The 72,089-nt window shown below is 27.0% G+C and overlaps 3 protein-coding genes and 3 pseudogenes across 6 annotated transcripts; 2 read left to right on the forward strand and 4 right to left on the reverse strand.

The window, feature by feature from the left end:
• Window positions 1-13,511: 13,511 nt before the first annotated feature.
• LOC132934878 (peroxidase-like) lies at window positions 13,512-26,442 on the reverse strand. Of its 4 annotated transcripts, XM_061001271.1 has the most exons (12): window positions 26,199-26,442; window positions 25,996-26,015; window positions 19,436-19,543; window positions 19,097-19,358; window positions 18,786-19,012; window positions 18,550-18,714; window positions 18,275-18,471; window positions 17,430-17,992; window positions 14,432-14,585; window positions 14,137-14,313; window positions 13,873-14,062; window positions 13,512-13,806 (listed from the first exon to the last, which is right to left on the reverse strand). In XM_061001271.1, the coding sequence occupies exons 3-12, from the start codon at window positions 19,524-19,526 to the stop codon at window positions 13,610-13,612; spliced, it is 2,223 nt and encodes a 740-aa protein (XP_060857254.1). In that variant the 5' UTR covers window positions 19,527-19,543; window positions 25,996-26,015; window positions 26,199-26,442; the 3' UTR covers window positions 13,512-13,609. The 4 variants fall into 4 exon arrangements, with proteins under 4 accessions (XP_060857254.1, XP_060857252.1, XP_060857253.1 ...); XM_061001269.1 differs by lacking the exon at window positions 25,996-26,015 and having other exon boundaries at window positions 26,228-26,442; XM_061001270.1 differs by lacking the exon at window positions 25,996-26,015.
• LOC132949202 (uncharacterized) lies at window positions 23,236-27,215 on the forward strand. The gene is made up of 3 exons (XM_061019970.1): window positions 23,236-24,272; window positions 24,508-24,629; window positions 26,911-27,215. Exons 1-3 carry the CDS (start codon window positions 23,329-23,331, stop codon window positions 27,213-27,215), a joined length of 1,371 nt encoding a protein of 456 aa, XP_060875953.1. The 5' UTR covers window positions 23,236-23,328.
• A 9,039-nt stretch (window positions 27,216-36,254) lies between these two features.
• LOC132949212 (uncharacterized) lies at window positions 36,255-46,672 on the reverse strand (annotated as a pseudogene).
• A 2,871-nt stretch (window positions 46,673-49,543) lies between these two features.
• On the reverse strand, window positions 49,544-50,428 carry LOC132937440 (peroxidase-like). Its single transcript, XM_061004267.1, has 4 exons — window positions 50,360-50,428; window positions 50,065-50,241; window positions 49,801-49,990; window positions 49,544-49,734 (listed from the first exon to the last, which is right to left on the reverse strand). Exons 1-4 carry the CDS (start codon window positions 50,426-50,428, stop codon window positions 49,544-49,546), a joined length of 627 nt encoding a protein of 208 aa, XP_060860250.1.
• A 14,586-nt stretch (window positions 50,429-65,014) lies between these two features.
• LOC132934160 (uncharacterized) lies at window positions 65,015-68,866 on the reverse strand (annotated as a pseudogene).
• Window positions 68,867-70,512: 1,646 nt separating this feature from the next.
• Window positions 70,513-70,633, forward strand: LOC132937686 (5S ribosomal RNA; annotated as a pseudogene).
• Window positions 70,634-72,089: the final 1,456 nt, after the last annotated feature.

The raw sequence follows: 72,089 nt of genomic DNA on the forward strand, positions 1-72,089 counted from the left end.
CGAGCCGTCGCCGCCGCCGTCCGATCCAGTTGTGCCGCTATTGTTGTTGAGAACGCCGAGCCATCGCCGCCGCCGTCCAACCCGTTACGTAAGTTTATCCGAGAACGCCGAGCCGTTTCCGCCGCCGTCCGGACCCAGTTGTGCCGCTACCGTTATTGAGAACGTCGAGCCATCGCCGCCGCCGTCCAACCCGTTACGTAAGTTTATCCGAGAACGCCGAGCCGTTGCCGCCGCCGTCCGGACCCAGTTGTGCTGCTACCGTGATTGAGAACGTCGAGCCATTGCCGCCGCCGTCCAACCCGTTACGTAAGTTTATCCGAGAACGCCGAGCCGTTGCCGCCGCCGTCCGGACCCAGTTGTGCCGCTACCGTTATTGAGAACGTCGAGCCATCGCCGCCGCCGTCCAACCCGTTACGTAAGTCTATCCGAGAACGCCGAGCCGTCGCCGCCGCCGTCACCCGACTGTACCCCGTTGTACCATCACGACCGGAGCAGTACGACATCCACGAGGCTGCCCCACAGACATATACCTCATACCAATCCACAGACCCACATCGTGAGTTCAATGTATGATTCCCACCACTAAATGTATTCCCAGATAAATCATTTGTATTTTTGTAAACTCTTTGAGTATTAATATTGATCAGTAAAAGAAAATATTGTAAAAAATTGGATCAAAAATATTGTTAAAATATTAGTTGATGAAAATAAACGAATTATTCAAGTATAACCTAAAAGACAACCGTCTGTTTTCATTACAGATTGAAGGATCCGTTATCCAGAGTACTCACAACGACTCTTTTCCCACTAGCATCGACACCGGGGCATTCCTTACGCTGACGCGATGCGACCTTTTTTGAGTGGTACGGTTTTCTTTTGCCGGGTGCCGTGTCCGTACCGAATGCTCGGGTTTGAGTGCTTGTCTAAGCAAGTCAGTCAGCACCGTCTAAGACTAACAAGCTTAGGCAAATAATGCTTTAGTTAAAAATATTGTAATATACAGAAAAGCCTATTGAAGGCGACGAAAAATATATAAGCTATGCTTTACATTTTATTTATGACGCGCAATTATATATATTATATACATTTTTATCCAAGCTTAATTCGTCATCTGCGTTAATTTACATGCCAACTTCACTCCCATTTTTAGAAAATTTAAAAATGTTCAGAAATACAACTATATGTACCTACAACTTTTATAATATATTTTATCATTAAAATTTTTCATTAAATTAGTGATATCTTATTATTTTTTAAAACACATGATATTTTTGAAATAAAATAAACTGAATTATAGACAAATATTTTTATTTCTATACTTTTTGTTTATATTTTCTCCCACTAAAACGCTTTAAATAAATTAAGGAAAAGCGGTCTTAAAAAGAAAAACTTTTTCGTGAAGACTGAAGAGTATATATTTTGTTTCAAATTTCATAATGTTTAAGTAGTTTTTATCGTAGTAGGTATATATTAGCAAGGCTGGGGATTTACGAGTTAAAGTTAAAATTAAGTTAAAACGTGAAATTAATTTTAATTAAATCAATTAACTTGTTAATTTTTTTTTTTCAAATTAACTTTTAACTTAATAAGTTACTTTTTTCAAGATTAACGTGTTAATTTCAAGTTAATTTTATTTCAAAAGTATCTAAAGTAAGTTAATTTTTGTTCGAAGAATAATGACAATTTTTGAATGGGTTTTTACTTTGATGTATCATTTTAAATTATAATAAAGCATATTATTATGTGTCTAGAATTTTTTATTTTTGATTAGCAAATTTTAACTTTACACTAACGCTAAGTTTTTTTTTTTTCAAAGTTAACTTTTAACTTAATGAGTTAACGAAAAAAATACGAGTAACTTTTAACTAATCTATCTCAATTTAAATCCCATTGAAGTAATATCAACATTATGTAACTACATTAAGAACCGCTACAAAGATACTTGTTATCTCCATCTTACAAGTATGTAAAATTGCAAATTTACGCTCAGCAGATCACATGAGTTATTTAAATCTTATATATAAAAATGAATCGCAAAATGTGTTGGTAAGTGCATAACTCAACAACGCCTGGACCGATTTGGCTGAAATTTTTTTTTAACTGTTCTGAATTGCCAGGAGAAGGTTTTTATGAACGATTTTTAATTTTTAAAAAGTCTACCGAATAAGTAGAAAAAGTGCAAAAAATATTTTTGATGTCTGTGATTTGAACCCGATACCGTTAAAATATAAAAAATAAATTAAAACCATAATATTTTTTTGTTGCCATGGAAATGTTAAAGACAATATTTATTCAATTTAATTGTTTGAATAAATTATAAAAAAAAATTACTGGGATACCTTAAAAAAATTTGTGTTAAAAAAACATAATAATTTAATTTTGATATGCCTCCTATACCTACGACGAAGCAATTTAGGTAGAATAACCCGAAATGCTACCAACCAAGCTAATTACCGATCTAACCAAAGTCCACAAGAACGTGACGACAGAAATGAACGTGAAAGAATTCGGATATCACAAACGCGTGAAGTGCGAACGCGAAATTCAACTAATAATCGCGCAAACTTGAATCGAGCTGCTTTTAGTTACGATGTGTCAATTGATTACAGTAACTACCAGTGTGTTGTTATTGGTTCTATGAACTCAGTTTGCTCATATTGTAAGGCTTTGAAATACAAAAACGAGGCCAATGGTTTGTGTTGCGCAAATGGTAAAGTGAAATTGATACCATTGGATCCACCACCAGAGCCGTTGTACTCATTGGTTTCAGGAATAGGAACTGATTCCATACACTTTTTGACAAATATCCAACAATATAGCAATTGCTTTCAAATGACTTCAATGTAGTTCGTGAAAGTTTTATGCCAACTTTCAAGGTATGTATTATAGCAGTTAATCATAATTATTTGTTGATCATTTTTATATTATAGATTCAGTTTTAGTGACACCTTAATTATTTTGAAACACAATATAATTATTTGATGATTTAAATATTCATCGGTTTTAAATTTTTTATTCGATTCGTCTCGAAATGTACATTAAATTGCATTTATTCAATTTTGTTACAACTAAATTTTACATATTGAGGTACATAATCATATTAAATATAATTTTGTCATTCAAATTAGGAGACAGATATATTTTTAAGAACAAATATTATTTAAGTTTGAACACTGACAATCCATAAATTTATATAACATAGTTGCTTATTTATTTTATTTTATTTTATAGTGTTTGGTTATTATTTTTTTTATGGCAAATTTCATGTAGACATATTGACCGGCTGCATTAACTTTCCTCGAAGTTTTTGTCAGTTAACTCGATCAAAATATGAACTTATTCAAAAGGTGTATCCAGATATTGCTCGCAATTACAGAAACCATGATTGGTTGAGCGAACGAGCTATATTGGCTGCAAAAAACATAGATGTAAATGAATTAAATTTAAAAATTCAAGAACAAATTACAGGTGAATCGAGGATATATAAATCAGTTGATTCGGCAACTAACCAAGATGATGTAGTCAACTATCCACCGGAATTTTTAAGCTCGCTGGATTTACCAGGATTTCCACCTCACAATCTTAAATTAAAGGTTGGATCGGTTGTTATAATGTTGCGAAATATCAACCAACCGCGTCTGTGCAACGACACACGGTTAGCGATAAAAAAATTACTGAACAACGTGATAGAAGCAACTATACTGAAAGGAAAGTTTAAAGGAGAGGATGTACATCTTTACAATTAAAACGTTACACAATTTTTTCGTTTATCGTTATTTAGAATTAAAACGTTACACAATTTTTGCGTTCATCGTTATTCAGAATTAAAACGTTACACAATTTTTGCGTTTATTGTTATTCAGAATTAAAACGTTATCCAAGTTTTGAATTTATCATTATTAAGAATAAAAACGTTATTTTACCCAACATTTTCCAACAATTCAGTAAATAATTTACTACTTAATTTTTTTCAACATCGTTACCAGAAACTTATAATTTATTATCTTATTAATATTCAATATTGGTATAAATGGTATTCTATATACCAAACACCCAGGTATTTTATATAATTACGTTGGTACCTATACTATACCAATTATTATTTAATATTTTAATTTAATAAATTACCTAGGAATTATATAAAATCACTACACATTATATTACCTATAATAGCAAAAATAAAACCATTAATTATTATTGTTTTAAATGTATTATACATTTATACCTAATTGATCATCAATCATTATTATTTATTTATAGTTTTATAAGTGTTAGAATTATATAGTCATTTTTACAACATTTCATATTATGTAAATATCATTTAAAATTAGACAGTAATTTATGTTTTACACATTTGCACTGATTAGTTTGACATATACCTGAAATGTACATGAAATACATTACTTGAAATGTATTTATACCTTGCTACAATTGCCTAATAAATTATAGAAATATTGAGTATAGACTATAATATTATAGTATTCCTATTACTATATACACAAATAATGGAATAAATACTAACACCAATATGTAAGTAAGTAGTAATGTATTCAAGTATATATATGATACTACCTTTACTACCCATGATAGCGTTTTTGTTTTAATATTTAGCTAGGTAATATAAATAAAACGGATGTTTTAATAACAGTATACTAAGAGGATCGCAGTAGTACAGACTACAGAGTATACAAAGTACAGAGTGAATAGTGAATACAAAATAAGTCTATACTCTATACTTCTACAGCGCAATTATCGGGGCATTATTAATCGTTATTATTATTATTATTATACTAGGTATTAGCTATTGACAATTCAGTTTAAAAGTTATCAATAACTCCAAAAAAGTGCGGGTTGGTAATGTCCCAGATACGGAATATAATATAATCAATTCTTAGATTTTTTTCTAAGACAAAAATAAATAGCATGAAATAAAATATATTTCTACGAAACCAATATACCTTAAATACCTTTAAATAAATGGATTTTAAATTTTTAAATAATTTTGTTTTGCGTTATTTTTCGTAATGATATTCTATAAATTACGTTTTGCGATATTTTTTGTTTAATGATATATTATATATATTGTTAATCGTTATGTTTTGTTTTGCAGTATTTAATTATTTTTGATTATCGTTTTCCGTTATAATTACGTTTACAAATTTCAATCGTTATTTGTCAAATATAACGTTATAATCATAACGTTATTATAACGTTTGCAAGCCCTGAAGTAAAGTAAAGCTAAAAAACAACTAATATATTTTTTGGACGATTTTAGATTTTAGACGAATTAACTTAGATGAAAATAATTTAACTCATAATGTACTTATGATTAGGGCCCATATAATATGAGACATAGTCGCAAGTAGTATTTACAGAGAATTTAGGGCCGGTAGTTGACAAATCAACTATTCAGTGAACTATTCCCCCAATAATTAAAGAAGTGGTCAGCTAAAATAGTATAATTATAACCGAACCTACAAGTTATAGTACCTAGTTATATTAATATATTTTATAATTTTCCATTTTGGATATCCGATTTATATATCTACATATTTTTAAATATTATTTTCCTATTAGTAAATTTTAATTTTAATCATTGCAAGTAATGTGTGTGTGTGTAATATGTGTGTAATGGCGACAAGAACACTACCTAATAATATTTATAGGTACACGAATACGCAGTAGGTACATATTAGATCCATATTATAATATACGAAATCGGAAATTGTATTATATGACTAGATGCAAGATTTTTTTATGTAAACTTGTTTGGATCAAATTTATTAAATAGTTATAATTAAGTAATAATATGTGTAATAGGAAGGCCACAAATGCTCAAATAAAATTTGTAATTATATGAAAGAAATAATACGATATAATGTTATTTAACATATTTGTTCAGAGCTATACATTAAAGGTGATTTGAGAAATGTTCGGAAGTTAATTTGTTTGTGTCAAATGAGTCTTATTACCTTGCTAATATATACCTACTACGATAAAAACTACTTAAACATTATGAAATTTGAAACAAAATATATACTCTTCAGTCTTCACAAAAAAGTTTTTCTTTTTAAGACCACTTTTCCTTAATTTATTTAAAGCGTTTTAGTGGGAGAAAATATAAACAAAAAGTATAGAAATAAAAATATTTGTCTATAATTCAGTTTATTTTATTTCAAAAATATCATGTGTTTTAAAAAATAATAAGATATCACTAATTTAATGAAAAATTTTAATGATAAAATATATTATAAAAGTTTTAGGTACATATAGTTAGGTTAGGTTAGGTTAGGTTAGGTTAGGTTAGGTTAGGTTAATCCCCCAGCGTATGTCCGGTGCTTTTTTTGTACGTGTAAGAAAATGTTAATTCGAAAATCTGCATGTTAGAGTGTCCAGCAAATCAGTCATTACCCATCTAAGACAAAACAAAAATAAGCAATCCTGCGGCGGATAGATTGGTATGTGCCGTCGCAAGTCCGGTGTTCTTTCTTATATAAAGTGTTTGAGTATCTTATATAAGGTGGTATAGGTCAGTGGCGTAATTATGAACTGTTAATGAGAGTGGAGAGAGTGGTCACACAAGGCTACATTTATAATATGATCCAGTAAAAATATTTAATATTGTTTTATAGTGAATTAGTAAGTATATAATCGCTAACTACTAGTATATTTTGATTTTTTCAACAAATATTTAACTAAGATATTTACGGTTATTTTTCATAGATTGATGTAAATAAATAAATAACTGTTATAATATTATGTTTAGCCTCTTGTAATTATTCCATAATATTTAGGATTGATTGTGCAAGTGATATATATTAAATACTAAACGTTTTACTCGAAGATTAAATACGTGTCTAACTTCGTTAAAGATATGAAAAAATCTTTATATTCGTTATTATTGTCAATTTTATAATGTGGTGATTACATTTCTATTTATTATCCTCCCATGATTTTTCTTCATAACCTTTTTATTTGATATTGTTTTCTATTTTTTTTACCAACCATCACAAATATTTTTTCCATTTTTTATCGCAATACCATTTTTATCAATTAATTTATTAATTATGAATGCTTTAGTCATTTTTTACATAAGTAGTATGAATATGTAGGTTCTGGAGCTCCTCCCTCTTAAATTTTACATGCAAAAGCATAGGCTCCTCTGTATAGGCAATTCGTAGTACAGGCTCCTCCGAACCTTGTATAAATTATTAAGTATAGGCAACCCGCAACACACATAACTCGTCACTTATCACAACCGCCACCCGATCCGACACGTGACCGACATATATTTTACACCTTCCCCTTCAAATACATGACTTCCCCTTTTATTTACACGTTAAAAAAAATATATATATAATATTCTGATGTACATTTCTATCGACTATATCATATATACATACATACATACATACATACATATCTACATACATACATACATATATACACGTTATACATCTCAAACAAACACACATTCAAATATATTATAATATAGTTTATATACAATATACATAGATACTTAAAATGTATATAATATATACTTACATATCAATAAAACACATCGTTAGCATACGATACATAAGTATATTTATACATACAAATATGATATGACCATACACTTACAAACTATAATATACAATATCAAACACCATTCAGTACTCATCAGTTTTACATTCCGAACTTATATAATATTATTTACAACACACACACGCTCCAGGGTCTAAAATGAAGATATTTTGCTACTGCACACCTAATTCTCACCAAAATTTTTTTAATTAACGAACATAGACCTATAGTAGTGCACATGCCACATATAAGTGATATAACTTCATTGCATTATTGTTTTTGATAGTTATTAATAATAAGTTATAATAAATACAATCTAAGACAATCTTCTATAAATAATAATTCGTCGTATATTTATTTATTACGACGGGTATTAATACGCCTCATTATTAAAAGTACATTATTTCGTAAAAACATATTGACTATAAACCTATAAAATAATAAATACCTAATAAAAGTAATAAACAAATTTTGTTTTTTATAACTACTTTTTGAAAAGTTAAACCACGTTGGTCGTGAAAAATTTTTCGGAGGAAATTTGGGTCGCGGTACAAAAAAAATTGAGAACCACTGCTCTATAGTATAACAATTAAAATAATATTACAGCAATAGGTATATCGTTATATGTTTTCAATGATGTTGTATTTTATTTAAGGTGTTCCTATAAAGTCGGTCAAAAAAATATCGTAATAAACAATATGTGCAAATTGTACACAATGTTACTTAACTATATTATCTAAGTCAGAAACTTACATTTAAAAACACGCCTCGATTAAGTTCTAGAAGTTAATGTAAGTCAACCTTAAGATTTTTACAGAATTAAAATTTTCCAGGTCAAAGACTTAATTTTTTTTCACAGCGGACGCAAAATTTTTTACTAAACGTTATTTGGTATACGGACATATTTTTGTTTTTAATGGGTTCACAAGAACTGATACTGGTCGCGTATGTGAACTGCAGCGCACATCAGTCTTATAAAAAACACTTTTATAATAATTGTATTTAAAAATACAGATAAATGAATAAAAATGTGTATATTTTAATACCTATTAATTATAAAATGAACGGTTCTTACCTAATGAAATATAAAATAAACAATTTATTCGATTTTAATTGTATTGAAAATAATATAATGATTATCAAAAAATAATCTGAAATATGACTAAATAATTATTTTGAATTTTAGCAAGGTTTACTAAAATATTATTAAATTAGTATAGTAATAAATAAATAAGTAACAGTTAGCTTAAAATTAATCTAATGATTTTTTAAATTCCATTGTGTACCTTAAGTCAAATGATATTACGAACCTACGTAAGAGTTTCAAGTCCTCGAAAGAACTATCTATGAGGAAATCCGTATTCAATTTTAATGTCTTACCTACACAAATTAAGTTTGTATACATTAATTTTAACAACAAAATAATTAAATTTTTTTGTAATATTGACGAATTTCTTCATAATTTAATCTTTAGACGCTCATATAACAAAATATGGGTACAAACGAATAAATTCTACTCGTACCTAGCCATCTAGGTATATAACTTGTTTAATATTTAAAACAAAATTTAAAATCTAATAGATGTATTATCATTCTGCATTTAAACTCAATGATATAAATTTATTAATAATGAGTAATTTTATAAATTACGTCCAATGTTATATATGGCCATTCCTCAGAGTCACGGAGTGTGTTGTAGAATATCCCGTGTGCACATTATAGAATAATAATAGGCTTGCAGAACATTGGATACTTGTAAGTATTTTATGACCTGTTATTATCATTATTGTGGTGAATGGTGATAGCATAAATTAAGATTTTACATTTTATTTTTTCCGTTATAAATCATGCGCTATTATACATAGTAGGTACTTACTTATATACCTATACCTATTTATCTATAATATAAATATATCATATTATTTCATATACTATTGCAGTGATCCATAATATTAGATACACTCCTATACTCTATATTATATGTGATTATATCATATTATTATCTTTAGCGCATTTAGTTGTAACTTGCCACTGATTTTTTGAATGATAATGCACCCAAACAAAAAAATACAGAGTAACTTGAATGTTTAAGATAAATAAAACACGTTTTAGACGGTGATATATTGGGTATATTATGGTATATTTTAATTATTTATCAGGCATGCTTTTGGGGAATTTTTTCAGATAAATATATTTAAGTAGGAGTAATAATAAAATGATAATTGAAATAAATAACGTAATGGTATGCATAAATAAAACACATTTTAAACATGTTCTATTAAATTCAGGCGGTCTACAGCCTTCACAGCTACACCCATAAATTCATAAATGCTATATTGAGTTAGATTTTCCAGATATTTTTTTAAACAAAATACACTTGGTTTTTGAAAGTTTTTGTACTTCATGTATAATTTATACCTCTTTATATTATTATTTGAGGTAATTACCAACACAAAAAAAAATAAAATTATTTTAGTATAGTTTTGTAAATTGTTGGACAGAACCCTATAGATATTCAAAATGTAGAGAAATAATAAATGTAAGATTTAATTTACTTTAACTAAATTTATATTATATATTATCATAATTCATAGCTAAAATCAAGTAATGGGAGTTTTGATGATTGTATAAGAAATAAAACTATAGTTATATGAAAGTTTCATTTCCATATAACTATATCCTATACTTGACACAATATGCATTAACTAAAATAAATGGTTAACTATTATTTATTATTATGTGCAGTTAAAGTATTAAGTAATTATGAAATGGATGTTTTACAATTAATATTATTTTATTTATTACACTAACCCTTTGAAACTGATACAGAATTAGAAATTTCTGGGGTCTGGTTGATTGTAATTTGATTGATGGCATATTGAGGTGTCTCTGCATAACTTCTGAGCTTCCATTATCAGCTATTATATCGTATTAGAAATATTAACTTTTTTGATTGTTTATATATAGGTAGTTCAAATAAAATTGCATGAAGAAATTACTAATTTCAAGATCAGTTGATATTACCTCATTACTGCAGGTAGTTTCAGTACCTTTATTATTTGAGTTTTTATCAAGATAATCATGTTCAAGATTTGTCTGATCAACTATATAAAAAATAAATATATAAAATTAGATATTTTTGCTATACTTACAGGCTAAAATTCTTACACAAGAAAAATTATAAAAGCTACAGCCACTTAATTAAAAAAAAAAAAACACTGACAACAAGATATATATTACCAATAAATAAAACAATATTTGATTTGCCTGCCCATCATACTACTATACAAATTATATATGATATTATTTTAAAACATTTACCCATATGTTTGTTCTTGGAGGTCTCATGAATAGATGTATTATTATCACTAAAAGATAATTGTTTCACAATTGATGACTTTGAAGCATAACGACCATTTTGTAAGAGTACAATTAGCTTGTAGATTTTTCGGCACTTCATAAATTAAATATAAATAAACCATATTTAAGTAATTAAACAATAAAACTCATAGCCGGGCAGTCACAACAAAAAGTATCAACTATCACCATTTTTTACCAAACTTTGTTCGCATGCTATTTGTATACAAATCTTTAAGTTCAGACACCAAATATTTTAAATAATCATTACAAGATTGAGGGTTTTCTTTTCCCCAGTACAACCCTATTATAAATATATTATGTTGACTATAAGGATTAATAGCTGGGTACAGAGCATATTCTAAAATTTGGCAAAATGTACTTGAGGAACTTTTTGTAAGGGGTAATCCGTCATTTTCTATTACAATTTTAATTACATCATCAAAATGCACCAGCATATCATCAAGACAATTTAAGCCATTAGCAACCCCAAAATGATAATATAAACCAGGTGACACAATTTGAATATCATTACATTGATTTGGTTTATCTGTTTTTAATACAGTTCTAGCATCAACTGGGATATCTTTAAAACATTTATAACATTTTAATACTTTCAGTAATGAAGACGAAGAATTAAGCGTGATATTATGAGCTACTGACCATTTTGCTAATGGTTTTAAAATGCAATCTTCGTCCTCATACATATCAAACAGAGAACTAATTTTAAGCTGATCATTTGTATCAAAATCCTAGTCAAAATCAGAATTTGAAGAAAATAAATTATTTTCAAATTCATTATCTGCTTCATTTAAAGAATTAATCGAAAACCCATTGCATGAGATATACTACCTGGTAATTTTATGTCGGTAAATAGTTTATTGGCATTTGATACTGATAAATTAGTATTTTCATTGGCTAAATTATTATCTACTTCATATGATGTACTTGGTTGTAATTCACATTCTACATTTTTATCATTGTCATACAAATAATCTACCATTTCCAGATCCTCCAAAAATCGTATATGTTTAGTAGACCTACTAATATTTTTATTGTTTGACATATTTGAATTACTGAAAGTATAGTGGCAAAGACAATAAGTTAATAATACGTACAGTAGACAGTCGTCAGTATCAGCAGCAAAATTGGCAATAACACGTCAAGCTTAATTAAAAAAAAACAGAAGATTCATAAAATTGTTTAGTGTTAGTGCCTATAATTGGTACCGCTATATTCATATATAATATTATGTATAACTAATTTATATTGTTTCACTTACCAAAATATTTAAAGATTAATAAAATGTCGTATTAGGTGATTTAAGTTCAAAATATATATCCACCAACTATTTCAGCAACTATATATGCTTTTTAATTGCAATTAGTACCTAATATTATATTATACCATATAATATTATATGGCATATGCCTTATTGAGCATTCACATACATGTCAATATAAAAAAAATATACACAAAATTACAAATATCATAAAATATCATGTTCGCTCGGTTCTATATGTATAGTTTCAAGTTTGTAATTTAATTTTTATTTTTCGTATCACAAATATATAATATATACTTATAACTATAGTCTATAACATATATATTATGTTGTAAACTGTGATTGCACGCGTTTATTGGTTTTACTATAATATGAATATATATATTATTTTATTGTCGACTATAGCTGCTAAGCATATTATTAATATCTTATATTGTAATCGATATTATATTATTTTTTATTATTATGATAATGAAGATTAAAATAAAATTATAATATATATTTTATTCGATGAATAAAAAATAAAAATAGAATAATAATTATAAATATTAAATAAATTATGAGTACCTATTAACAAAAAATAAATATTAATATAGTTAAATTATTTAATGTTACATTATAAGATATATTTAATTTCCAATTACTATTGGAAATAAAATATGTTTTATTCAATGAATAGAAAATAAAGGTAAAATATTAATAATAAAGATTGAATAATAAATTATGAGTTTTCAGATTTATTCAATTTTTAATCATTTTTAAAATATTATAAATATTATTCATAAATATAGAATGTTTTGGTTACAGCGTAAAAATTAATATATTTTATCAATAATTCATTAACTTTTAAATTTAAATATCTAAATCCATATCAAATTCAATATTTATACAATTTTTTGATTGACAAATGCTGAGTGGGTAGTTCATATTGTCATATTAATACGGTGTAGTTTATGTAAAACATAAAAATCGGGATTCGGGCAAAACCAGAGCCGTCATTTGAGGTGTTGCAGAGTATACATACCTAAAATTTATCATGATTGTATTTTGGCCTGACTATAATTTTTCTGCGACAGACAAAAATTTTTTTTATTTTTTTGGCCATAATGGGCCGTTACAGTGAAATTTGTTGTCTCCGTCTTACAAGTGCGTAACATAGCAAATTTTAGACTCAAATTAATTTAAGAATATTTATTAAAAACAAGATATATAGGTAAAATGAAAGAAAAGGCTGATTATTGATTACTTTTTTTAATCTAGAACTTATACAATTTATACTAAAAAAAAAGTATAATAAGCCTAATGTATGTTTTTTAAATAAAATTAAATGCAATGGCTTGAGTTTCTTGAGGGAACAAACCATCCAGTGAAGGTACTTCCGCTGATTATTGATTATTAAATTTAAGGTTTTTTTTGAAATGTATCGACCATCTCTGACCAGTGATTGATGTTGATTTTTGGAATTGATTGGGAATTACAGAGGTGCAAATCAGCCATTGCAGGTATCAAAAATACTTTTTTCTGCATCATTGTGACATTATTGCTGTTATCACAAAAGATTCTGGCAAGCGTCACTTTTCTGATTTCTGTCAGTTGATCTTAAAAATTATAAAAAAATAGTTAAAATCAGAATCATTCATTAAAAATATTTCAGATATACTAACATTCATTGAATATATTTGGTAAATCGTAAAAATATCTATCTGCCATTCTAGTTCTTATAAACTGTTCTCTAATAATACATCTCATCGTTGGACCAACCATTGAATCTTCTTCGTGTTTCTCAAACAATGCACCTACCAATAGCTCTATATCTCTCCAATGTTTGTATTGCTTCAATAGTCTATCAGTTGACTAAATATTATAATATACAGGAATAAATTAAGTACTATATCATTATTTAATATTTAATATACTTTTAAACTTACGCCTTCAACCATGATCTTGGATAAATCTTGTACACTTCTGATAGCTTTTAGTCGACAATATTTTCTAAATTCTGTGTAGCTTGGTATACCATGATCGCGGGTTCGTTGTATATCCAAGCTGACGATGTCCATTCCAAATGCGTGGTTTGGATAAACACTGTATAAGTGATTTGTAAGCTGATAAAAAATTTAAATCACTAATGTTAAATTATAGTTAAACGTATAATATAGTCTGTTAAAAGGATTATGTAATGTAATGTCATTGCGTTATATTGATTGTATTTCAAAAACCTACCGTTTTAGTAAATAGCATATCAATTTTTTGTGTATTCTGCGTAGATAGCCCTCTGACAAGCTGATCCATGTAATTTAATAGTAAACCAGTTGGTCGGTTGTAATGTTCCTTTAGTGAAAGACTTGCGTTGATCATTCGGCCTTCCGTATATAAACTAAAAAATACGTAGGTTCATACAAATTAGTAATTATAAGTAGGCTATATGCGATGATTCTCTTTAGAAACAAAAGCACAGCAATCGACATAATAATATATTCTTGTGTACATTATCAATTTTTAGGTTGGCACATGTATTTATTGTTGTCATATTATATTGTTGAGTCTACAATGTAGACAGTCGTCAATATAATTGTATTTAATATAATATAGGTAGTATAGGTGCAAATATATTTTAGTAACTTTTAAATGTAGATAGGTCAAACAACGAAGGAATCTGTGCTGAAGTGACAGTAGAATTTTTCTAATTTATAACACCGCAATTCGCGTGTACCAATAAACTTGTTTCTGATCTAAAACAGTGATTGAGTTTTATTTCAGCAATTTTACCTTCTTACATTTTAAAAATGAACAGTGGATGGGTATACGTTTATTTAAACCAAATAGTGCATGTTATATAAAATCTTGAGTCCTTCTAATTTAGAAGGAACCAACGTATTACCAACAGCACGTAATCAACGGATTTTTTGAATCACTGAAAATAAAAAAAATTATAGTGCCAATATTCCGTCTATTTCATTTCTTTAATTCAAAACACAATAGAACGTACTTATTTTCCTTTTTCCGCAAGGGGTCACTATAATAATTGATTTGATAAATTTCATTGAATTAAAATTTTACACCATCCTTAACAGTGACACACTTATAACCTACTGTACACCAGACCGACATCCACTTACTCACTTTTTTTTTATGAATGTCAATAAAACTTTATTTGTTGATTAAAAATACTTGAAAATTTAATACAAGGCTACTACTATATTGTATAAAATTTTTCTTTTTTAGTCCAAGTATTTCAATGTAATACATGATTCCTTATAAGATTATCTACTTTTATCAAAAAAAAAAAAAAAATGTCTATAAAAAAGTCAAATTAAATTTTTATGAGCTATTTAAATTCAAATTTTTACAAATTTCAGTTGTTGTCAATTATTATATTATTAATTTTATAATAAAATCAATAGTATTCTATAGTAATGATGTGTCTTTTTTTTTTGGTGTGTCTGACATCGCTTTTTGGAGCAGTAAAAGATTTACATGATTTGACAGTTTGTAAGATTAAAATATTTTACAGTCTATTTTTATTGTTATTATGAATACGGTAGTTGGTTAAGTTGAATAATTTTTTTTTTTAAATATCATATTTGAAACTTATTAATATATTTTTAAAATATTACTAATATTATTATTATTACTAATACTTAAATTATATTTATTTTTATATATTTATTAATTTTTATTTAACTTTTTTTCCGTGGATTTTTTTTCAGTGTCTTTTTTGTCCTACATTGTCTAAAAGTTCTCCAAAATTAAATAAAATATAAATTCACAATAGTCACAATAGTATAAATATAAATTCATAATATTTGCAATAGTCTCTCGATGGTATTTAAAAAAATATCCATTGTAATTTCTTTATTTAAGTAACTATTAATAGTTAAATGAAGTCTGTATTGATTATAGGTGTTAAACATAGGCGTAGCCAAACATTTATGTAAGGGTATGCAAGAAGTCTGTGTACCAAATTAAGTTGTGGGGGGCTTTGCTCAATTTACAATAATATTAGTAATTATTAAAGACTCACTAACTCAAAACTAATCTCAATTTAGAAAATTAATCTCAGTGTCCTTTTTTAAGTCACTACACCTACCCAGTCCTTATAATCAATTTTTCAATACAATCATACAAGTCTAATGATTAAAATTAATGTTGAGTGTTAAGATTCACAATCACAAGGAAAAACTATTAATAAATAAAAATTATTATTTATAAAAAAAGAAAAGTGATTACATATTACATGTATTATTGAATGTACAATATATTTTAGATTCTGAAAGGAATGTAATGACTTTACAATGATGTTTTTTTTTTTAAATATTAATTTATTTTTGTGTCTGTCATCACCGCCTGGGGCAGTACCACTGCTTTGATTTTCTTAAACATCTCAGTATATTGCTAAGTATAACATAAAGTATATTGATGGAAGGGAAAGTAATTCTAGTTGGTGCATTCCTGAGGTCAAAATTTAAAATTCTCTATAGTTTTCAAAATCGCAGGGAAATTTAAAACAAAAATGGTAGCATTTTCTAGAAACTAACATTTTCAAAATATATTGATGTGTTTTGAACTGTATACGGACATTTACAGTTTCCAATTTTATTAGTTTTTTTTCTAGGAATGTCAATAGAATTTTATCCGTTGGGTCAAAAATTTTGAAAATTTAATACATAGCTCTTAATATATAAGAAACTACGAAATGTGCAATTTATTTTGAATAAGAAACATAAACATTTTTCTCCATAAATTTCAGATTTGTAAATTTTAACTAAAATTCCTAATACATTTTTCTACTTTTATCAAAAAAAATGCTACCTGAAAATTAAATTAAATTTTTATGAACGTTTGAAGTTCAAATTTTTACAAGATTGAATATTTACTTGAGTTCTAAGATAGCGATTTTCTTATTTCGCTGTAATTAAAAAACTCTAGATAATTGAAATTTTCACTATATGATGTTTATTTTATAAATATTTTGACACATTTTGATCTTTTTACGGACAGTTTCAATTATAAGTTTTTTTATCTGTTGTATTTGATCTATGGTTTCAGGAAATTTTCAGTGACCCCCCCCCCCCCCCTTTCTTGCATTTGCACACTGATTTTAAATGTTTTTAAATTACTAGAATTGTTCATAGTTTTATGTATATCAAATCCTCAACCCGAAATAACTTACATATAGACGATAATAATAATAATATATTTATACCAGGTTTGCACGAACCTGATGGTGTCGCTTAACATGGAATTAGCGAATGGTAATATTGCGGTCGCAAAGCTGTTGCTGACGCTCGGGTCGGTGGTCTCGTTGTACGCGTTACTGTAGCCTTTTGTCGGCAGCTCAAGCCCGTTCCGCCTGGTGTAGTTTTCCCCGAGCAGCGCTGGCAGCCACTCAGCGTAAGTTATGTGCTGAATGGATGCCGTAACGATTTTCCTGGCCTCCTGAAAAATACGTTCGTCGTCCCAGTGCGGATTGACGTGGGACAGTAGTTTGGCCAACCGGTTGTGTTCCCTCATCCACAATGTGTGCATGACCGTCAGTTGGGGAAGCGCATTTGCCCGGATGTCACCAGCTCTATAACACGTGCCGCTGCCATACTGACAGGCGATTGATTCGGTGTCTTCCAGCGGCATATACTGCGGCTGTAGCTGGTCGCCATGGTTCTTGTTATCGCAGCCCATGCTTGTCAATAGTTGGCCGTCCAAGTTGGTCCTCAACGACCACGTCCGTTTCGCCGACGAACCGTATATCATCGACCCATCTAAATAATGAGTAGCTTGGTTCATCTGCGAAAAATAACCATGTTACGTTCAATTTGAAATTATCTATGACTATAGGGGAATTTGAAAAGTTAGTTCTCAACACTAAATAGGGGTATCAAAAATGTGCACCACTGCAAATAGACACTGTTTCTTATTTTGTAGATAGATTCCCTTTTAAAATTTTAATTATAATTATAATGACAGTATATAAATTTACCAAGTTGGTAAGTATTAACGTAATTTTGAGTATTATAACCAACATAAATATACGTTTATGGATATGGAATTATCTTATATGGCTCTTACTTGTTCCTTGACTCCAAAAGTACAATCGGAACGCACAGCTGGCACCGAACGCGCGTAGTGCATACAACGATGAGGGACACGGAAAAATGGATCTCCATCCGGTATCACAACTTGCAAGCACAACTCGCGGTATATGCTTCGAGGCATGAGCTCCGATCGTTCTTCTGCACAACAGCTCACGGATTTATTACTAGTCACTAAGGATTTAACATTAATTTGCATGCATTAATAATTACGACCAATCAATATAATATATGGTTATGTGTTAATCCTACGCATTCTAGACATTGCAGTGTGAGATAGATCATGGCCTACAAAAATCGTCCAGTACGCCATTGCCATCGTTTTGAAGTCATCTGGTGAGTGCTCGTCTTTGACAAATTCAACGCTCAGACTTCTAGGACTGGGTCTGTATGACGAAAAAGAATCTTCCCTAACTTCTGTATGGACAGTAAATGAAAACACATCGTTAGATACGCACAAAGGTAAATTATAATGTTATAATTATTACCATAAAAACTATCAATATAGTTATTAAACAGCAAACGTTTATAAGCCGTGGTTGCTTTTCCCGAGTAGTAACGTTTCAAGTTGTTACAAGAACCGTCAGGACTACGATACTTCAAGTTCATCCCGATGCATGCTGTTTTGTTGTAAAACATGGACAAACAAATCTTACCCAAAGATGTCTTGTCTAGTTTCACTTTCGATAAGTCTATGGCACATTGTCCTCCAGCACTATCAAGATAATTTAAATGGTCAATGAATTTATGCATATTAAGAATATTTTTTTTTAATGAGATTTATATTGTAGGTATATACTCTTGACATTCTCTATCGCGTATAAATGAGGAAGCTTCAGAAACAATTTCAGCATGCCTATATAATGAATACAGTTCTTCTGAAAGCTGAGAATCGATCAATAGTCCATGCTCCGGGCTTCCAATATCCATAATTAACCCAAACCATAATTTATCCTCCTCACGTCTCCCAATTTTGCTGATAAATATTTTAATATGATCATCTAATTCTTTGGTTTTGAGATGTTTGTACCAGTCAGTTCTTTTTATCATCAAACCATCATCTATAGAGAACATTTAATCATTGATATCCTTTCGTATGAAAAATAATCAAAACTGAAGGTATAGTTATGGTTTATACCTTTAAAGTAGAACTCAGCTCGACCTCTGTAACACGATGGTAAGAATACCAAAATACAAATCCACAGATGTATAGATATCGAGGTACTCATTCTGCTAATTATATGAACTGTAATAATTTAAAAAAAAAATATTTTATCATCAATTATAACTTTTACTTTATATATTTTAACTATTTAAAGAGCTGTTTTATAGAATTCACTCAAAAATAATTTACAAGGGCGTATTTTGAAGTGTAGTTGGGCTTATTTTGCGTATTGAGAAAGGCTAGATGTGCACTTGATAGTCAGTTTTCATCAAGAAGAAAGGCGGAAGAGCCAACTGCGAAAAAATTTAAAATATAACGTTCTAATAATGTGTTATGTGTTAAATTTGAATTCAACCATATAATAATATAATTGAATACGAAAAACGATTCTGAACTGTGGCAGTTTGTCAGTGTAGATATTTTTTGTTATATTTAAATTGTTATTACTTATTTATAATACGGTAGCCAGTAAGTAGAGTAAATATTATAAAATTACAACAGTATAACTAAATTTGTTATTCTTGGTTATTTAATATGTAATTTTCAAACATAAAATAACAATAAAAAACTGTGTTATTATATTTCTTGAAACTACTTGCGAGAAACCTTTTTTCAAATTTTCAATATTTAGCTATTAAATTTCTACTGTTTATACATTTTTATCTACAAAATTTTTTTAAAACCTTAAATTTGATAAATGTTGTAAGACTTATGAAAATTTTAAAATTATTAATATAAAAAACCCATGAGATACCCTGAATAATAATCTCACATTTAAATCATATAAGAGGCCATTTTACTGGAGATATATTTAAAATCTTTCCTATTTGGTGGAATCCAATGGAACAAATATAATTGTGCAGGAAAGTGGAGCATTTAATGAACACACTAATAGGAAGACCATATACCATGTTTTATAAACTAACAGCTTGGTAATTAATTTTGTAAAAACAGCATATTAATAAGTGATTGTAATACAAGAGGATATCATGTTAAGTATTAAACTACACAAGTTAAAGGTAAATAATAATAAAATAGGATATATCTAACAATATAAATGTGAAATGAAACTATTTCTACAGGAACTACTCTATCAGAACTTCTTGATTTTTTTTAAATAGTGTATACCACGGAGAAAATATCTATGAAAGAACATTTTAGGAAAATCCACTGGAAAAGTAGGAAATCTGGATGTCAAAAATACAACAGTGGCTATCTGTCCAGAAAAAAAAGCTTATAATAATAAAATAAAAATTTAGCTTATTGTTGCAGATTAAAATAATAAATGTGGAGTACATATTGGTTGCTATTGGTTAATCAGTTATGTTTGATGATTTGTATTATTATTTTTTATCAATATAAAATGAATGTTTTTGTGCAGATTAGACCTCTGGGACGGAGATAGGTTATTTTAAAAAGGGTTAAATTTGGTTTCTTTTTATTCATCGCATTTTAGTAAGTACGGTTAGGTTAGGGTTATGTAATAATTGTATATATTAATCCACCGTATTATATAAAACTTGGTACTATTTGATAATTTAGAGTTAAATCTGCACGGGGTCCGCGATCTAAAACAGGTAGATTGCCTACCTGTTAATATACTGCTGTGAATCAGAATTATTATTCCGGGCAAAAGAAAATTCAAGATTAATTTTGAACACCATACACCGAATATTAAATAACGAATTGAATAAAGTAATATAAATCAACGTCTACCGGCTACACTATACAATACATATTATAATATGGTAAATGGTATTATAAAAATAAAAACGCATACTCTGTGTCTGATTTACACCTGCAGTACTACAATGTGAATAGATTACTAATAAACAGTGTTAGGACTTATCTAGATAATTATCTAGATGAAAATTCCATTATCTATTATCTTATCTAGATTAAAATCTACTCGTCATCTATTTTTTTATCTTAGATGAAAACTTCAGTTATCTATATCAATTTATCTAGATAATTTTTTATACATAGGTATTTTTTAATATTTTTGTATACAAGTATACATTTTTACATTTTTGTTCAAAATCAAAAACCATAGCAATATAAAGTAACAGAAGGTATATAGTACAAATTTAAAGCAGTCATAAAGTATAAAATATATCTTGAATCTAATAATTAATGGTCGTTGGCTGTTGTGCTATTTCCGTTTATTAATTTAATGTTTCTGCAGGTTATTACTTATTACTAATTAGTTATTTCTGATCGACCGTGTCGATGTCCTATAGTCCCGGGATTACCCGTAAAAACATACGGGTCTGTTTCGTACAAGACCCGCTTGCGTTACTGCAGTTATAAATAGAGTCTTATCTAATATATACGATTATGATTATATATATATGTAAATATATTATACATTATATATAATATATATTATGATTTATGATCCACCAATAATATCCATCTATACATTTTATTGTTGGGTAATAATAATATGATTAAACCTACTTCAGAGTTTTGATTATCAGAACATTCAGAACGACAAAACACCGTCACAGTTTATTATACAAGTATACAACGTGGACAGTAATTATCGTCAATTGTGATTTTCTTGTGTTCTTGTTGTTTTTACCTATTATTTTTATTTCGGTTTTTGACCAGCTATATTTAAGTATGAAGCGATTTTTAACTACACCATATATGGATGATTCTAAAAAATCCACAAGTGTATCAACAGCAATTGATTTAGCTCAAGTAACTATAGACGACCCAGGTCAATTCGATGACGCTTGTGCACCAACAACAGAAGCGGAATAGCGGATGGTTTTGAGGGAATTTGTCTAACCATTACTTATATGACGGCAAATTTTACGATATTGTGTCAAATATTGGAACAAAATTAATTGCAAAATGTGTACTTTGCCAAAAAACTTTACAAGGCCAAAATAATTCTTCTAGCAATTTTCTAAGTCATTTAAAGGTAAGTTTTTGATTTTATTTTAACCATTTTAAGTAGGTATTAAAATTAAAACATTATTTTTGGTAGGTACTTTGGGTGGTCATTCTTCATATTTAACGAATGATGGATAAATTACATTAATATTATTTAAAAAAAATATAATTATAAAAAGATTCTTGGAACATTTGTATAAAAAAAAATATTTTATATAATGGGTTGTTGGGTATCAATACAAATAATATACAATTTAAATACCTATCATTAGCTAATTTTGATTGGAATTAACAAAATACTTGGTCACTAATAATATAAAATATCTATAATATTGGTAGGTAAGGTATTATATATATATAATATAATATAATATATTTAATGTTAATAATGTAATAATGTATGTATACAAGAAAAATAATATAATTGACAAATTTTTATTATTTTTTAACTTTACAGCTGTTCTTTAAATTAAAGAAAATATAAAAATGTATTTATTTTAATTTATATATAGTATATCTACTATACCTATTGAAGTATAATATTAGCGTTAAAATAAATTTTAATTAATATTTCAGCTTAAGCATGCATCAATATTATCAAAATTAGAAAAGTATAAAAATGAGAAGAAAAAAGCAAAAAAGTCTAACCAGAATAGAGATGTGTCATTAGCATCTATGTTTCAGCCAAAATTACAGTTATCTCCTTCAAAGTCTTATGAAAGTCTTATCAAAGTGTTATGTGAGTATACTATAAGTATTATAAATAAATTGTTCATTTAATCATATATTTTTATTTACAGATTATCAATTTAGTCTTTGATTATATCGTGCAAGAAATGAGGCCAATAATTACCTGTGAAAAACCAGCATTCAGGCAATTAATGATGGGTCTCACTGGTATATCAGACACATAATTTCTTCCAGACTCAAAAGTTATCAGCAAAGAATTGAAATTAAGGTACATGTCCTATGTTACAATATTGACAAAATGTATTTCAGAGCAATCATTTATTTGTACAACAGCTGATATATGGTCATGTAATAATAAAAGCTATTTAGGCATGACCTGTCATTTCATTAATGAAAAAGATTTTAATAGACATTCGTACGTATTGGGTTGTACGCGTATTAAAGGTAGTCACACATATTTGAATATTGCTGAGGTTATAAATAAAATTACTAAAATATTCAACACCAATAGTTCTAAAATTTCTCATTGTGTAACCGATAATGCATCAAATTTTGGTAAAGCCTTTAGAACATTTTCAATTCAGCCACAGTCAAATTCTTCCAACTCAAATAATTTAACAAATAACTGGTTTTGTAGTGATAACGATGAATCAAGTAATGAAGAAAATAATTTAGAGGTTGATGATACTTATGAAAATATTGATATTACAGAATTGTCAACCATATTTTCAAGTCCAAATGTAATTAATTCTTCTGATAATGAAGATGAAATCTGCTTACCAGATCATCTAACATGTTCTGCTCATACTTTGAGTTTAATCGCGACTACCGATGTAAATAAAATTGATGACCATTCTTATAAACAAATATCTAAGCCTGTGTTTGAAAAATTATTCCCCCCCTGGAATTTAGTCAGTAGGAGTTCTGTTGCATCAGACAAAATTTTTGATATATGTAACTGTAAATTTCCGGTGCCCATTATGACAAGGTGGAATTCATTATTTTTTGCAGTTAAAAAAGTTTTAACTGATAAAGATAAACTTTTAAATGCATTTGAGGAATTAAAACTAAAGAAACTTAAAATATCTGAATGGAAGTTTTTTGAAGAATATTGCTTAGTCATGGAGCATTTAGCTTTAGCCCTTGACAAGTTACAGGGTGAACAATCTTGTTTCTTAGGATTTGTTGCACCTACAATTATTGCTTTAAGGCTCAAGTTAATTCAGTTAACACATTTAATATATTATAAAAAATTGGCTCATTTATTAATTGTTAGTCTCGAAAAAAAGATTCATTTACTTATTTGACTTAGTACACCCAAAGAGTAAAGCTTTCATCTTGGCTTCCATCAGTCATCCCAAATTCAAACTTAGTTGGGCACCAGTAAGATACTTAAGTTTGTGTAAAAAATTATTTATTTCTGAATGTGAAATATTAAATTTGATTGAAAGTACGACCTCTGGTTTTAACAATACTGATGATGAAACTGATGGCAGTGATAGTAAATTCTATCAAATCCTTAATGAAAATATATGTTTTGAAGAGTCTACTGAATTTTCGCATAGTGTAAAAAGTAATAATATATCAAGTGTGCAGGCTCTTTCTTATTTAGAGTACAAAAAAAAAAGATATTGATACATTAAATAATTTTCTTGTTGTAAAAAAAGTATTTTTAAAGTATAATACTACATTGCCTTCGTCTGCTCCTGTTGAACGATTGTTCAGCAGTGATATACAAATTTTAACTCCCAGTAGAAATAGATTACATGATAAAACATTTGAAATGCTACTCTGTTGTAGGTGTTTGAATTTACAAGTATAATAGTATATTATAATTATATTTATAAAGTATTGTATATTGTATTAAACTTACCTTGTATATAATAATTAATAATAAAAACTTTATTACTAACCATATAAAAAAAATATTCTAATAATTATTATTTGTTTCAATAATGTTGTTGACTTTTTATAATCCTGATGAGGTATGTTTTTCATTTTTTTATTATTAACAATGCTATTTTTAATTTATATTTGTGTAAATGGAAAATTTAAAATTATTTAGTTTTGTTATATACTTTGGTCAAATTGTTGACTGAGTATCATATTGTTTATGTTTTGTTTTTTTTTGCCATGTAACTAATTTTTAATTTCTATTTGGATAAAACAGAGAATTTTAAAATTATTTGGTTTTGTTATACATTGGTTAATTGGTTAATAAAGTATAAATTGGTTTTTAATATGTGTTTTCTTTTTCGAATAACTAAATAAACAAAATATGTAAATATACTATATCTTATCTAATCAAGCATCATTATTTTATGTGCTAATACAAATCAAAACTAAATACACATTCTGATGTTTAAAAGAGTTATATTAATGTTGTTTTTTATTTTACTTAAGAGTTACTAGGTATGTGATAGGTACATAGGTAAGTATATTTATTGAGTTTAAGTAAAAGCATCAATTTTAAATGATAAAATTAATGATGTAGGTAATATGTGCACCAAAATGTACAGGTGTACACCTAATACAGGTGATGCTGTAAATTATATTATGGTGTTGAATCTAAGGTCCCCCGCATTAAAAGATTTCTGGATAATATGCCACTGAATAGTTATTGCCAAGTATGAAAAAAAAACAGCAAAAAAATTTTTATCTATTTTTTTTATCTAGATAAATCACATTTTTCTATTATCTTTATCCAGATACTTAAAACTTTTTAACTATTATCTTTATCTAGATAAATTCCTACCAAAAATCTATTATCTTTATCTAGATAATATTTTAGTTATCTATTCCCAACACTGCTAATAAACTACATGATATAGGGTGTTTTGATTATAATTATAACAATAATATAGTACCTACTATTATTATGATTAAATTATTAAAAACTACTATTACATTATTGAAACGCAGCCACACATGATACTCACAAAGCTATATGATCCTTAGACTTGATCAGCGAGTTGAACATTTAAAAAAAAAATTTGAAAATAAACAATTTTATTAAGCAGGGAACGCTATAGTATAAAAACAATTTAAATATGGATGGTAATATAATATCAATGCAGTTATTGTTTTTAAATTTTAACGATGAATGTTGTTATAATTTATAAGGGAGAACCTTCTTATTTACCTTTAAATAAATGTTTGGTAGGTACTCACCATGACTTGAATTATATTGTTTAATGTACAGATACTTATCTTTTGACTGTTATCGTGTCATTTACTTTGTTTTAATTGTGTCGTGAAACACTGAAAATACTCATTCGAAGATTACAATTATTTAACCAATTACGTTTAACGATGAGTTAAATAACTTTTAATAACTGGAAGTCTGCCTGTTGTCTTGGTGAGTGGAGTCGGTGTCACGTGGAATCGTCGTCGATGCACCGATGTTTGTGGTTAGATTCCACTGTCGGCCACCGAGGTATCGGGCGAACGACGATCGTATTGGGTCCACCCCCACCCCCTCCCAACCATGGCGGTGACCAGTTTTTTCTCTGTAATTTTAGTCGAGGGGAATGCGACACTGAGACGATGAGTTTTGTATTATTATCGGAAATTAGGAATTCACAAACCGGTTTAACGGTAGTGCTGTGTGTGTTTTATATAATTTATAGTGTTCGAGCTGGAGCATATATTTATTATAAGCCGAATAATAAAAACGTTAGCCAAGCGATTATTTGGAGCCGATTTCCGCGTTCAAATTCATGAGACTTAATAATAAATCTTATAAAAATAATTATCACCTTGTGAATTTTTGTATCATCAAGTACCTATACTTATGTCGTATATGATATATACAATAATATACTCATACTAAGTGACTACTATTATTTTTGAAGAAACCTTAAACGAATTACAAAAACACAAAGTTCAAGAAGATTCAATAAAATCGACATTAATCCTAAATCTAAAAAGCGAGTTCATAAACGAATTTCAACCAATAGGATACTCTATAATACTGAAAGGCAAATTAGAAAATAGGAAACAAAACGACTTAGATTCAATTTCTAGTTTTGTTACGGAAATAGAATATTTATGTAGTCAAATAGACAAGGATATGAAGGAAGGAAGATATTTGTGTTTACATACTAAAAGGCATAAGGGAACCTATATTACACGCAATTTCACTTCACGACCACAGTAACTTAAAAAAGTTAAAAGAAAATTTAAAAAAATATGAACTTATGCAATTTAGAATTAATTCAAGAAGCTCAGGACTTAGCGAATACACAGAAATTTTGAACAAACAAGTAATGCAATTAAATACCGAAACAAAAGACAGCAACCAAGAAATTAAACGTTTAAATACAAAATTAGAAGGAATAGACAGTTATTACAAAAACAAAATTGATCAACTATGTATCGAAATGAACAATTTAAAAAAGGTGGATAAGTGGATGTCGCTCTGCTGTACAGTAGGTTACAAGTGGGTTACTGTAATGGATGGTGTTAAATTTGAATTCAATGATATAATATCATTGTATAAGAAAAACGATTCTGAGCGAAAACGATCAGTCAGCCTATGATATTACCAAGTATATTTTATGATATTATTGTTAATAAAGTAATATTTATATATAACCTATTTACGTGGAGCTTTGTTTTAAATTTTCAATCCTTAGCCATAAAAGTTGAACATTTTATACATTTTTAACTACAAAATAATTAATAAATTATAAATTTGATAAATGTTGTCAAAATTTGGAATTTAAATGCTTATAAAAAAAAATTGTGCCTATATATTTTAAATATTTTTCAACTGCAATTGTGACATTATATCAGGAGCCTTGCATTAAATTTTCATGCTTTTTTACACAACAAATAAAATTTTATTGATATTTAAAGAAAACAAAAACTAAAAAACTTGAAAACTGACTATGTCCGTAAACAGTTCAAAAAGACTCAAATTATTTTCAAAATTTTATGGTGTATACAAAATGCTAATATAAACATTCAGTGAAATTTTCAAGTCATTCGTTTTTTAATTACAACAAAATAAGAAAATCGTTACATGAGATATCGAGTGAATATCAAATGTTGTAAAAATATAAATTTCAGACGCTCATAAAAATTTAATTTAAGTTTCTTGTAGACATTTTTTTTGTTGATAAAGGTAGAAAAATTTATGAGTAATCTTATATTACATTTTCAAATCTTAGATTTAAAAAGAAAAATTTTTATGAATTCTCAACTCAAAATAATTTGCTAATTTTCGTGATTTTTCAGTATTTTGTCAAAATTTGAACTATAAATGCTTATAAATAAAAACGGTGACTAAGGATTTTTAATTTTTTTCATCTGTCTTTGAAACAATAACCTAGGAGCCTTCTATTAAATATTTAAGCTTTTTTACTCAACAGATAAAATTTTATTGAAATTTATAGAAAAAAAAACTAGAAAAATTGAAAACCGACAGTCAATAAACAGCTCAAAAAGAGTCAAAATATTTTATGGTTTATAGAAAATTGAAATATAAACATTCAGTAAAATGTTCATGTATCTACAGTCATTTGTTTTAGAGTTACACCAAAAAGCAAAGTGCTTTTGAAAACTATTGGAAATTTTTACTTTTGACCCCCCAAAGTAGCAACTAGATTCACTTTCCTATCAGAAAAGTTACTGTTGAAGAAAATCCAAGAACTTTTACTGTCCTAAATGGCGATGACAGACACAAAGATAAAAAAAAAATTAAATAGATAAAAAATAAAAATTTTTTTAAAAAAACACACATCATTGTAAAATCAATACATTCATCGCTTCGCTCAGAATCTAAAAAACTAAAAAAATTGAAAACTGACTATGTCCGTACACAGTTCAAAAAGAGTCAAATTATTTTCAAAATTTTATGGTGTATAAAAAATGCTTATATAAACATTCAGTGAAATTTTCAAGTACCTATCTACAGTCTTAAAAAATAAAAAAATAAAAAAAAAACAGAAATTAATAAACCTAATATAGGAGAAATTATAAAAATTTAAAAATTTTTATTTCTAGGATAATTGAATTCTTTAAAAAATAATTTTAAACCATCACCTATAGGTTGAAAAACACCTTTAATAAAAAATGTATTAGGCCCTTTAAGTAATTGAATATAACCTAAAACTTTACGTTCTAATAAAGTAAAAAAAGCAACTCTTATAAAAACTATTAAAAATAAAATCCAAAAATTAATAATTATAATAAATATAAAAATTACTATCTATAATTAAATTCTAAATTTAACACAATTATCTGCCAAAATAGTTAAATTAATTTAATTCACTTAATAAAAAAATTAAATTTAATTATTTAATCCTTTCGTACTAAAATAAATTATTTTTAAAAGATATCAACCAACCTGGCTTACACCGGTTTGAACTCAAATCATGTAAGGATTTAAAGGTCAAACAGACCTAATACTTAAAATTTTGCACCTAAGATTAATTTTAATTCAACATCGAGGTCGTAAACTAATTTTTAAATTTGAACTTAAAAAATGAACACGCTGTTATCTCTAAAGTAACTTTTTCCTATAATTAAAAATTTTAATTCAAATAATCACTAAATAATGTAAAATTTTAAAAAAAGTTTAATAATTTTTTTTATCACCCCAATAAAAAAAATAATAAAATAAAATATTTACAATCCAAAAAAATTAGAATTAATATTTATAAAGTTTTATAGGGTCTTATCGTCCCTTTAAATAATTTAAGCTTTTTTACTTAAAAATAAAATTTTAATTATATAAATAATAAATAATAAAAAATTAAAAGACTTATTAATATGCTACTTTGCACTGTCAAAATACTGCAGCTATTTAATAAATCATTGAGCAGATCCTATATTAAATTAAACTTAATACAATGTTTTTGTTAAACAGATGAAAATAATTTTTGCCGAATTCATAATTTATAAATATAAATTATACTAATTTAATCATTATTACTAAAAATTAAATATTAATTAATAAAATTTAATAAAAAAAAAAAAATAAATTTATAATAAATTAAAACTAAATAAATAATACATTTGTACAAACTTAAAATAAAAATTTCTATTCCTATAAATTATTAAAATAAATAAATTATTATATAAAAATTTTAAGCTTATCCCTAAAATAATTTAAATTTAAAATATTATAATATATAAAATCAAAATACCTAACTTTTAAAATTTAAAATTAAATTTAAATATTAAATAACTAAATATAAAATAACGAATTAAATTACAAAACCAATATTATTTTATAAATATTTATAAAACAATAAATTAATAATAAAATTAATTCTATACATTTTGAGAAATCAAAAAAAAATTAAAAATTTTAATTAACCCTGATACAAAAGGTATTTTAAGTTTGTATTTTGACAACATTTATCAAATGTTCAACATTTATAGCTAAGAATTGGAAATTTAAAACAAGGTTTTTTTTATTTATTTTTAAAATGGATAAGGAAATAAACCTATACCTAATTAATTTTAATATGCTCATTATGGATACTAGAGACTAGAGAACGATACTTCATACAATATTTCCATAAAAGTTAGATTCGAATGATATATAGGTACATTTTTAATTTTAAACAATTAACGATACATATTTTTTGACATGAAAACGAAATAGACTGAAATAGTGAAATATTATAAAATTAAAAACAAAATAAATTAACTTAACTGACTTCTTAAAATAAAAAATTAACTCATTAATTTCACGTTAATAAAGAAAGAAATTTAGTAAGTTAACAGTTAAGTTAATGAAAAGCCAAAAGTAACTAGTTAAGTTAAAAATTTAAAATAAAATTAACTTTTTAACTTAACTTTAACTTTTTAAATCGTTAATGACCATCCTTGATCGTAATACCGTCGTTGGCAATAATAACATGAAATATATTCTTCTAATTTTATAAATAATTTATATTGTAATAGAATTTTAATAACATTGGTTTTAGATTTTTGTAGGAGCACATATAAAACGTACAATGCATTTGATTACCTTGACTCAAAATACAATCGGAAGAAAACTCTAAATTTGTATTTTTAATAAGTACATCCATATTTTGTTCCAGCTTACTTGTTGAACCTATATTATAAATATAGTATAATATTAATCAACGAATAAACAAATATGGTATTATTATAGATAATTTTAGTAGGTTAGGTCAATAGTAATAGTCTGTCAATATTTGATTTTAAATGAAAAGTTAGCGTATAGTTGTGAGTAATTTAAAGTTTTTAAGAATGTATTTTTTTATGATTATTTGTGGATGGTTTAGAATACTTAAATGTTACGTCAGTCAAAGATTGTTAATTATAATTTAACATTTTGTTATAAATATTTTTTGAATCAGTCATTTAATTTGTTCTACATTTCCAAATTAGTAAGTTAAAATTGGAGCTAAAAAATAAGTGATAACACATTAACAATAGCTATTTACATACAGCGAGTTTCATATTTTATGTGAGAATATTTACCAAGAAATATTAAAATTAGGAAAAAATTATCTACCTTTGTAAAAATGGTTTTGAATCATATTATTATCTAGACATTATTACCTAGAAATTAAAAATGTTTTTATTATTAATCAGAAAGAGGATGTATGAAGGGTAACATTTAAAATTAAAATAAAACGATATTAAATATTTTTACTGGATCATATTATAAATGTAGCTTTGTGTTGCGGAAATTATGTGACCACTCCCCACTCTCATTAACTCTCATTAATATAATTACGCCACTGACCTATACCACCTTATATAAGATATTCAAACAGTCAAATACATGAAGTATCTTTTTTTTTAAATATTAATTGTCACATAATATAATTTGGCGTTTGTGTTTTACTGCATTATAACACTATTTGTAACAATAAATTATAGTCCATAACACTACTATTTGATAACGAGTGTATGACCTATATTATAATATTATGAAAGCAACTATAAACGAATAATAAAATATACTGTATGAATACAATAGTATACAACACGATAGTAACATTTCAGTGTAAATAATTGGTCCAAATGTCCAATAACAACTATTGCAATTATTATGATGACGTTTCCCAACCTGCAGTCAAAACATTAAGCTTAATAATTTAATATATACATAGGAGTCAGTCAAGTAAAGTACTTGAGTAAAAGTACTTGGATCAATTATTTTAATTACTTTCTTAAAGTATCTGTATTTAAAAGAAAATAGGATTATTAAATACTTATTCTTTTTAGTTTATATACTTTCTATTTTGATTTTAATCGTGTAAAATAAAATAAAATATATTGAAAATTTATATTGTAGGTATAAGGTATATTTGTTATTGTAAACTATAATACTCAACCTCGAAATCTAAACTTCAACAAAGAAAACAGATGAGTGTTTCATAGTTACATATTGATACGTTGTAGTTTATATAAGACACATAAAAATCGGTATTAGGGCCAAAGCAGAGGCGTCATTTAAAGTGTTGCAGAGTATGCATATCTAAAATTTATCAAGATGTATTTTGGCCTGACTATAATTTTTCAGCGCCAGACAAAAAATTTTGTTTTTAATTTTTAATTTGTCTTAATGAGCCGTTACAGTGACATTTGTTGTCTCCGTCTTACCAGTGCGTAACATAGCAAATTTTACGCTCAGCAGAACATGTTCATCTCCGTTAGTTTAAAATTTAGATATTATGAAATTTAAAGGTAAGATTATTATCTAGACAATGACATAGGCTTTTTATTATATTTTAAGATGTTCAAACAGTTTACAATTTTAAAATACACATAACTGGTGCGTAACATAAGTTGCTATAAGACAGATACAATAAATGTCGCTGTAACGTCCCCTTAAGTATCGTCAAATATGGCTATGCGATATTATGATTAATGTATTATTAAACTGTTTAAATGAAATAAAAAAATGTTTGGTTTATAAAAAATATTTTATCTGTGATTGAGGATTTCAAAGTTTTGTTTTATACATTTATATAAGTACACTATTTATGTACTTATAATATAATTTAGAACTACTGGGCTCCCACACAAATTATTTATTGTTATTTTGAAAAAAAAATGTCAATGTGTTTAGGCACAAATTACTGTCTATAAATATATATATTTAAGTTTAAATACATAAGTACTACCTAAGTAGTTAGAATTATTAGATAATATACAATATTCATAATATATTAGATTATTACATGGATAATATTTAAAGATTCTAATTAAATTTTTTCTTGTAATTACACTACAGTAAAAAATATATTGGCTGAAAATTGGTAAGTAGCATAAAATTTATTATTTTCAGTGGTTCAAGAAATATGATAGGAATATATTATATAGGTACCTATTGTTAGTAATTAAGATTTACAGTAATATTAAATATATCAAAGTAAAATATATGGTTTTAAAATTAAAGATAAATGTTACCTATAAATCATAATTAATTTGTTAAACATGAATAAATTCGAATTAATATAGACATTTAAATAAGGATTAATAATAATTAAAATTGTTTTAATGTTTAGTAAAATTTATTGTGACTTATATTCAGTAATCAGTAATCACATTGGCATCATTCACAAATACTGTGGCTCAAAACACTCAAGTTTGTTGACTTATAATGTTATAACTATCTAGTAGGTACCTAATAAGTAATAATTAATTATTTTGTTGTATAATAGCACGCCGCAAACTATAGCATAATACGCCGTATTGCACGTATTATTATAAAATAACTGATGTCTATTGACATAATCATTACAAATTTGGGAACTGTTATTAGGTAAGTATATTAATACATTAATACATTTCGATCGCTGATAGCTATACTGCTATAAACACATTGGTTGTTTGAATAATACATTTCAAACAGCATAATACTATATATTTAATACTATTAGGTATACTAAATTACATTATATAATACCGTTATTAAAATAATTAAAATTATAACATTTTAATAATTCACAAGTAAACAAATTTATGACGACAAAATTTCGGCGCCCGTATCGTTTCTGATAGGAAAGTGAATCTAGTTGGAACTTTAGGGGGGTGGGGTGGTGGTGAGGGGGAGGTGTCAAAAGTAAAAATTTTCAAATAGTTTTCAAAAGCACTTTGGTTTTTGGTGTAACTCTAACACAAATGACCGTAGATACATGAACATTTTAAGGAATGTTTATATTTTAATTTTCTCTACAACATAAAATTTTTAAAATATTTTGACTCTTTTTGATTTGCTTACGGACTGTCGGTTTTCAATTTTTTTAGTTTGTATCTCTATAAATATCAATAAAATGTTATTCGTTGGGAAAAAAGCGTGAAAATTGAATGCAAGGCTCCTGATATATTGTTACAATAGCAGTTGAAAAATATTAAAAATACATAATCACAATTTTCTTTTAAAGTTACAATTTTGACAAAATTTATCAAATTTAAAATTTAATAATAAATTATTCTGTAGTTAAAAATGTATAAAATGTTCAACTTATATAGCTATGGGTTAGGTATCATAGGCTGACTGACCGTCTTCTATTTTTAAATAGGCGTGGGAGGCAAAATAGTGGCGTAGCTGTCATTGGGAAAAGTTGGGCAGTTCCCTGGGGCCCAACAACATTACGTGTATATTTAGAATTCCATTTCTAATTTTTACCTTGCCCAATTTATCTTTTGTTTTAAATTTCTAAAAATATTTTAGCTGTATTGTTTAAATATACTAATGAAAGTTTTATATACTTACAAATTTTATCAACATTTAAAAATATATTTTATACAATCAGAAATGTAATTTATTAAATATTAAATATAGACTCATAATTAATTTTAAAAATATTTATTAAAAACAACATATATAGGGAAAATGAAAAAATAGTTAAATGCTGATTATTAATTATTATTTTTAATTTAGAACTTATACAATCTATACCAAAAAAAAAAATTACAATAAGCATAATGTATATTTTTTAAATAAAAATAAATGCAATGCCAAGAGTTTCTTGAGAGAAGAAGCCATCCAGTGAAGGTATTTCCGCTGATGATTCATTATTAAATTTAAGGTTATTTTTGAAATGTATCGACCATCTCTGACCAGGGATTGATGTTGATTTTTGGAATTAATTGGGAATTACAGAGTTGCAAATCAGCCATTGCAGGTATCAAAAATACTTTTTTCTGCATCATTGTGACATTATTGCTGTTATCACAAAAGATTCTGGCACTTTTCTGATTTCTGTCAGTTGATTTAAATATTATAAAAATATAGTTAAAATCAGGATCATTAATTAAAAAATATTTCAGATATACTAACATTCATTGAATATATTTAGTAAATCGTAAAAATATCTGTCTGCCATTCTAGTTCTTATAAATTGTTCTCTAATAATACATCTCATCGTTGGGCCAACCATTGAGTCGTCTTCGATTGCAATTATTACGATGACGTTTCCCAACCTGCAGTCAAAACATCAAGCTTAATAATTTAACATATACCTTGGAGTCAGTCAAGTAAAGTACTTGAGTAAAAGTACTTGGATCAATTATTTTAAATATTTTCTTAAAGTATCTGTATTTAAAAGAAAATAGGATTATCAAATACTTATTATTTTTAGTTTATATACTTTCTATTTTGAATTTAATTGTGTAAAATAAAATAAATTATATTGAACATTTATACAGGTACCTAATAGGTAGAAGGTAGGTATATTTGTTATTGTAAACTATAATACTCAAACTCGAAATCTAAACTTCAACAAAGAAAATATATGAGTGTTTCATACCCACACAACACACATATATTTATTTTGTGTACAATAAATATTTGATAAAAAATCTTGATGAATAATAAATATTTAATTTTTATTGATTAAAAATTTTTAAATATTAATTTCAATATTTAATAAACTACGTTTGAACCATTTGGAGTTTTGCAATCTATATTTCTAAACAAATATTTAATTGTTATTATCGACTAATGTTCATTAAAAATTAAACTATTAATATAGGTTTATTTATAATAAACAATAACTATATTATTCCAAATTAATAAAAATAAAAAAATAATTTTCTTCGTATATTAATTTAAATTATACAAACAAAATAGTTTTAAATTTAATCATAGCTTATGAGAATCTTATTACATAAATAATACATACATTGTATATAATATATATTATTATATTTTATTTATAATTATAGGTATAAAACAAAATATTTTTAAATTTAATCACATCTTGTGAGAATATGTTACTACCTAAATAATATATATTATATTCGTATATTAATTTAAATTATATAAAATAAAATGTTTTTAAAATTTATCACAGCTTGAGCGAGAACATATTTGATGATATCCTCCATTTCATTTTGAGATGAATGTTTAAATTTATTTTGCTTCTTGACAGCATCTAAAAAATATTTAAAATGAATAATTAGGGTAGCAAAAATATTTAGGATGTTTGGGTATTTTAGCTCTATAAAGCTGCAAAATTAGTGTTAAGTGTAATAATCCTCATCATCATTATTATTATTAGTATATAAATTAATACTCTTATATCTATATATGTATATATTATTGTGTATAAGTTCTATTATCTATAACATGCATTGACTTTGTAAGAATACCAGATATACGGAAAGCGTGTATAATATGCACTAGCAATAGTAGCAGCAGTTCGATCAGATATTCCCGTTCTATCACACGCTAATGCTAGAGCTGGTAACTCGAGTCTCATTTGTGACTGTTTATTAGCACTATACGTTGAAGACAATGAGGACATTGAATTTGGTGAATAATTGGAATCTTCATCTGTATTGTCGTCATTGTCAGTATTATATGTTTCATCCGTTTCTATTGTTTCCATAATATTATTTACACACAGCTCTTTTTTATTATGTTTGTCAATTCGACTTGCTTCTATTTTTTTTCACAGATTTTTCAGAGCAAAGATAGAATTCAATACATTTGCAAGCTGCTAAATCAAATAGTGTATCTTTTGCATTATTCTGAAATTTTTCTAGATTTGATTTAAAAGTTAATGTATTTTTCCTGTTTTTAATAGATTTAATTATTTTTTGTACTTATCGTGATAATTTATTAACAGTTGAAGTGCACGAATGTGCGATACTATTGGAATAGAGGCTTTCTGCCATATTTTTTCTACATCTGTCACTACTATTTCAGAAATTATTTTAACAGTTGGATCTTTTCCATTACTATTTTGTTTTAATTGGTTTCTTACTTGTAAATAGAACTTCATTACATCTTCATAGGTAGGTAAAACTAAATTACTAAGATCACGAGTGTCACCAAAAATTGGACATTTTGACTTAATTCTGGTACAAACAGCCATTTCAGAAATTAATTGAAAATTAAACGAATAAATGCGTTAATAACTTTATATTAGCACTGTAAAACGTCGTTTACGTCCACACTCGATGATAAATAGTGCGATACTAATCGTAAGTCAAATGATAATAATGCTGATTGCCTTATTTAATCTATTAAACTATTAACTATGGTCAAAATAAATTTGGTGATATCGTAAAGTAATAAAAATAATGATACTTAGGTTTTTCGTTTCCTATTTCTATATATAGATTTTAAATGCTCGGCGGCACCTCAAAACAACACTCTATGTTGACAATTTTTTTTTTTACATATTATACATACTAGAACACAAGTTTTCCTTACTATTATAAAATTAAATTACAAAATAAATATTTTCGTTCCACCCTAGTGTATATAGTTCAGAGGTGATGTCTAAGATTAGAACCTCATTAGAAATTATCGGTCATCACATTTACAAGGTGATACCGTTTAGCTTAAATAGGAAAGCGATAGGGATAGTAAGGGAGTTGATTACTGGAGACGACGTGAGTACGTTCTTGAATATATCTATTCAAGACGTTTGTTACTTTTAATAAAAATACTTTGAGTATACGTAAATTTGTGTGTCTTTATTATTATACCTCTAATTCAAATTCGAGTGTTGAAGCGGACACGTTACAACATAAGACATTACAATTTACAGCCATAAAAGTTGAGTATTATATTTAAAAAGGTATAGAAGATAATACAATATTAATGTATATATATAAACGTGGGATTATTTGTATTATCTATTATCATCAGATTTACTATTATATTTATATTTATTATCAGTGCTTTAATCTATTGTATTGTATTAAGTTGTTAGTATATTGTTGTGTCACAATAACACGGTCCAGTCAGTAGTGAGTGAACCGTGATCGTGATTGCACCGAGTAGGTTAAGTTGTTACAGTAATACAGAATTATTTAATACTTGACATTGTTGTGTTCGTTAATATCACCCTCAACCCACTTGGAGTTACCTATACAACACTGTATTAACTTCTACATATATATATAGGTGTACATATAATATATTATATAAATAAGAAGAATTATATTTTATCAAGTGTTAATTGAATAATCATTTCATTATTTCTGATTATAATAATATTAATAACTATATATAGGTATATATATATAATAGTAAAAATTATATCATACCAAAAATCACAGAAGTACAACCCAGACAGCAAAATTTTTTTTTGCCCTTTTTACCGGTGTATGAGTAATCTTTTAATAATTCGTCTTTAAATAATTTTCCCTTCACCCGTTTGACCATTGCCTTGGCATGTTTACTGCCGATGTATGAAAGTTCATTTACCTCAAAAATTAGTAAACATACAAATAAAAGGAACATTTTCTTTATACATAGTACATTAGTACTAAATACATTATAATACCGGTTACCCAGCAGCATATTATATAATTTCTTACCAACTGACTACGGAATTCCTTACTGGCAGAATTTTTTCTTCAAAGATTTCAAGATCAATTATATTGTCAAGAAGTATATTGAAATCTTTATCAATTAAAGAAGATGATTCATTGTTGTTAATATTGGAAATGTCATATGATATTTTCAAGTCTAGTTTCTATTATCTCCAGTCTTTGGGCCATATCTCATTGGTTATTTACTGCTCGCTTTAATTCAAATTTTAAAAATGAAAGCCTATGAAGCACTTCTTTTCAAATTCTGTAGTTCTGATCAAAATAAAAATAATACTATCGGTTTACATATTTTTAATATATTGTTAGGTATTATTTTGCATATACAAATATATTTATTATTAGTGATAAAAAATGAATTAATATTGAAAAATACTAAAATGTAGTAGGTGTATATTATATAGCAGGTTATATATAATTATATTTGTTATAGTATCTCATAAATATTAATTAATTTAATAATTATAGCAACATATTGCATAAAATATATAAGATTACCATAACTTTAATTGTGCACAATAATTATATTAATAATATAAATAATTTAATATATTAAATACAATAAAATAAAAATCCAGTTTAAAATGCTTATTTTAGTATAGTTTTGTAAATTGTTGGAGAGAACCCTATATATATTCAAAATGTAGAGAAATAATAAATGTAAGATTTAATTTACTTTAACTAAATTTATATTATATATTATCATAATTCATAGCTAAAATCAAGTAATGGGAGTTTTGGTGATTGTATAAGAAATAAAACTATAGTTATATGAAAGTTTCATTTCCATATAACTATATCCTATACTTGACACAATATGCATTAACTAAAATAAATGGTTAACTATTATTTATTATTATGTGCAGTTAAAGTATTAAGTAATTATGAAATGGATGTTTTACAATTAATATTATTTTATTTATTACACTAACCCTTTGAAACTGATACAGAATTAGAAATTTCTGGGGTCTGGTTGATTGTAATTTGATTGATGGCATATTGAGGTGTCTCTGCATAACTTCTGAGCTTCCATTATCAGCTATTATATCGTATTAGAAATATTAACTTTTTTGATTGTTTATATATAGGTAGTTCAAATAAAATTGCATGAAGAAATTACTAATTTCAAGATCAGTTGATATTACCTCATTACTGCAGGTAGTTTCAGTACCTTTATTATTTGAGTTTTTATCAAGATAATCATGTTCAAGATTTGTCTGATTAACTATTAAAAAAATAAATATATAAAATTAGATATTTTTGCTATACCTACAAGCTAAAATTCTTACACAAGAAAAATTATAGAAGCTACAGCCACTTAATTAAAAAAAAAATACACTGACAACAAGATATATATTACCAATAAATAAAACAATATTTGATTTGCCTGCCCATCATACTACTATACAAATTATATATGATATTATTTTAAAACATTTACCCATATGTTTGTTCTTGGAGGTCTCATGAATAGATGTATTATTATCACTAAAAGATAATTGTTTCACAATTGATGACTTTGAAGCATAACGACCATCTGTATATTTTGGAAGAGTACTATTAGCTTGTAGATTTTTCAGCACTTCATAAATTAAATATAAATAAACCATATTTAAGTAATTTAACATAATATTAACTGTGAATGTTATTAGATATTATTTTACTGGCTAATAAAAATATGATATATATATATATATAACATACATTTAAATATACATTATATAACTTAAAAAGGACTTATATTATATGATACAACGAAACACAATGTAGTATACAGTGTGTTTCACTCAAATGGTAACACGAAATATTTCCGTTCAGTGACCTTGGATTGAATTGGGGATTTTTCGAGGAGCTAGGAAATACTAAAATACACATTTTGTGATCATTTTCGAATTTTTAATTCTTTTATTGTGCGCATGCCCAATAAAACTTACATTTTTTAAAATGGAAACACCTATTTTCAACACCAGATTTCAATAGCACTATTTTTTTTTAAGCAACTTTGATAAACAAAATGATTCCAAAATGATCACAAAATGTGTATTTTAGTATTCCCTAGCTCCTCGAAAAATCCCCAATTCAATCCAAGGAAATATTTCGTGTTACCATTTGAATGAAACACACTGTATATAAATCTATATTAACTAAACTATATGTTACACAAATAACCTATTTTACCAGATATTTTCAACACTTTGGCCGTATGATAACTGTATTCAATATCATTAGGAATGCTTTTTAGTTCAACACATTTTTTTAATGCGTTGGCATTTTTAGTATTCGGCTATGCGCAAGTGCCTTCTTTTTTTTGAACCAGCTAGCTGAAACAGCTTCTATTGAATTGTTTTCATAAAATTCAACAACCAAATAATGGGACATCTTTATTTTACACTATACCAAAACATACAAACTCTTTAATACAAATTACAATTACAATAAATGACTAACATAAATATTACTATAATAATAAAACATATAAAAATGTGTATCAAATCCTACAAGAAACTTGGCTTAGTAAAACGTATGTGTAAAGATTTTTACGATGAATCAGCCCTAAAAATCTTGTACTTTACGCTAGTTCGTTCTAACTTTGACTATGCCTCTATAATTTGGCGTACTAATAATATTATCCAAAACCATAGTCTATCTACTGTACAGAATAACTTTTTAAGATACCTATCATATAAATATCATTATATAAGAACTCCTCATTCTGGATATGAAACCGTTTGTAATCTCTTTAATATAATGCCATTAAATAAAAGATTTATTATCTTAAACTGTAAATTTTTATATAAATTATTACATAATATTATAGATTGTCCCGAAATAATCGAACGTTTAAATTTTAGAGTAAACCAATCTAATTCCAGAAATAATTCCACTTTTTATCTTTCCTCTTTCTCTTCAAACTATATGCTATATACCCCTGCAAATATACTTATGTCAGCAGCTAATTCAACTAAAGACTTAGATTTATTTAACACTACCTTATTTAATTTGTCTAATATTTGATCTAATTATCTCTTATCCTCTTCTATTTCTCTGCTTTCTATATCATATTATCCCCCTTTTTATTTTTTTTTTACCTATATTTATAACCACTATACTCTCAATATAATTATTTATTCATACTATGCTGTTTTTATATAATATCTTTAAGTTTAAATCGTTATTTAATATTTAAGATTTGTATACATATACTTTTTTTTTTTCTTCTTTTTTCCTTTGTTCTGTTTTATGTTATTTGTATTCACATTACTTTTAAGTTGTAACCCATATTATGTGCACTTAACACAAACTGTCACTACAATATTTTTGTAATTGGAATTTATTTCCGTAAATAAATTATTATTATTATTATTATTATTATTATTATAAATTAAATTTTATATTAAATAGTAAACAGGTACATAAAAATGTATTAACATATATATCAATAAACTGTCAGTAATTCAAAAATTAAATGAATGTAAAATAGGGTATGCAACATTTACATTACTATCACTAGTCAATATCATATATTTTACGAATTCAGTATTCTCAATGTCTATGGTGGAATAAAATTCTGATAAATTTTTTACCACAGCAATACCTAATTTAAGACTACTGATGGGTTTATCAAAAAAAATGCTATTAGTTTCAAAATACTTAACTACGAAAACATATTTTTCTGTTGTAGAATCACGACATATATTAAAAACCTTAACAATTTTAAGACATGTTTCATCTGTGAACCCAATATAGCTGTCTGATGAAGACTTAATATTTATTTTAATATTATTTTTAAAAACTATCTGGAAATGTGGAACGGTTAAGTGCTTAAATACTGAAGGTCCATAACTGTAAGGTTTTTTATAAATTATTTTTTTTTGAGAATTCAAAACAATTGGTTGGTTAAAGAATAAAGATTCATGGTAGCGTTTAATATCTTGTTCAAGTGGTTTTTCATGTATCCGGACCATTTTTTTTAAAAACTTTTATGTAATTATCAAAAGGAAAACATGAACACTCTTCAAGCGACTTAAATTTTCTAAAATCGTCAACTATGTGCAATAACCCATACACATTATGAAAAATAAACTGAGGACCATACATTTTACTAACATTTTCAACAAAGTATTTAATAAGTTTTTCACTGAAATTCACTAACTTTTCAGAACAACCAGGACATAAGAGAACTCTAAAACTGATGTGTAAACACAAAAAAATGAAAACAACATTCATTATTTAAAATATCTTTTAAGACCACAGGTCCTGTATATAATAAAAATAATCTAAACTCAGTTGCTTTAAACCGGCAAATTTCAGTTAACCCTCTACATTTTCTTGAAAAATCACTCGGTACAAAGGTATACAATAACGATAAATGATTTGAAATATTCTTGACACTTCGATTTGGAATACGGACATTGATAGGAGCATTTTTTGATACACCGAACCAGAGTAACAGCATTTTTTTCTTAACCTCCATACATACCAAATGCATATTGTCAAGACTGAAATCTTCAACTATATAAGTGATACTTACTTGGTATGTTTATTTGACACTTAACAAACAAATTAACTTCCGAACATTTCTTTATAGTTTAAAAATCGTACCAAGCATCGTAGTAACTAAGATAAATAATTCGTTAATTTTTTTTGTAACTAATTTTCAACTTAACTGTAGTATTTTTATCAAATTTAACGTGTTAACTTCGAGCTAATTATATACAGATTTATTTAAATTAAGTTAAATTATTATTTGTTTTCTAACCATTTATTTATAATTTTGTTGCGTATTATAATTCATAAAAATGTTCAAGAATATTATTGATTTGTGCAGATTAATTACTATTTTCTATTGATATACAATAGGTACCTATTACTATATATTAGGTATGTATAGTATAATGCGTATAGGTAGTTTAATATACAATACGAGTTATATAATACTGCGGGGTAGTGATTGTATAGTGGATGTTACTAATTTACGCGATTAGGTAAGGGGAATGAAATAAAGTTTCACTTTATCGGATAATAGGTATTGTCTAGAAGAACAGTGGGATCAGCCAAAGTCATGCCCCCCCCTTCAGTACATTACAGTTATGGCGTTAGAGAGCACTGGTAATAAAGACGCGAAAAAAATTGCGTTAGTACTAGCTTCCAAATGGTTGTGCACAAACTACGTGCCATTCTATAACAACACGAAAATGTATGAAAAGTAAGTCCGATTTGATGAAATAAATGAATAAAACAATTTATAGGGTAGAAAGGGGATACTGTATAGTGTAAACAATATTATTTTAATTTATTATAAATATAGGTACTTTTCATTAAGCTGTTTTTGACTATCAATTTATATTTATAATTCACAATGTACATAACCATTATAGGGGTATAATTATTTGAGACAAATGCCTAAAGTTGCTAAAAAAAAGTTTTACAATATTGTATTTCAGTAGACACAGCTTAGAACACTTTGAATTCCCCATTATCATTTCTTCTTTTTTTTATAACAAACTTGTCCATAGTATAGAAATAAAATAAGTAGGTAGTTAACTTAATTTAACAGAATAGATAATTAGTAAATTAAAATATTAAATAATTAATGTTTGTTATTTCTACAAAACTAAAAAAACACGTTATAAAACTTGGGACACAGATTCAGGGGACACACTTTGATTTTCAGGGGACATAGTATTTTAGCCCCTGGTAGACTGTACATTTTTTAATACTTGTTACTACATCTGCAGACCTATTGAAATAAATCATACTGTCGTTGGTTATCGTGTATACTAATTCGCCAAATGTTTTGACAGTACCGAGCGGACGAAGGCGGCCAATTAGGACTCAGTTCGGAAGAATATACAACTGTAGTAAACCGACGTTTTTACATAAAAATGGTTTAGGTGGTTTAACTGATAGGCAGGTTTCACGTGAATTGTAGACTGCAGTGCCTAAAATACATCTGATTTCAGGGGACACACTACACACTTATTAGTTTCACTGTTACTTTTGGGCTCTGACAGTTTTCTATAGTAAAAACTGTGGGAGTTGTAATACACAAAATTCCCGCCCCCCACTTTCATATACTAAAAAACAAATTTGATAATGTTTAGAACATAAAATTGGGTTTGTTAAATAAACTGTTATAATATTATATGTATAGTATTATGTATGTAGATCCTTTTAGTTACATTTATTATAAAACAAAATAACTATCTAGTTCTTTATAATTCTATTTATGATTATACTTATCAGTTTAAACTTTAATTTTTTTAATATTTTAACATATATTTGACTTAAAATAAACTACAATAATACAAATTTATAATATGATATAGTACCTAAGGTACCTTAGGTACCTAATTATATAATATTATGAAAATATTTATATGTTACCCATAAATCATAATTAATTTGTTAAACATTAATAATTTCAAATTAATATAGACATTTAAATAAGTATTAATGATAATTAAAATTGTTTTGATGTTTAAAAACATTTATTGTGACTTATATTCAATAATCAGTCATCACATTGGCATCATTCACAAATACTGTGGCTCGAAACGCTCAAGTTTGATGACTTATAACCAGGGCTAGGATTTATATGCAAAAGCATGTTTTTTTTGTGACTTCTGATTATTGATTTAGTCAGTAATGTCCACGAACACCTCATGATGAGATAAATTGTGGTATTTTTATTTTGCATGTTTTTGCATATTTTGGATGAAATGCATATTATTGCATATATTGATTAAAATGAATATTATTGTACATTTTGATTATAAGAATGCGAAAAATAAATGTTTTATAGTAAATTTCATAATACTTGGTTTTTTGTCAAACATAAATTTTATTTTTATAAATACAATCCTATGGTACAATAGGTATGCGATAAAAGATTAAATAATTTGACATTCATTTTCGAAAATTTGAAAAAATATGTGATCGTAGCATGTAACACTTGTAGTAAATGTGAATTATAAAATTTATTTCTAAATTATTTTTTTTTCTCAATTATATTATATTAAGGTGCCCGATGCCGATGCCATTTTGTCCCCAAAAATATATTCTGCGGGAATAATTATACCACCTTATAGAATCAACCAAATTTCATAATTTTTTATTTAATTGCTAGAGAGAAATATTCTACAGCCCGCATCGATCTCTGTTTTTCAATATTTCATTCTCAAACTTTATAATATGTCTAAAAAAATACAAGATAAAAAGCATTTTTTTTACAAGTTTTTTAATACAATTATTTGAAATAAAATACAAAATCAGAGATTGGTGTGGGCGGTAGGAAGTCTTCTTCTTTCAGATAAAAAAAAAGTCATCAGAATCCGACAATTCTACAAAGCTTGAGCGTTATTCCCGTAAAGTCGTTTTTTTTTTGATATAATACACCCTATCAACCCCCCCCCCTCCCCCATAAATAGGTATCAGGTAGTAGATTAGTGTAAAAGTCTTATAATTGAAGTGGCAACTAAAATATAAAATTTAATTTTCAAATTTTATAGAATTATGAAAAATTTGAAAAACTGGTAACGTGACCCTAAAGACGAACAGCTAATCACTGATGTATTTCAACAAAAAAATATTTTTTTTGTAACTATATTTTTGTGTTTATCTTATAAAAATTTAAATGCATATTTTTGCATATTTTGGTAAATAAAACGCATATTTTACCGTTTTTTATTGCATACAAATCCTAGCCCTGCTTATAACTATCTAGTAGGTACCTAATAAGTAATAAGTAATAATTGTGCTGTAAAATAGCACGCCGCACACGATAGCAAAATACGCCGAATTACCTGTATTATCATAACACATTTGGGAACTGTTATTAGGTATATTAATAATTTTCGATCGCTGATAGCTATATTGCTATAAATACATTGGTTGTTTGAATAATAAATTTCAAACAGCATAATACTATTATTCTAAATTATATTATATAATACTGTTATTAAAATAATTAATATTATAACATTTTAATAATTCACAAGTCAACAAATTTATGACCACAAAATTTCGGTGCTCACAAAATACTGACACCCGGAGCAGTTGTACCTAGTGTCCTCCACCACCCCCCCCCCCCCTAAACGGCCCTGAAACGATGAATGTATTGATTTTACAATAATGTGATTTTTTTTTAAAGTTTATTTCTTAATTTTTTTTATTTTTGTGTCTGTCATCACCTTTTGGTGTAACTCTAAAACAAATGACCGCAGATACATGAACATTTTACTGAATAATAAACTAATGAAAGTTTTATATACTTACAAATTTTATCAACATTTAAAAATGTAATTTATTAAATATTAAATATAGACTCATAATTAAGTCGATTATAAGTACCTATTAATTATAATGTGTATATATGTATATTTAAGTTCAAAATATATATCCACCAAACTATTACAGCAACTATAAATGCTTTTTAATTGCAATTAGTACCTAATATTATATGTATGCCTTATTGAGCATTGACGTACATGTCAATATAAAATTATATACACAAAATTACAAATATCATAAAATATCATGTTCGCAAATTATCACATTAACAAAAAATAAATATTAATATAGTTAAATTATTTAATGTTACATTATAAGATACATTTAATTTCCAATTACTATTGGAAATAAATATATTTTATTCAATGAAGAGAAAATAAAGATAGAATATTAATGATAAAGATTGAATAATAAATTATGAGTTTTAAGATTTATTCAATTTTTAACCATCTTTAAAAATTAAATATTGTTGAGCCAATATTTATTCATACAAAACATAAAAACCAGTATTCGGCAAAAGCAGAGCCGTCATTTAAGATGTTGCGGAGTATGCATACCTAAAATTTATCAAGATTGTATTTTGGTCTGACTATAATTTTTCTGCGCCAGACAAAAATAATTTTTTTTTATTGGCCTTAATGGGTCATTACAGTGAAATTTGTTGTCTCCGTCTTACAAGTGTGTAACATAGCAAATTTTAGACTCAAATTATTATTAAAAACAAGATATATAGGTAAAATAAAAAAAGATTATATTAAAGGCTGATTATTAATTATTTTTTTTAATCTAGAACTAATGCAATTTATACTAAAAAAAGGTGGATAAGTGGATGTCGCTCTGCTGTACAGTAGGTTACAAGTAAGTCACTGTAATGGATGGTGTTAAATTTGAATTCAATGATATAATATCATTGTATAAGAAAAACGATTCTGAGCGAAAACGGTCAGTCAGCCTATGATTTTTCCAAGTATATTTGATGATATTATTGTGAATAAAGTAATTTATATATAACCTATTTACGACGTGGAGCCTTGTTTTAAATTTTCAATCCTTAGCCATAAAAGTTAAAAATGTATAAAATTTATAAATTTTTAACCACAAAATAATTAATTAATTATAAATATGATAAATGTTGTCAAAATTTGAACTTTAAATGCTTATAAAAAAAAATTGTGCCTATATATTTTTAATATTATTAAACTACTATTAGAACGATATATCAGGAGCCTTATATTAAATTTTCACGCTTTTTTACCCAACAAATAAAAATTTATTGATATTTATAGAAAAAAAAACTAAAAAAATTGAAAACTAACAATGTCCGTAAAAAGCTCAAAAAGAGTCAAAATATTTTCAACATTTTATGGTGTATAGAAAATGCTAATATAAACATTCAGTGAAATTTTCAAGTATCTACAGTCATTCGTTTTTTAATTACAATAAAATAAGAAAATTGTTACATGAGAAATCGAGTAAATATCAAATGTTGTAAAAATATAAATTTCAGAAGCTCATAAAAATTTAATTTAAGTTTCTTCTAGACATTTTTTTTTTTGATAAAGGTAGACAAACTTATGAGTAATCTTATATTACATTTTCAAATCTTAGATTTAAAAATAAAAATTTTTATGAATTCTCAACTCCAAATAATTTGCTATTTTTTGTGATTTTTCCGTATTTTGTCATAATTTGAACTTTAAATGCTTATAAATAAAAACTGTGACCAAGGATTTTTAATTTTTTTCATCTGCCTTTGAAACAATAACCTAGGAGCCTTCTATTAAATTTTCAAGCTTTTTTACTCAACAGATAAAATTTTATTGATATTTATAGAAAAAAAAACTAAAAAAATTGAAAACTGACAATGGCCGTAAACAGCTCAAAAAGAGTCAAAATATTTTGTAAATTTTATGGTGTATAGAAAATGCTAATATAAACATTCAGTCAAAATTTCATGTCCTTACGGTCATTTGTTTTAGAGTTACACTAAAAACCAAAATCGATTTTCTCGAAAACAGATTTTGCGTAAAAATTCCCGTTTTTCCTTAATTTTTCTTTTGTTTTTCACGTCGCTTGTGAAAATTACTGGGAAATTTTTTGACCCCCCAAAGTACCAACTAGATTCACTTTCCTATCAGAAAAGTTACTATTGAAGAAAATCCAAGCTCTTTTACTGTCTTAAAAGGTGATGACAGACATAAAAATAAAAAAAATAAAAAATAAAAAAAAAAACACACATCATTGTAAAATCAATACATTCATCGCTTCGCTCAGAATCTAAAAAGTATAATAAGCCTAATGTCTGTTTTTTAAATAAAATTAAATGCAATGGCTTGAGTTTTATGAGGGAACAAACCATCCAGCGAAGGTACTTCCGCTGATTATTGATTATTAAATTTAAAGTTATTTTTGAAATGTTACGACCATCTCTGACCAGTGATTGATGTTAATTTTTGGAATTAATTGGGAATTACAGAGTTGCAAATCAGCCATTGCAGGTATCAAAAATACTTTTTTCTGCATCATTGTGACATTATTGCTGTTATCACAAAGGATTCTGGCAAGCGTCACTTTTCTGATTTCTGTCAGTTGATCTTAAATATTATAAAAAAATAGTTAAAATCAGGATCAATCATTAAAAATATTTCAGATATACTAACATTCATTGAATATATTTGGTAAATCGTAAAAATATCTATCTGCCATTCTAGTTCTTATAAACTGTTCTCTAATAATACATCTCATCGTTTGGCCAACCATTGAGTCTTCTTCGTGTTTCTCAAACAATGCACCTACCAATAGCTCTATATCTCTCCAATGTTTGTATTGCTTCAATAGTCTATCAGTTGACTAAATATTATAATATACAGGAATAAAGTAAGTACTATATCATTATTTAATATTTAATATACTTTTAAACTTACGCCTTCAACCATGATCTTGGATAAATCTTGTACACTTCTGATAGCTTTTAGTCGACAATATTTTCTAAATTCTGTGTAGCTTGGTATACCATGATCGCGGGTTCGTTGTATATCCAAGCTGACGATGTCCATTCCAAACGCGTGGTTTGGATAAACACTGTATAAGTGATTTGTAAGCTGATAAAAAATTTGAATCACTAATGTTAAATTATAGTTAAACGTATAATATAGTCTGTTAAAAGGATTATGTAATGTAATGTCATTGCGTTATATTGATTGTATTTCAAAAACCAACCGTTTTAGTAAATAGCATATCAATTTTTTGTGTATTCTGCGTAGATAGCCCTCTGACAAGCTGATCCATCTAATTTAATAGTAAACCAGTTGGTCGGTTGTAATGTTCCTTTAGTGAAAGACTTGCGTTGATCATTCAGCCTTCCGTATATAAACTAAAAAATACGTAGGTTCATACAAATTAGTAATTATAAGTAGGCTATATGCGATGATTCTCTTTAGAAACAAAAGCACAGCAATCGACATAATAATATATTCTTGTGTACATTATCAATTTTTAGGTTGGCACATGTATTTATTGTTGTCATATTATATTGTTGAGTCTACAATGTAGACAGTCGTCAATATAATTGTATTTAATATAATATAGGTAGTATAGGTGCAAATATATTTTAGTAACTTTTAAATGTAGATAGGTCAAACAACGAAGGAATCTGTGCTGAAGTGACAGTAGAATTTTTCTAATTTATAACACCGCAATTCGCGTGTACCAATAAACTTGTTTCTGATCTAAAACAGTGATTGAGTTTTATTTCAGCAATTTTACCTTCTTACATTTTAAAAATGAACAGTGGATGGGTATACGTTTATTTAAACCAAATAGTACATGTTATATAGAATCTTGAGTAATTCTAATTTAGAAGGAACCGACAAGCACATACTATCGTACTTCAACAACGCTAATTTAATTTGTTTTAGATAGAGTCAGTCTAAGTATCTTCCATATATAAACTTAACAAAAACGTAGGTTCATACAAATTAATAATTATAAGTAGGCTATATGCGAAGATTCTCTTTAGAAACATTAATCAACAGAACATGTGACATATTCTTATATATAATTATTTTTCATTGATATACAAATGTAATATAATATTAATTCAAATTTATGTTAAGACATTTTAAAATGTATAGTCATATTATAATACAATTTCCGATTTATTATATTATAATAAAGATCTTGTTGCCATTACACACATTACTTGGAATGTTTAAAATTAAAATTTACTCATCGGAAAAAAATATTTAAAAAAAATATAGATATTTAAATCAGGTATCCAAAATGAAAATTATAATAGTACTATAACTTGTAGGTATCAATATAATTAAAATGGAAATTATTTTTGGAATAACATTAACATTCATATACATTTTAACAACACCACCTACAGTCTACACATATAGTAAATTAAATAATTAAAATAAAAACATTATAATATTTAGATGCTTATGTCTTATTTTATTGTTTAGTGCCTCGTACCTATTATGTGACATTGTTACGTGCGTTGCCCGAGAATCCCCGCGAAATTGATTCCGCGATTATAGGTACGTCGAATAATAAAATTATACCTAATATGTAAAAAATGAATAAAGCATTCATAATTAATAAATTAATTGATAAGAATGGTATTGCGGTTACAAATGGAAAAAATATTTGTGATGGTTGGTAAAAAAAATAAATAATAATATCAAACAAAAACGTTATGAAGAAAAATCATAGAAGGATAATAAAATTTAAATGTAATCACTACATTAAAACATTAACAATCACAATCCAAAGATTGTTTACATCTTTAACGAAGTTAGACACGTATATAATTTTAAAATAAAACGTTTAGTATATGTATCAATCACTTGCACAATCAATCCTAAATATTATGGAATAATTACATGGGGCCAATCATAATATTATAACAGTTATTTATTTATTTACATCAATCAATTAAAAATAACTGTAAATAGCTTAGTTAAATATTTGTTGAACAAATCAAAATATACTAGTTGATAGCGATTATGTACTTAGTGAATTCACTATAAAACGATATTAAATATTTTTACTGGATCATATTATAATTGTAGCCTTGTGTTGTTTTTTAAATAAAATTAAATGCAATGGCTTGAGTTTTATGAGGGAACAAACCATCCAGCGAAGGTACTTCCGCTGATTATTGATTATTAAATTTAAAGTTATTTTTGAAATGTTACGACCATCTCTGACCAGTGATTGATGTTAATTTTTGGAATTAATTGGGAATTACACAGTTGCAAATCAGCCATTTCAGGTATCAAAAATACTTTTTTCTGAATACTTTTTTGAATCACTGAAAATAAAAAAATTTATAGTGCCAATATTCCGCCTATTTCATTTCTTTTATTCAAAACACAATAGACCGTACTTATTTTCCTTTTTCCGCAAGGGGTCACTAATAATTGATTTGATAAATTTCATTGAATTCAAATTTTACACCATCCTTAACAGTGACACACTTGTAACCTACTGTAGAGCAAACCGACATCCACTTACTCACTTTTTTTCTATGAATGTCAATAAAACTTTATTTGTTGATTAAAAATACTTGAAAATTTAATACAAGGCTCCTACTGTATTGTATAAAATTTTTCTTTTTTAATCCAAGTATTTCAATGTAATCCTTCAGTCTTTGATATTATTCATATAATAAGACATAGGTTGTAGGTATAACTATATATTATTATTTGTAACAAAAAAAAAGGTTGTATTCGAATCCATTCCTTCAAAATGTGTTTTTAATATTTTACACGCAAATTAAATAGATCATGACTGATGTATTCAAAAAGTTATTTGTAGACATAGTTTCATAAAACAAATAAGAGTTATACTTTTTTATAGAATTATATTATAAGTATCTACTTAATAAACTATGTTCTTTAATGACATATTTATTATCCGTAATAAGTAGGTTGTCTAGTTGTAGGTATGTCCTATGTACTGCAGGTATATTTAGAATACATGATTGATAATATTATATAGAATACTATTCAAAATAAACTGCACCCAATATAACAAAAAGGTGGAAAAATGGGTATACCGCTCTGCTTTACAGTAATTGTCGGGCATGTGATTGTAATGATCGTAAGAACTAAGTAATCAAATTAAATAATATAAAAAATAAATGCTAATATAAACATTTGGTGAAAATTTCAAGAGTTTATTTGTTTTTGTATTGTAAAATATCAATTGATAAATTGAAAAAAATTGATTGATGGGAATTCGTTAATTTACCATTAAAAAGGTATACTATCGTAAAACTGTTAAATTCAAATACTCATAAAAAATTAATATTAAATCTGTAGGGAATCATCTATTAAATTTTTAAATGTTAGTAACCTTTCACCTATGAAAAGAAAATTTTTTATAAATTTTTAACTGAAAAATACTTAACAAATTTTCGGAATTTTTTCAACATTTTAATTTCATATAATCTATACTCCGTCAGCTTACATTAGTGCTACATGAGCTAAAACTATTGCAATTAGGTACATAATATTAAAATTGTTGACCAAACTTTACATATTATAATCATTGATATTGTATATATGATAAATATTATCTTATGTCTTTAATGATTAAAATTTAAAACTATGTATATAATATTATAGATAAGCCGATAAGCAGAATATTAAGAACACCTTACCTGGTTTGTCTAAACCTAAATCAATACATTTGTTGCATACGCCATGGAGGCAATTCAATAATTTTGAAGTAGTGTCCAAAAGCTTTGCGCAAGTCACATATATGTTCAATTCCCAAAGTTGTTTGGCACTCACGGTGAGCTTGCTTTTATTTCTGGCAGACTCCATTACGAAGGTACTCTGTAATTAAAAAATTGTATGTTTATTCATTATTGTAATACATTTTGTAGGTACCTGCTACCATATCATTATTTAATAATATTAATTACAAGAAACTACGTGAACAAGGTGGGCATCGTTGTCAGCAGTTATCATAATTTATGAATAATATAGATTATATGGACAATAGAGTTTGGTATTATAATGGTATTAAAGCCGTACCGATGTAAAATTATGTAAAAAATAAATGTAGGATATAATGTTCTCGGCACAGTCATCTCGATCATCACTATATTCTTTCAGCATTATTCATTATTTAGATTACAGTCCGCAGTATTGGCCGTTCGGTACGCGGCACGCCCCGCCCTTTTCTCCAGTACCACTACTCACTTCTAACTATTATAATAGTCAATAAATAATAATAATACTAGTCGGTTTAAGTCGGTACCATCCTATTCAACCTACTTTAACGATTAGTTAGCTATCAGATAGTTCTCTCATAGGGTATATGAGTTTATCGATGGCTTCATTTGGGGGGCTGGAGAATTTCTCCATCCCCCATTTGACAATTTCGAAAAATACTGAGAATTTTCAATTTTGACCTCCAGAATGCAATAACTTGATTCACTTTTCTATATCAGAAAAGATGCGTAAGAACTTACTATAGTAAATCGGAGCATTTTTACTACCCTAAGAGTTGACGACAGGCAGAAAAAAAACACACACATCATTGTATAAAACCAATATATTTATTGATACACTTAGAACCTAAAATGTCAAATGTCTATAAATAGCTCAAAAAAATGTTCATGAAAAAATATTGAATTTATATAACGTAATAAATTAACATGTACCTATATACAGTGAGATACTGAGATCAATAGTTAATATTTATAAATTTAAATATAACAACTTTATACGTTTGCGCACCGTTTTGACAGTATCCCATATAGAAACATACAATTTGTAGTTTAATCTATAAAGTTTTAATAGTTTTATACAATAATGATTTTTATGTAGGTAAGGTTTATAAATTATAAGACATAAATTAAATTAATAAGAATAAATTAATAATATATTTAAATCATGCTAAACTTTTATGCAAGTTCATGAGTTCTTTAACAAATACTTTTCTGTGATTGGTTGGTATATATGGTAAGCTTTTGGTATAGGAGAACTATTATTTTTAGTTCTATACTCTATTTCCCGTAAGTTGACCCACTTTTTTTTTTGCGCACGGTGCAAGAGTATGATGGTGAAAACGTTATGTGACAATATAGCTCACTGCTGTAGTTCTACAGTTTCACGTCGCGAAACACCACGTGTATACATAGTGAACTATAATATTGTCACAACATATTCTATACATCATGTACACCGTGTGCGCAAAAAAAAAAAGTGGGTCAACTTACGGGGAATAGATTATAGTTTTACCTTAAATAAAAACAAAAAAAACAGAAATTGACTAAAATATCTAGGTTTTTGTTAGTGGCGTACTGGCGTGTATCATCATAAATCATAATTATGCAAAGAAATGCAAAAAAGCAAAAATAATTTTAAAAAAATTGGGAATAAGCATATTTTTAAAAAAAAAAAACACTTTCAAATTTCATAATTTGTGAATCGAATGTGTTGTAATATTACATACACTTCCATAGCACTCTGCTACATGTTGTGTCAATAACCATAAAAATAAGAAAATGATATAAGTGATAAGTCCCAACCCCTGCTAATAAATAATAATCATATTTTATGACTAACACAATATTATATTATATAGATACTTACACGTGAGTGTTCAAATCACCTACTCCATCTTCGTATTGGTATTCTTATAATTGGATGCACAGTAGCGTCATTTTAGTTTTTAATAGAGGAGCAACATTTTTGACCAGCCAAACATAGGTAACTTATAAAACAACAGGTGACCGGTCGATTCGCTCGCAAGAACATATTAATAATAATTATGTTTCATTTCATTTCATAAAACACACACATAGGTAGGTACTTACCAACTTTCATGCACGTCCACGCATATATGCGTCTATATTATATTCCAACTATTAGTAATTACCAATTTATCGCATTATGACAATAATTGGTTAGAACCAAGTAAACCAACGTAATGAAATATTTTCCTATAAATAAAGGTTTGTTTTTGCGCTATGATATAATAGAAAACCGGACACCGACACATCGGGCTGCTTTTAAAATCAGACAGTGACAAATTCCCACCTTGCCACCTCCAAAATGACGCCAATTGGGCGTATTGGCATGTAAATTGTCTAATCAAACAAGACAAATTTTATAAATTAATATTTTTTTTCTTGATTTTTTTAAGACCCATGCCTATATGTAATTTTTCGTTTTTGTTTTCAAAAAGAGGCAAATTCTTTTTTCATTTTTCATAAATTTGAGTAAGATTTTTGAAAAATGTTGTTTTATATAAGCTGGGGAGCTTACAAAATTAATGTGGCTTTTCTTTGAGAACATTTTTCCATTTTATCAAAATATAATGAATCTTTTTTTCTTTTATTGATGAATCTTTCCGTTTGCTCGATATAATTTAAGAACGATTTTTGAATATAGGAACTACAACAATTATTATACTGAACGACGGGACGTATATCAAATATATATATATATATATATATATTATCATTGATTAATGATTATAAATACTTAGTATAGTATATACACATTTTGCCACAGGTTATACAATGTAATATAATATAATGTCATAATGTCATATAATATAATTGATTGGATATAATAATTTTTATTTAAAACTTTGAAATTTGAGAACTATATTTTAACCCGTGTTTGTTTATCCGAAGTTAATAGACTCAAAAACTACTAAACCGAATAGCTCATATTATGTGACAAATGTTAAACTGACCTTTTAATTTTTATTAGAATCACTAGCTATAGGTATACCTAATTAAATCACTTATATAAACATTTTTTTTATTATTCTTATAGCTTTTCAAACTGATTATATTAGAAGACCAATTACTGGTAGGTACCTATTGGTTTTACTGTATTAGCTATTATAGGTGATACAATTTTATTTTTTATACTTATAACTTATAAGTGCATTGATATTTTATAATAATACAGGGTGTTACTTGGAATAACTTTTGTTCTAATCAATATTTTTTAATTTTTTTTTTATATATAATTTATGGCCACTTGCATTACACGTGTAATAAAAAAAAAAATTATTTTAATTTTATAATACTGAAAATAAAAATTTTTAATTTGTATAAATTTTTTTGAATAAATTCAAAATAGCCAATTTATGAATCTGATTATAAAAACAATTTGGATGGTAAAAATATTTATCTAAGTTAAGTAGCTTATTTTTTAGCAAGCAAAATATATCATTGTTTATGTTTAAAAATTATAATATAAATATTAAAAAATAAGGTAAATTAAATACTTGAGTAAATAAATAATTAATTTTTTTATATTTTTAAGTGAACATATATATGAGGGTGTGGGGGCATCGCCTCCACGGGCTACTTTTCATGTAATGTCAGGTGGGGGCTACAGCCCCCCCAAACATTTCAGCCCTAGTTGCGCCACTGTGTGAATGACATCGTGGGACAGCGCGGTTATGATAATACAGACGCGTGCGCCGCCGTCGTTTGTTTAGAAACATAATATTGTGATTGTCGTAGTTACGATAACATTTAATTTTAACTGCGCCAGAACTGGTCACATAGGCAGTTACATTATTTTTCAATAAGTATTTAAAATTTAAATTTTTACAAACTTAGTCATCTTGGATGGATCTGCGTGTATTCAATATTGATTGTACCTATATGTGTCAGTATTTTTTTGTATAATATTAAAACTATATGCTCACTTAATCGCCTACCCTAACCAAAATAACATATTTATCGTGTTTTTTGCTCATCCGATAGACGATAGTTAAACACAAATACTTTTACTATTGTGTTAGTGCACTACTATAGATTTAGCGTGAAGTTGGTCGTCACAGCCTGCAGATCATTTTACGGCTGTCAGAAAGGCAATAATTAGTTTGCACACTTTTTAAATATTTCCTTTTAAGACCACACACAATTTTATATAATAGTAATCACTCGTGTGCACTATAATATAGGTACTACGTGTTTAAACGATATACAATATATCTTATTATCTTCTTATTGATAAATATTATATTTTACTAAGCTATTATTACTCGCCAGTTTATTGTATTGTTTTTTTATAAGATAACTATCGTCGATGACGTACACAATAAAACTATGTAACAATGTTCTACAGATAATTCAGCCCGACAACCATTGGTTATGTCAAATACTAGTAAAAGTGCATTATTATACGCGAGTATAAAAACATAAATTTCTTGGTAGATTGATGTAATATTACATAGGTACCTAAATGCGTATTTTTTCGGTTTGTCGTATTTGCTACTAGAACTTAAAAGAAATAGAAATAAAATATGTTGAAAATGTATTACCTGAGCTCAACCTCATGAATATATTATATTTGGTGTATATGGTATAAATTACGTAAGTCAAAAACGCCTAGTTTTCAGGAAGAGAAAAAAAACATTGAAAAATCATTCAAAATCGTTGATAATGATGTCATATACATGTAATGTACCTATACTTTTATCTTCAATTTTATGTAAAAATTTAAAATCGTTCGTAAAATTCGTAGAATTATTCGTGGTTTTTGAGCGACTTAGGTTAGTTGGATTTTTATATTATATGACCTACACTAACAGGGCATGCATTTAAAATTATAAACATATAATAATTATGACAATAATAACTTAACTTAAGATATTCAGACCATTTTAAATTATTTATGTCAGATTCTCAAATATTAACTAGACATGCGTGTTTTGTACTTTTGTACCCAATATGATGTGACTTTAAATGTTTGGACCAAAATAAATTCTCTAATATGAGTTGTTATAGTTGACTTACGTGATGTGTATCGAAAAAATATAAAAATATAAAAATGTTTGATTCTGATCATACTTTTAGCCAAAAATGTAATTTTTGACACTTATTATACCTTACACCAAAGACTACCTGATTATGTTTTTGCATCATATATTATATATATATATATCGATTCTAACTTTTAACCCATCCCAGCGGGCTGGAAAATAGTTATACATTTTAAGTAGGGCTCGGATTTAAATGCCCTTCATAGCACATATCACATACAATTTTGTTTAAATGTATATTGTGTAACACCTATATAAATCTGTATCAATATGTTATTTTGTTCAATCACGCTGTATACACTACTCTGTACATAATGAGTTTTGATAAAAATAAATCAGTACACATTTCTGGATTTAATATAATTTAGCTGGTATACACAAACATGTTATTGCTTATTATCACTGCATTGTGAATTAAGTAGAAAGAATTTTTTTTAAAAAATTAAAATATTATGTAAATTATTTTATTTGTCTTATTATGAACACATAAACATAATGTATATACACTACAAGTCTATGACCAATAACATCGCGTAATCGCATTCGAATTCACCCTTTGCGCACGGGGATAGTAAACTTAAATTTAAATACAAATTTGTCATATATATTTGCTTATGATACATTAATTGTTTTATTTAGTTGAAAAATAAAATAACTAGCCACTTATAAGAATAATTGACATAATAAATGGACAACACGGACACACAGTATATACTATACCCTATAGGTGATTTGAACGTACGCGTTTATGTTTTTAAAACGTCACAATTAATAATAATATTTATATTATTATTATTTTTTATATTTATATTATAATTATAATATATTATATTATATTATATTTATATTTATATTTATTATGGAAATTCAGATATTATAATAAAATATAATAATTTATACATTTCGGGAAAAAAATACGACGTCCACAACGGACAGATGAAATGTTTTTTTTTTTGTTTTCGTTTCGAATAGATTCGTATGTAGTTCCATGGCATTGTCGCTACCGAATAATCGCATCTGGGTTAGCACTGTAGGAATTTTGGGACCATGTGGTAGCTGCACGCCAGGCGGGTGCGTTATCGGACACTCTCCTCACGAAACCCCGAAGAGTCACTGGAACTTATGCCATTTGCGAGCTAGGTCCACCGTACCCGTATAGCCGACCGCTTCGCCATAACATAATTTTTAGTTTTTACGAATATACAATCTATTGAAGATACGTAGAAAAAAAAACCTTAAAAAACGACAGTTTCGAACGCCGTGTGAGCCTTGACGAACGATAAGTGGTTTACACAGATTAGCGGATATTTAGTGATAGTATATATGAAGATAAATATTTATATCAAGGTTATTCTTGTGATGCGTATTTTATTCTGATACGAAAAAATCTAAGAAATATTTGATATTATGAAATACGATATAGCTGGTAATGTAACTATCGTTTATCACGTATTAATTCGTATATTCATATACATGTTATAGATAACAATCCGTAACATAGTGATGATAATATAAAAAAATAGCTGCATTTAGACTTAAATTTGGCAATGAAATATTTTAACACAACTACCTAACTTATTAGATTTACTATAGCTGTCATCATCATTTCATGGTTTTGGATAGAATAATTGCCAAATTGGAGCGATCTATGATAAGAAAGTATTGACTCAAAAGTTAATAACAATATTATAATAATATAATATACAGAGTGTCCCATTGAGATATGACAAATGAAATAACTTTTGTTCTAATTAATATTTTTAAAAAATTTCTTTTAAATATAATTCATAGACTATTGCGCTACATTTTTAGTATACATTTTTTATTTTTTATTTTTTAATACTGAAAATAAAAACTTAAAAACTGATAAAAAAAATTTCCAAAATATCCAAAATAGCCAATTTGTAAATCTGATTTTCAGAAAAATTTATATCGTAAAAACATTTATTTAAGTCAAGTGGCTGATTTTTTACCGTTTTTTTTAATATCAATATTCTTGTTAAGTAATATATGATCTAGTTTATGTTAGAAACATTATAATTTCAAAAAATATAAATCATTTTGAAATTATTTTATATGAACATTTTGGACATTTTTTTTATCAGTTTTTAAGTTTTTTATTTTCAGTATTAAAAAATAAAAAATAAAAAATGTATACTAAAAATGTAGCGCAATAGTCTGAATTATATTTAAAAGAAATTTTTTAAAAATATTAATTAGAACAAAAGTTATTTCATTTGTCAGATCTCAGTGGGACACCCTGTATAATGGCATGTATTATACATTTATATGCAATACTTATATTGTATTATGTTATAACAATAGTGAAAATAATATACACTATGCTTAATACAAAATATGGCATGTTAATGTTTTACGTATTATTATTGATTATTATGTATAGATAATATTATTTATAATATATTCAATTATGGACGTAATGTATAATAATGTATATTATATTATTATATCATATATTTTATACTCACGAATAATACAAGTTATATGTGATCAAAAACGATCGATTGAAAATTGACGAATACGACAATGTCAGGACATACCGATGAAGAAGGTGGAAGTGTGAAACCGTATGTTACCGACTATAGTATAATATTATAATAGGCTATATCGTGAGTATAGTGACTACTGAGAACGTGCCCAACAATACTAACACCAAGGACTGCAGTTTAAAAAATACAGAATGCCGGAAGAACATAATATGTTTAATGTTATGACTTATGGTCGATTTAGCTGTGGAGAGAAAATTGTGATTGCAACGGAATTAAGTTACAATTATTTCGATTACGTGTGACCTAAAACGTAAATACTTACTGTAAAATAATACTAAATAATAACAAAAAACCACTTAAAATAATCTTGTTGATAATACTGTATATTATAATGTAGGTATATACTCATACCGATTACCTATGTAGTATGTATAATTATGATGCGCAGAACTGTAGTAAAGACTTAGCGAGACTGACCCAGGTCAGGAGGCACAAAATTAAAAAATAAAAATATAGGTACCTACATTATTTTTATAATATACTGTGCAACTCGAGACATATTGGTCATTACTCGAGAGACAACATTCATGTACATGGTACCAGTTTACTTAAATTAACTTAAACAATACAGAAAATCACCACCGCATCGATGAAACCGCACTCCAGCATCCGTTCAGCGACAGCAGTAGACGCTGGACGACAGTACGGGCTTACACCAACTCTGCGACGCAAATACGCCATCACAACTATAGCAATCAATGTGAAGGTTGAAATTTTGTCCGTGACCAATATTATTGGGTGGATTAATTTCTGAAAAAAAGCAGGCATTATTCCGTTTGGGCAAAAAAATTATATTGTACAATCCAGCACGTAAGTATGACGTACTGTGTTTCCTAATATTCACGACATAATGCATAGCGGATAATATTGTAATATAGTATTAATATAATATAATATTATACCTAATTTATAATCATTATAATTCTCAATGCAACGCTGCGGCAATGCCGTGACTATAGCGTGCGCACTTAAATAGTTTGCACCGAACATCGACGGTATCGTTATAATCTTTTATATTATAATAATATCATATTCTCGTCGTCATTAATTACGCGATCGGAAAAATTGTATATAATATATTATATTATACAGATGCCATTATAAGTGGTCTATGAGAAAATGTTATTATTACTATTTATATTATGATAAATTATATTTTGAGACTCGTTGTATGTTTTTCGAAAATCCTGGCAAGGTCTGTGACAACTCGAGACATATTGCTCATGAGTCGAGAGTCATGTGGTTGCCCACCGCTTTGAGCAAGGTCGCCAACCACGAGCCGAAGGGCCGGAGCATCGTGGATTTCTTTTACTGTAATAATATAATGAGAGGCCCCGGGACAAAAAGATGGAACCACAGGTATTGCAGTAATAATAATTACAGAATAGAACTCAATACACAATATTTAGGTAAATAAAATAAAATATATTAAGTTGGTGTCTAGAAAGCTTAACGGGCGTAAAACTCGGACTTATAAAATAACAAAGACAGTAATAAAATTTGACCAAACGATGATATTTTTAGTAATAATACTAGTAAGAATAAATTATAATCCCCAACAGCTCCTCTAGGCTGTACAGGTCGTTCGCTTAGGACGTATATTATATATAAATGTATAATTCACTAAACGGATTGTACCGGCCAGATACATAAAAAATAATAATAATACGTGCATAGTAAAAAAAGGGATCAGACACCCGTCGATATCGACATATTTCTGATCACCATGTTTCACCAAACGCTCTTCCCGCGGGCATCACCGAGAAAACTTCAACGATCGCTACTCTATGTTTTCATAAGAAAAACGTTGATATACAATAATAATTTGCGCCCATGTGTCACCGTTGGTGGCAGGAAGAGAAGAGGAGTGAGTACGTAAACCGACGGCCGTCGTTAGCCGGTCGTCGGTCTTGGAAATAATTGGTGGGAGGTCAGTAATATACATAGTGTTAATAATATAATTAATTTACGAAAATTTGATTGCGGGCACAGGTGATAGAGTGTGCGGACGGTGGTGTTGGAAGTGTCGCACACTGACGCGCGGCGCATTACCTATACGGCTATACCCGATATTATAATATAAATTTAAGATTAATATACACGAATGACCTTAACTTAACGTTCAGTACATTTTATTTAGATTTAGAATATCTGCACAATAATAGTCTATTATAATAGCTACAATCAATGGTAATAATCATTTTTCGTATACTTACGAATTTTATATCATTGAATTAACATTTAACATAGGTATCCATTACAGCGACCCACACGGTACATAATGTTCAGCAGAGCGGTAACCACTTACCCACCTTATATATGACTATAATTTTAAAAATAAATGTTAAATAAAACTTTTTGTTTAATATTTCACGTATTTTAACACATATTTACAAAAAAATAACATTTGTTTAATATTTTACGTATTGCAATACATATTTTCAAAAAAATAACATAAATATTTATATTTTTTGATTTTTTTTTCGTATTAGCCAAGGTGTGCAAACAATTTGAACCACTCTGTTGATTTTGCCAGATCGTTTGTATAAACTATACCTACTTATGCGTTATAACCAGGTAGCTAGTTATAATATGTTGGTATATAATGGTATATATTCTATAAACTATATTATATTTTGAACTTACCCTAGATATCCTAGAATAAAAATACGAAAAGATAAACGGAAAAGGAAAAATAACAATTATAGAAAAATGAAGTGTATAGGGTAAATGTAAATGTGTAAACTTATAAGGTGATATTCTACGTAAAATATTGTATGGACGGGGATGTTGATGACCCCACGACAAGCTCTGCTACTAAAGTTTATGTGTTAAACGGTATAATAAATTAATATTGGTTTACGTAATAAAATGTATGATATATTATGGATGAACATATTAAATAAGTATGTGTTTACTCGTTCTGGTTTTATTTAACGTTGATTAGTGATTTTATTTCATTAGTCTATAGGGTAGATACGTATAATTATTCTACTATATACTTTATTATATTTCATATCGTATAATGATGTATAAATAAAAATATATTATGAAATATTATAATTAATTTACCTGAGTATGTAATTGTAGGTATTCGTGGATACGGGGTTGAGTTCGACGCTCGAAGTCATTGCGGCGTATATACGTATATGTTACGTGTTTTGATATGTATATTTTATAACACTTATTAGGTATATCAGTGGCGGTCAAATGATTTTGTCAAGGGGGGGGGGGGGGCGGGAGGAGGGATTTGGCTGATTTTTCAACATGTATTATTTTATCATTAAAAACCTAACCGTTCGTTTTTTATGTATAAAAACATTTTGTCTTACAATAAAATCAGTTTCACAAATACAAATTCATTTTTTTTTTAGGAATACCTTCCCAAATCCATATCTATCTCAGTGTAATTCGTTATCACGATTTAACTGATACTATCTTAAAACGTAAATTCGTAATATTATTATACAAATTTATCTAAGTAAGTGGATGTCGCTCTGCTGTACAGTAGGTTTCAAGTGGGTCAATGTATAATGGATTGTATTAAACTTGAATTCAATGATATAGTATCATTGTATATTGTTCGCTCCACTCAGAATCTAAAATCATACAAAAAACAAAATAAAAATTATGGAAAAACGTGAATTTTTACCCAAAATCGGTTTTTAGCTTACCTAACTCAAAAACAAATTACTGTATATTCATGAAATTTTCACCGGTTGCTTATATTAGTATTTTCTATACACGATAAAATTTTCAAAATATTTTGTTTTGTTTTGAACTGTTAACGGACATTTTAGTTTCAAATGTTTTAGTTTTTTGTATCAATGAATGTCAATAAAATTCCCAATATTGTAGCCATATTTAAATTGGTAATTTAGGTTCTCTATTAGTACCTATAAAATAGGTGGTTAGTTAAATAGTTAATGATGAATAATAAATAAATAATACAATTTTCTGGAAAAATATGCTCATAATGTTTTGAAATATTGTAGAAACATTGTGGAAACATCCGGAAGATTCGGACACCCCCAACCCACCCACCATTGACAACATTGAAATAATAATAACCAATAACCATATCGTATTATACGACCTACATATTTAGTATATTCGCTTGGATGGCTATAACATATAAATTATTGTCTACTAAACTATAGTTTTTAATTTTTTTAATTTTATATCTAGTGAAAGTTAATTCTAGTTATTTTTAAAGTTATATCATAGCTTATAAACTAAAACGTTACTGCGACGTGACTATACGTGAGCCATTCTTCAGTTTCATGCAAGTTGTATACAAAAAAAAAATTAACATAAAATATAAATATAGGTAAATATAATTATGAAATTATGAAAAATTAAAAAGTAAAAATTAACTAAAAAATTGTGCCCCAAAAAATATTACGCCCTAGGCACGTGCCTTGGTGGCCTATGGGTGAATCCGCTCCTGCTTGTGACGATACAAACATCTATTTTTTAAATTAAACACCCCACCCCCTTTTTACTGCAAATTATTTAGTGGAAATTCTAATGAGTATAGTTTTTGAGTTATTAAAATGTTTATGCCAATGATAATAATTAATAACCCTTAAAAATGATTTTACAAAAATATAAACTATATGTAATATAAGATAGATGTAGATAATAATTAATAATTATGTAGTATTTATTAGTATCATTATTACAAATTATTTATATTGTTAGATGAATAGTAATAACCAACATTTTAAAATCATCTTAGTATACTAAAAAGCAAGAGCCGTATTCTATTTATACTCAATGCGACAATGCTTAAGAATAATAGTATTGCCTAAGCTAAATTTGATAATTTAAAAAAAAAATAGATTAAGCAATACTTATTCTTAAGCATTCGACTATATGAATACGACGGCCCTAAATTATATATAACTTAAGAACTACTTAATCGAACTTTGATTTAAATACATTAAAATTCTTAAAAAAATCAATTAATGCATTTTTATAAAAAGAATAACACACCGTTACATATATTTTGGTTTAGACGTTTGCGTCAAACGTAATTATGCTTGATTTGTATTTTATTAAAAACAAATATATATTACAATTCCTTATTCATATATAGGTACTTGTACTTACATCATCGGAATTTGGACATGGGACTTTCGATTGATCATACTCTTCTTTTTGGTATTCTTCATCCATATAATTATTTCTTAAAATACTCTAAAGACAACAGCATAGTATGAATGAAAAATTAAAACCATATTTATATTGATATACTATAAATTGTAATATATTTATTCAGATAATATTTTATACAGGTGCAATTTGTGAGTGGTGGATGAGTGTGACTTAATGCTAAGGAGTACTGAAGTGATTTCAATAAATCAATTAATTAATTATTAAATGTAGTTATAAACTGCGTGTTAAAATGTTACCTACTTAGGTACCCCTCCACTATTAGTTATTGTTTTCCATTAAATTGCACCCATACCCTGAGTAAACAATAGGTACAAGCTGGGTATATAAAAAACTTGTGATTACTTCATCGAACTGTTCACAAAATAATGTACAATTTATGAGTCTTTTTGAAATGTCAGTTACCACTCCACAATCGCATACGAATTGACCTATATAAACAATAAAAACATGATAAATAAACTTGTAGGTACAACTGTTATAAAGTAAATCAAATATAAGTAATTCTATGCATTTTTTTGAACTCGAATGCAATATTAATTGCATTGAAATATTCTAAATGTTATGTTTTTAAATTTGCAGTTATTCATACAAAAAATGCATCCTTCAGTCTTTGGTATTATTCATACAACAAGTATATAATTATTATTATTTGTAACAAAAAATTCCAATCCATTCCTTAAAAATGTGTTTTTAATATTTTACACGCAAATTAAATAGATCGTGACGATTCACCGATAAATTCCAAAAGTTATTTATAAACATAATTCCATAAATAAGAGTTATACATTTATATAGAATTATATAAGTACTTAATAAAATATGTTCTTTAATGACATATTTACTATCTATAATAAGTAGGTATGTACTATGTATAGGTATACATATTTGGAATACATGATAATATTAATTATATTATATTTTGGTATTTTTACTATACCTATATAGAATATTATTCAAAATAAACTGCACCCAATTTAACAAAAAGGTGGAAAAGTGGGAACCGCGCTCTGCTTTACAGTAATTATCGGGCATGTCTTTGTAATGTACGTCAATAATCAAACTAAATAAAATTTAAAAAAAAATTGATAATTTTCAAATTTGGTGGAAAATTCAAGAATTTATTCGTTTTAGAATTGTAAAATATCCAATGAATAGTGGTATCCTATCGTAAAACTGTTAAATTCAAGTACTCATAAAAAATTAATATTACCTACCGATAAAGAGTTAAAGGGGCTGCAGCCGGTTTTGCCAAAAGTCAAAACTAATGTAGATTTGACCGCTCTAAACATTAATTTTGTTTGTTATAATTTTTTTCAATATATTTGAATTCCGTATCATAAAATAAACCATAAGGAGTCTGGAGGGGGCTCCAGTCAATGAAAAAAAGTGACTTTCAGACCAATAAGCTAGTCAAGACTGGAAGAATTTGGTTTGACAGTTTTTATTTTTGAAAACGGATTATGATTGATCAACATATTTACTTGCAGGGAATGATCGAGGCGATTTTGAATATACCAATTATTGTTAGTGTCATATAATGAATAGTATAAATACAAAATATCATATTTTTTCGATATTTTTATTCCTGGATATCACAGATGAAAAAAAATATATTCAAAATCGCCTCGATCATTCCCTAGTAAACTTGTTGGTCAATCATAATCCGTTTTCAAAATGAAAATCTGTCAAATCAAATTCTTCCAGTTTTGTCTAGCTTATTGGTCTAAAAGTCACTTTTTTTCATTGGCTTCAGCCCCCTTAAGGTTACTCACACTATTTTCGGCATTTTTTCAACATTTTAATTTCATATAATCTACTCCGTCAGCTTACGGTCAGCTAGTGGTACACGAATTAATACTATTATTACATAATATTAAAATTGTTGACCAAACTTTACATATTATTATCATTAATATTGTATATTATGATGAATATTAATAATAATATGTTTAATGATTAAAATTTAAAACTATATTTAGAACATCTCACCTGGTTTTTCAAAACACAAATCAATACGCTTGTTGCATACGTCATAAAGGCAATTCAAAAATTTTGAAGTAGTGTCTAAAGGCTTTGTGCAAGTCACGCATATATTTAATTCTTAAAGTTGTTTGGCACTCATGGTGAGCTTGCTTTTATTTCTGGCAGACTTCATCACGAAGTACTATTCTAGTAAATTTTGTAGGTAGGTACCTAGCATATTATTATATTTTAATAATATTTATTACAAAAAACGACTTGAACAAAGTGGGCATTGCGTTGTCGGCAGATAGCGTAGGTAGCGTAGGTTTTAATTTATTAATAATATAGATTATATAGATAATAAAGTTTGGTATTATAATGGTATTAAAGCCGTACCGGCATACAATTATGTACAAAATAAATGTAGTTATCTTATATTTTTTTCTTTATAAAAATATTGACATATTCCTTTTTTCACGAACACCGTCCTTATAATATAATTATTAAGTTGCAATGTTCTCGGCACAGTCATCTCGGCCATCACTATATTCTTTAAGCATTATTCATTGTTTAGATTACAGTCAGCAGTATTGGCTGTTCGGCACGCGGCTTGCCACGCCTTTTTCTCCAGTACCACTACTCATTTCTAACTATTATATAATTAGCCTATAAATTATAATAATACTAGTCGTTTTAAGTCGGTACCATCATAATATTCAACCTACTTCAATGATTAGTTAGCTACATTGGCGCCTGCAGGGGGGGGGGGCAAGGGGGCCATTGCCCCCCCCCCCCCTCCCCCCCCCCTGGGAATTTTAACTGCATACACTTTAATATTAATATCGCTATAACTAATATTAGATTATAAATAATTTTTATCTTGCCCCGGGTGGGATTTTATCCTGCGGGCGCACTTGGTTAGCTATCAGATAGAAGTCATCCTCTCATATAAGCTAGGGTATAAGCTAGCCATGATATATAGGTACCTAGTACCTATATACCTAATGTATAATTGTAAATTGTATAATATTATAGTAGTTATTTATCAGTGGCTTCATTTGAGGGCTGCAGAATTTTCCCCTCCCCCATTTGAAAATTTCGAAAAATACTGAGAATTTTCAATTTTGACCTCCGGAATGCAATAACTTTATTCACTTAGGTACATATATCAGAAAAGATGCGTCGTAAGTATATAGTTTACTATAGTAAATCGGAGCATTTTTACTACCCTAAAAGTTGATGATCACACAGAAGAAAACACACACATCATTGTAAAACCAATATATTTATTCAAACGCTTAGAACCTAAAATGTCAAATGCTCAAAAAGTGAAAATATTGAATTTATATAACGTAATTAACATGTACCTATACTGAGATACTGAGATCAATAGTTGATATTTATAAATTTAAATATAACAACTTTATACGTTTGTGCACCATTATGATTGTATCCCATAGAAACATACAATTTGTATTTTAATCTATAAAGGTTTATACAATAATGATTTTTATGTAGGTACCTAATGTTTACAATAGATTTTTGATTTAAATATTGATTAAACATTTTTATCAATTATGTCTGAAAAAGCCCGGAGTTATCGTCATTACCTAGGAAATATTTCTAAATGCATCATTGCCTGAAAATAATGGACGTTATTACATTATAGCATTATTTCCTAGTTAATAATCAATATCGTATACCTACTGTCTAATTTGATCGAATATATTATCGTTATTGAATAATGACTAGTCATTTACGTTAATTCCTTAATTTACATCTTTGCCGGTATCAGACACATAATATTATTATAATATGCAGTCAGATACATAAATTTTCGCCAACGACCATACCACGTTGAATACACCAGTTCTCGTCCAATCACTCAAGTTAAGCAACGTCGGGCGTAGTTAGTACTTGGATGGGTGACCGCTTGGGAAAACACTACGTGCCGTTGGCATTTTTCTTTTATTTTCACATTATATTATAATACTAATTAATTATTACCTATACTACTTTAGATATTTTTATCATAAAAGTATAAAGCTTATAAGTTTTAGATTCTGAATGTATTAATTTTACAATGATGTGTGTTTTTTTTTGTGTTTGTCATCACAAACAATATATAATATATGGTTATTATTATTATAATATAGCATATTTTTATATCATGAACCTACTTACCTAATTACCGTAGTAATTTACGGTGTGTACCTATAGAATTGGGGTATAATTAGGAAATAGCTTAAAATGTATTAATCTAAACATTTTGTAATATTTAAGATTCTGAGCGAAGAGATGAATGAATTGATTTTAAATGATGTGTGTGTTTTTTTTTAATTTTTTTAATTTTTTTAAATTTTTTTTTGTGTCTGTCATACTTTTGGGGGGTCAAAAGAAAAATGTCTCAGTAGTTTTCAAACGCGACGTGAAAAACCAAAGAAAAATTTAGAAAAAACGGGAATTTTAACGCAAAATCTGTTTTTGAGAAAATCGATTTTGGTTTTTGGTGCAACTCTATTACCAATAACCGTAGGTACATGAAATTTTGTCTGAATGTTTATATTAGCATTTTCTATACACCATAACATTTTCCAAATATTTTGAGCTGTTTACGGACTCGTGTTTTTGCTTTATAATAAAGCATTTGAGGGGTGGAAACCCAAAACGTACTATTGCCAAAATACTGATTTTTCAGTAGAAACGATTTTATGTTTCCTAACATTTCAAATAAAAAAAAGGTGGATAAGTGGATGTCGCTCTGCTGTACAGTAGGTTACAAGTGGGTCACTGTAATGGATGGTGTTAAATTTGAATTCAATGATATAATATCATTGTATAAGAAAAACGATTCTGAGCGAAAACGGTCAGTCAGCCTATGATTTTACCAAGTATATATGATGATATTATTGTGAATAAAGTAATTTATATATATTATAACCTATTTACGTGGAGCCTTGTTTTAAATTTTCAATCCTTAGCCATAAAAGTTAAAAATTTATAAATTTATAAATTTTTAACCACAAAATAATTAATAAATTATAAATTTGATAATTGTTGTCAAAATTTGAACTTTAAATGCTTATAAAAAAAAATTGTGCCTATGTATTTTTAATATTTTTCAACTGCTATTAAAACGATATATCAGGAGCCTTATATTAAATTTTCATGCTTTTTAACCCAACAAATAAAAATTTATTGATATTTATAGAAAAAAAACTAAAAAAATTGAAAACTGACAATGTCCGTAAACAGCTCAAAAAGAGTCAAAATATTTTCAACATTTTATGGTGTATAGAAAATGCTAATATAAACATTCAGTGAAATTTTCAAGTATCTACAGTCATTCGTTTTTTAATTACAATAAAATAATAAAATTGTTACATGAGAAATCGAGTAAATATCAAATGTTGTAA

The sequence above is a fragment of the Metopolophium dirhodum genome, chromosome 1 (assembly GCF_019925205.1).
Source record: "Metopolophium dirhodum isolate CAU chromosome 1, ASM1992520v1, whole genome shotgun sequence".
In the NCBI taxonomy this organism is placed as follows: domain Eukaryota; kingdom Metazoa; phylum Arthropoda; class Insecta; order Hemiptera; family Aphididae; genus Metopolophium; species Metopolophium dirhodum.

Bases quoted from the DNA above. Each gene is read 5' to 3' on its own strand.
- LOC132937440 (XM_061004267.1), bottom strand. From the start codon at position 50,428: ATGGATCAGCTTGTCAGAGGGCTATCTACGCAGAATACACAAAAAATT. The intron at 50,242-50,359 runs GTTGGTTTTTGA...ATTTTTTATCAG, and splicing joins ATATGCTATTTACTAAAACG to CTTACAAATCACTTATACAG. The intron at 49,735-49,800 runs GTTAGTATATCT...ATAATATTTAAG, and splicing joins ACCAAATATATTCAATGAAT to ATCAACTGACAGAAATCAGA.
- LOC132949202 (XM_061019970.1), top strand. From the start codon at position 23,329: ATGTCCTATGTTACAATATTGACAAAATGTATTTCAGAGCAATCATTT. The intron at 24,273-24,507 runs GTTAATTCAGTT...TTTGATTGAAAG, and splicing joins ATTATTGCTTTAAGGCTCAA to TACGACCTCTGGTTTTAACA. The intron at 24,630-26,910 runs GTAATAATATAT...TTATTTTTGAAG, and splicing joins ATTTTCGCATAGTGTAAAAA to AAACCTTAAACGAATTACAA.
- LOC132934878 (XM_061001269.1), bottom strand. From the start codon at position 19,526: ATGAGTACCTCGATATCTATACATCTGTGGATTTGTATTTTGGTATTC. The intron at 18,472-18,549 runs GTAGGATTAACA...TTAAATCCTTAG, and splicing joins CACTGCAATGTCTAGAATGC to TGACTAGTAATAAATCCGTG. The intron at 14,063-14,136 runs GTAAGTTTAAAA...TATAATATTTAG, and splicing joins CCAAGATCATGGTTGAAGGC to TCAACTGATAGACTATTGAA.